Source organism: Camelus ferus, chromosome 30 (assembly GCF_009834535.1).
Source record: "Camelus ferus isolate YT-003-E chromosome 30, BCGSAC_Cfer_1.0, whole genome shotgun sequence".
Classification (NCBI taxonomy): Eukaryota; Metazoa; Chordata; class Mammalia; order Artiodactyla; family Camelidae; genus Camelus; species Camelus ferus.
Window position 1 is genome coordinate 19,236,802 of NC_045725.1, and position 60,948 is coordinate 19,297,749.

General features: G+C 37.2%; 3 protein-coding genes across 6 annotated transcripts; all 3 read left to right on the plus strand.

Moving 5' to 3' along the window:
• Window positions 1-2,300: 2,300 nt before the first annotated feature.
• Window positions 2,301-15,042, plus strand: LOC102520833 (location of vulva defective 1-like). Of its 2 annotated transcripts, none has more exons than XM_032470557.1 (4): window positions 2,301-2,539; window positions 5,856-6,123; window positions 9,686-9,823; window positions 13,075-15,042. In XM_032470557.1, the coding sequence occupies exon 4, from the start codon at window positions 13,465-13,467 to the stop codon at window positions 14,152-14,154; it is 690 nt and encodes a 229-aa protein (XP_032326448.1). In that variant the 5' UTR covers window positions 2,301-2,539; window positions 5,856-6,123; window positions 9,686-9,823; window positions 13,075-13,464; the 3' UTR covers window positions 14,155-15,042. The 2 variants fall into 2 exon arrangements, with proteins under 2 accessions (XP_032326448.1, XP_032326449.1); XM_032470558.1 differs by having other exon boundaries at window positions 5,922-6,123.
• Window positions 15,043-36,450: 21,408 nt separating this feature from the next.
• On the plus strand, window positions 36,451-43,291 carry LOC102521078 (dynactin-associated protein). The gene is made up of 3 exons (XM_032470540.1): window positions 36,451-36,641; window positions 39,866-40,030; window positions 42,303-43,291. The coding sequence occupies exons 1-3, from the start codon at window positions 36,528-36,530 to the stop codon at window positions 42,648-42,650; spliced, it is 627 nt and encodes a 208-aa protein (XP_032326431.1). The 5' UTR covers window positions 36,451-36,527; the 3' UTR covers window positions 42,651-43,291.
• An 11,428-nt stretch (window positions 43,292-54,719) lies between these two features.
• Window positions 54,720-60,494, plus strand: LOC116660642 (dynactin-associated protein-like). Of its 3 annotated transcripts, none has more exons than XM_032470550.1 (4): window positions 54,720-54,738; window positions 55,179-55,286; window positions 57,511-57,588; window positions 58,417-60,494. In XM_032470550.1, the coding sequence occupies exons 2-4, from the start codon at window positions 55,230-55,232 to the stop codon at window positions 58,759-58,761; spliced, it is 480 nt and encodes a 159-aa protein (XP_032326441.1). In that variant the 5' UTR covers window positions 54,720-54,738; window positions 55,179-55,229; the 3' UTR covers window positions 58,762-60,494. The 3 variants fall into 3 exon arrangements, with proteins under 3 accessions (XP_032326441.1, XP_032326439.1, XP_032326440.1); XM_032470549.1 differs by lacking the exon at window positions 54,720-54,738 and adding an exon at window positions 54,966-54,984; XM_032470548.1 differs by lacking the exon at window positions 54,720-54,738 and having other exon boundaries at window positions 54,867-55,286.
• Window positions 60,495-60,948: the final 454 nt, after the last annotated feature.

The following is a 60,948-nucleotide window of genomic DNA, read 5'->3' on the forward strand; positions in this document are numbered from 1 at the left end:
TTTTTTTCTCAATTAGTGGTACTTTGTATTGTTTATTAAATGTATCACTCACTGAACTTTTCTTTTTTTTGTTAAAGAAAATGTAACTTTTACCATTTTCCAGTTCTACATCTCTGCTTTGAATCAGGAATGGGAAATGTTCTGGAGTAGATCCATTGTGTAAATAAATACAAATTTGCTTTGTAAAGGATAGAAGATTTCCCCAGTTTAATCCTTTGTAGGTGCTCAATAGATATTCATCTAGTAAGTGCATAAATTCATCATAGCAGTGATATATTAGGTAAGCTTCCTGAAGGCAAGGACGTGGCCTCTGTGTTTACCCAGTGTGTGTATTCAGCACCTAGCAGGTAATAAATATTTGTTCAATAAACAAAAATAGCAAACATTATAAGAATTTACTATTAAATGAAGACAATTTTAGAATTGAAATTATACTGTTCAACACCTTTTAATAGACTTCTTAATATTAACCTATTAGTATTATTTTTCTAAAATTTTTTTAGTTGAAGTACAGCATATGTGCAGAAAATACACAAATCATGTTGCAGCTCAATGAATTATCACTGAGTGAACACACCCATACCCAAATCAAGAAACAGAACCTGCCCAGTACTTCAGAAGCCTGCCTTGTATCCACACCTGGATACTGCCTCCTTTTTCCTTCCCCCAAAGTAAACACTGTACTGATTTCTAACACCACGGACCACGCTGTCTGATTGAGAATGGCATCGGTATAGTATGTACTCATTTGTGTCTGACTTGTTTAGCTCAGCTTTTTATTTGTGAGTTTCATACATGTTTTGTAATTTTTCTCCAAGAATGAGTGATAAGTATATATGGGTGTTCAGTGTAAAATCCTTTACATCCCTTTATATATTTGAAGTATATCCTAATTTTCCAAAAACAGCACAGCTAGGACATAGCAAATGTTGTCTACGTGAGTGCAGAACGAAGTCAGCAGGGGCGAACTTATTTAAGATCTTACAGGTTATGCTAACTTTAGTGATTTTCCTTTCCCAAGAGAAAATGCCATTGGGGAGTTTTGAGCAAAGAAGTGACATGTCTGCTTTAATTTTAGATGGAGCAATGTAAATGCTTTGTGGAAAAGAGACTGGAGGATTGAAAATGTAGAAATAGAAAAATTAGGGGATTTCTGCGAAGCAGTTTTGTTTGGTAAGAGGAGACAGTGGGTTGAGCGAACGCACTTAGTACTGAGCCTGACACACGGTAAGTGATAAATACTGTGAACCCTGCTTTTATTCAATAATGTCAAAAGACACACAGTCATTCCTCTTTTACTCAGATCAGACCCACCCCAAACAGTATTTCTTTCAAGTACAATGACCATATTATTTTCTTGAAGTCTCATCTCTTCCAGATTTAAGTTTTAAAGTTCTCGTCTCTTCTCTCTCACTTTGTGTGTTTAATCTCTTTTCTCTACATTCTTAGAACACCTCTCTGTATTCCTGGACCAATCTGTGTCACTTTCTTTAGCCAGAGGGCCTCCTCTGCATTTGTCTTAGCTGCTTTCCGCTCCTGCAGTGCCCTCCTGCCTCCCCTCTCCCATCCCGTGTGCATTATGGCTGTTAAGAGCTGATTCAGAACTTATCTGCTCCAAGCTATGACCAGCTCCTTCACTCAAAAATGATTTCCTTTGCTTTCTTTATACTTTGTAAAATATCACTCCAAATATGTTTACTTTGAGCCCCGTTTCTCCTGTCCTTTCTGAGTGTCTCTCTAGTCCTCACAACTAAGTCCACCAAACCCTTCAACCTGGCTTACCCCAGTTTCTGCCCTAGTCCCAGAACTGACTATATCAGAGAAAAAAATTATTTAGGTGCGCCAGCCCCTGATCTTCTGGTGCTGGACAGGAATGCTTCATATAGTCATCTTCTGCCACTATCAACCCAGATGAGGGGAGTATCAAATCCCAAGCTCTGAACGCCGTGACAACAGTCTTCTGCACTGACCACTGTGCTCTGAACCTTCCTTGCTGCTGCCCTGAGCAGGGATTTGACGTTTGCTTACAAGCCCTTCTCCGTGAGCTCTCTGTAGCCTCTGATAAATTGAGGGTCCATTTTGAGTTGCTGGTATTTAGTTGATTCCTTCTTATTTCCCAGTAGGACTTGCAGTTTTACCTTGTTCTCTTAAGGCTCCATTCCTGGAGACTGTCTTTCCCAGGAACCTCAGCTCCGGGGGCTAGGACCCTGCTGACTCCTGGCCGACTCTGACAGAACTGCAAACCTGCAGAGCTCTCCACGGATTCCTGATTCCTGTCCTCGGTGCATGTGTTGGGAGAATAAACTTCTTCAGTGCGGACAATTGAGTGCTGATGATCTGCTTGAATCCAGGTCCAAGATAGTGATGTTTGCATGGATAGAAGCCTGGCAGTCTTGACTGGATTTGCTAAGCCTTTTCTATTGTTTAGAAATAGGCTCCTGCATCTACTGCCTCTGTGGATGGTCTGTTTCCAGCCGTGAACATGACTGTCTTGTGGTCTAATCTTGTTAACATCCAGGCCTCCCTGATGCACCTCGAGGTAAGTCACCAGCGTCTTTATTCTTTTCAATATTTTGTTTGATCCCTTTGATTGACTTCTAAATATCTTTTATGCCACTCTGTCTACCTCCCTGCTAATAATCTTTTTGTCTAACAGCTTTATTGAGATGTAATTCGCATCATAAGATTTACCCATTTAAAATGTACAGTTACCCTCTCCCCATTATTCTTAACAAAAGTGAACAAAATTTATAGAATGACCTTAATTAATTGAATGTTGGATGAATGGGGCAACCTCAGTTTCACACACTAAACTTAGCTTAAGACTCATTAAGGGTTTCTTTAAGATTTTATGTCTTATCAAGAACATGAGAATAATAACAATTAATTCTTGAGAGGTTATGAAGATTAAATTATGGCCGGAGAAGTACACCCACTTATAAAGCCACATCTCTTCATAGTAAACATAATAGTCCTGGAAAGGGCTTAACATCCAGTTAAGACCTATTTAGGAGGGTGCAGTGACATTTTATAACAACAGATGGTGCTATGGTGCTGCTCTGCTCTTCTTTCTTTCCTTTTCTCTCCTTTCTTCCTTCCTTTTCTCTTTTCTTTCTTTCAACATTTTACTCATTAAAAATAATAATAGGAAATTTTTAATCTACTTTTTGTGTTTTAGAAAGTAGATTAAAAAATCCTTGAATAGTGAGGGACATGGTTGTGGTGCCAAAGCAACTCAGACCTATTTAAGAGAAGAATTTGATTTATTTCATGTAACTTTCTAGAAAACAGAACCAAGGTGAACAGGTTGAGGTCACTGAGATGAAGTCTTTGACTCAGCAACATAAAAAAGATTGATCTAGCAGGTGAATCAACCCAGAAAGGAGTACTGAACCCCAGAAAACAGCTGAACTCTCGGTCACAGCACGTGACACGGAGAGTCTGGAGTAAGAATTCATTTCACTCACTGGAATTTGACCTGAATGTTTAGGATCCTTTTGACTCAAACATAATTACATATTTTATAGGGAATCCCAACTTAACTGTGAAATATATCTAGGTGTAGAATGTATGACTATGAAGATAGTTGGAAACATGACCACAGGAGTCACCATTTTCACAAAACCTGCGATATAAAAAGCATCCCCAATGTTGGGCAAAGTGGCAATCTTGGATTTACCCGTACAATCTTTGCACCTTATGTTAATCCAGGTGTGTTCTACTCCGTCTTGTTGAGTAATGCCGTGTACCTCCATATAAAGCGTTCCTTGACAAAGTAGAGATCCGATGAATTTCACAGTAACATATTTTCTTCAGTGCTTAGCAATTTAGTCTTGCACCTCTAATTAACTAGGCATTTTGAAAGTGGAACACTCCAGTTATTGCACAAAGTATCAGAAATTATTTATTCTTCTGTAGGCTAACAAAATAAAGAGTAGATGCAAATGAATGCTTGTGAAATTTTATCTAGTGCTCCAGGGTCAAATTAAGATAGTATCTCCCTAACATCATATGATAGTGTGTTACTAAGGATGCAATTCAGCTGTTAATAGAATTCTAGGTGCTACTGTCTCTCTTCATTATTAAGAATTTAGAGGTTCAGGTTTCTCCCAGCTGGCTGCTCAGTTGTTCATAGGATATTGCCCTAAACTCTGTGTTACAGGATGGTTTACACACTGATCTGCATTTGAACAAAAGGGAAGGGAAAAGGGAAAGGAAGGGCGTATCCATTGCTGTTAAGTACAAAACCCCAGAACTGTACATGTACCTTCCTTTCTCATGCCATGGGCAAGGATTTAGTCATACGGCCACACCTTGCTACATGGGCAGTTAGGCAGGGTAGCATTTATTGTTGGCAGGCATGTACCCAGCTAAGAATTATAGGGTTTACTTACTATGAAAGTGAAGGAGAGAGTAATTATTAGCAATAACTAGTATTGTGTCAAACATGTAGCCAGCCTGGAAAACAAGCCCAGTTTGTAGTCATTTCAAGTGCAACTGAAGCTGGCGTTATTATCAGTGTTCAATACTATTGAAACATTTCATTCATGTGGATTCTTATAGCCTACAGGTCCGAGAGTCATTTCTTGGCAGGCATTGTGTTACAATGCTTTTTGAAACAAATCTCTGCCCCACCTTCTCCCCTCTTCCATAACTTTTTAATTGCCTATTTATTTCAGAAGCTGAGGCGATGACATTTTGTTTTAGTTAATTCCAACTAGAACTCTTATGCTAAAAATGGTGAATACATTTATAGGAAGACTTTTGAAAGGGTTAAACTACACAAACACACACACCCTTCTCTCTCTTTGTATAGTTTCAAGAGGGTAGAAAGATTGTTTGCTTAGCTTCTAGCATAATGCCTGGCATCTGTTGAATGAATAAATAGAGATTAGCCACATAGTTTGAAAATGTAGGGTTATTTTTTCATACACACAAAATATTTCTTCCTAAATATTTCAAGGAATTCCATCACTTTTCTTTAAATTTTTCTAAGACAGTGGTTCTCAGACTTTGGTGTACATAAGAGTCATCTAAGTAGAGTACCCCCCCCCCCCACCTCCACAACCAGAATTAGCCAGACATGAGGCTCAGGAATAAGCATTCCCAAGAAATCTTCCCATCTCTTTCCTACTCTGGGACTTGATTTGTCTGTCTTTTTTTTTTTTGTTTTCAAAAGGAGATTTAATGGATTCTCTAATGGACTATCTACCTTTCTTCATCCTGAGCTGGGACAATGGGTGGTTACTAGCCTGAAAGACAGTAGAGTTTCTGACCACGATTATTAAACTGGCTGTCTCATTTCTCCTCTCGGGGCCTTGATTTTTCTGTTTGCAATTTGGCAGGGTGGGAATAGGTGGTCTATGTGTTATTGGTAAACTGAGCTGTATTAAATTGGATGGCTCTTTAGCTAGTCAATTAGTGCTGCTGACACACCTATCAGAACAGGACATTATTTTTTAATTAGTTTTTGATCACCCACTGTATGAGTCATTTTAAAAAAAATTTATGTTACTCAGATACCATTCTTCACTGAGAACTTTCTGGGCCACTTTTGGAAAGGTATCTCTGAATATATGTGTTGGACACTCATTGTTAACTTTTAAATTGGCAGTTATTTCTGAACTCCATCCTACTGCCATTTAGATTTTGCTGAGTCACAGGGACATTTTTCTACCTACGTAAGGCAGAGACTGCCTCAGCAGTTAAATAGGAAGGTGTTGGAAAACCTTGTTTTTATCATTTTCTATAATTATTTAAAATATCTTAAAAATATTTAAAATTAAAATTTTCCTGGTGCCCTTCTGAAAGATGGAAGACCTTGGTGAATACATTAGTAATTACTTATATCTCAGATTTGCTAGCTCTCAGAGTTGGGGCTCTGAGTAAGTGGACTCAGGATAGACACATTTTTATGGAAGCTGAAGGAGGAGGACTGGAAGGTTTTAGAGGACCGGAGGAGAGCCTGAAGATGCCGAAGTCTAGTGAGCGGAGAGCTATGCATCCTTAAGAGGAGGTACCAACAATGAGAGAGATGGCCATGCTTCGTTGGAAAGAAAGCAGTGGCAATTATCACCTGCTCCAGAATTTTATGATGGAGAAACCCCAAAGTCAGAATGAAGGGTAAGTGAGGAATGTTGCTGAAAGTTAAGAGAATGCACCATGACCTATAATTTGAGAATTTTTTTTCTGTTTGGGGAGCCAAGAGGGAACTCACAATAGCTCCCAGAGGCAAGATTGGTTTTCTGTTTCTTGTATTAATTACTACCTTACTTTTTCCTCTAAGGTGGATCCCATATTGGGGGCTGATGGCTGATTGCTTAATTTAGTTCATACCTGCACTGATGCATCATAGCTGATAACGTGGTTACATCAATCAATTATTTCTCAAGATTCCATTTATAAGGGGCGATGTTCAAACTGAAAGTTGTTCTTGGTGTTAAGTGTGTGGTAGTCAATGTTCAAGGATGGAGAAAGAGCATGGAAAATATACAGTGAATATTGAATCCTCTGGAAAGCAGCCTGTGGGTATTTATTTTTCCATTTTGGTAGCTTGCTTATGTGAGTCTTATATTCAGTCTTTATTGAAAATTCTAGTAAGTTTTATAATCTTCAAAAAAAAAGGAGTGAATACTTCCAGTTATTGAGGAAAACTCAGCTTACTAACTTTTCAACCACTCATTGTCAATCACAAATCTTGTATTTTTATTCGTATAGCATGGACTCCATGCATAGTTTACAACTATTTCAAATATTTATTAATCTCCAACAGGTGCAATTTTCTGTCAACGTGATTTAATCAAAAATTTACATAATGCTCTATAGGTATAATTCAAAATAATTTTGTAATTTAGGCTTTAATCTCTTCAACTTGAATTGGTTTTAAAAGTTTGAAGTCCAGATTTCAGTGTATAATAGACTTTTTTCTGGCACAAATTATAGACCTGTCAGAACTCAAAAATTTCCCAAATCCTTGAAAATCAGGAGCTAATGCTGGGTATGGTTCCTAGATCTAAGAAGGAGGATCCTCTCTAAAAAATTCTGTTTTATTTATGTGCAATTTGTTAAGATACTTGTGTATTTTTTTTTTACAGTGTTAACCATTTGCTAGGTAATAGTTACAATAGCATTTTGTTTGTTTGTTTTTGGTAAACAAGCAAATCTAATCAAATTGCCCTTGATATTAAATAAACATAAAACTATACGGAATAATACAAGTGCAGTTTGAAATAAATAGTACGAAGGGGAAAAAAGCATGAAATAACACATTTCTGCACTGGGGAGACAGATCAAAGAAGAAAGTCATGCTGCTTAATAAAAATTAGCTGAATGAACAATTTTTGACGAAGATACTTCTGCCTCCAAAGCAAGAGAGTTTTTTCCTTTTGGTCCTAGGAAATGTGACCCCTGACCTCACACAAAAAATACTATCTTCAGTGATTTTTCTACTTTACTGTGATGCCAAAATACTCCACTTAAAATTAAAAGAAAATTCCCTTTATGGAGCTACTCATTAGCTAATATTATGTTTTCTCTAGATAATGTGAAAGTTACAAATGTTTTCAAATGTTACGTGAAATAAGAGTTAGAATATATTTTTGTCTCTTTTTGACTAGATGCTTGAATACAGTTATGGGAAGATAGTTTTTCCATTGAGGGAATGCTTAGCCAATGGAAACAAATATCAGCTGAAGAGTATAGGCAAAAAAAAGTACATAAAGACAGTTTAGGTGGTTTTATTTTTCCTCTTAGGGAAAATATGACATCTTATATTAACCTTTTTAAAGATATAAACAGAGAACATAAAACTTTACTCACTAGGCATGGCTTACGCACCTTCAGTTTTATTTTGTGGCCCATTACTGGTGAACACCGATGAGCTAATTTATGTTATATCCAGTGCTGTGAGAGCTGAAATTTAAAAATTTAGATCCAAGGCGACATAACACACACAGATTATTTTCATATTTTAAGCATTTATGATTAAAGCCACAACCGATAGCTAGGTCTGATCCCCAGGGTCACAGATGCTCCATCTTGGAGTAGACACCAACCATCATCTTCCTTTGAAAGGGCTGGGTTTCCAACAAGGCAAGAAGCCTGGATAACTGGCCTGATGAGTCAGTTTTATTCTGCTTATAAAGCTTATTCACATAGTCTAAGTGAATCAGCCCTGGCAAACTGAGAAATAATTGAAGACTAAGCAATGACGTCCACACAAGGGAATCCTGATTTCCTCAAAGTTTTCGAATGACTAACAGATGGAAGTTTGTTGGAAATGCTAATATATCAGCCCTGCTCTTATTCGGTGACAATATGTAACTGCTATCTTCATTTATTTCAAGTTGTATTATACTATATGGACACTGACGTTGACTAATTGTCCATAATTTGTATACCATGTTTTCTTTATTTAATTACAGTCATATTTACCTTTATGCTTAGTGATGATCATCCACTGGGCTAGTGTTTACACACAAAACTAGTTTTAATATAACCGATTATTATCTGATCAGCAAGGCAGTAGATGTAAAGAAACGTTCCCCCTGAATTTCTTATAAACTTCCCGACTTTAACAGTGTGTCTCAGGTTTCTCCTTTTTTTAGCCTGTTTTGAAGAAGCCTATCCCCTCAAGACTTCCTTCAGTGACCCCTCCCTTTTATATTATTTTAAAAATTATGTAGGAAATATTTCAGACATTCAAGTCTAAAGCACAAGGAAATGAGCATGTCATGCATTAGACGCCCAGCTTGAGAAACAAAGCATTAGGAAAGATGCCTTTTGCATTCTCTTAAGCCCTTTTCTGTTCAGATTTTAGCCACAACGCCCAATTTGGCTAACCTCAGATTTCTTCACCTCCCTTATTCCTCACTTCATTCATAACAATGCTTTATTGTTTTTGTATTTACATAATCTTATGTATTGTAGGCAGAGCTCCCTGAGGTGAGATGGAGACCAAGAAATACACGTTGACAAGACTACGGAATACTTGGTCTTCCTTAGCTCTGTCTTGCATTCCGCTAAATGGAGCGTTGAGTTACTGTTAACACAGGGCATGTCTTTGCATGGAGGCTTTAAAGTGGTGGTTTTAATTGTGGGGACTCAGGCTCAGAAGGAGAAAGTCGAATTGCTGGCACTTTCTACCTTGTGTTATTCAGGGCATGTATCTGCACCACTGTTGTTCTTGGGATTCTTATTTCTAAAATGAAACTGGCAGAGGATGCTTTTGATAAGTGGTCAGTTCCCTTTTAGTTCTGATGATCTGTAAACATTTATTTTGATATCTCATAGAAGCTCTGTGGTGGCCTATCTTCACAGGATGCACCTATATATGCTTGAAACATGGGGATATTTAATAAGAAGTATCATATTATGATGATAATTGATGCTGTATAATCTTGACTCCAAAACATTATTAAATTATTTAAAAATAATTCAAGATAATGACCTGACCACAGTTAATTATTTTGGGAGAAGCTATTATTTGAAAAATGTATTTATTCACCAAATAAAATAAAGCATTTAACTTATTCGGTATGAAAGTCTTGTTTTAAATACTGATCTTCTACTAACAGTCTCATGACATGTCAGAAGCTGGTTTAGAATTTTCAGAATAATTTTACTTCAAAATTCAACATGGTGGCTTCCTTTTCTTTCAGTTTGTCCCATTGTTTTATTCCTGTAGACATTCCAGAGTCCAGATGGCCATGAAGTTCACAGTTTAGCATGTCAGTTTCCACCATCAATGGATGTCACTGGTGAGGCTTGTACCAGTGTCACTGCTGCCTGCATCAGTCCAGGAAGACAGTTCCCATATGGAGAGGTATTGTTTGTGATAACACTGCTTGCTTCTCCAGTGTTACCCCCATGGCAGTACTCCTGGTTCAGTATTTACTGATATATATATATCAGGCTATATCTATCTATCTATCTCCATTGCCCTATCTGTCTGTCTGTCTATCTATCTATCTAGATCTATAAAGGGGGGAGTAGGATGGTATATATGGTTTATATATACACATGGAATAGATAGATAGGGAACGGGCGAGTGAACTATGCCCAAGGGGCGCAATGGAGGTGGATATTCGTTGCTCCAGGACTCAAGGGCTCTGCTCCGTGGGGACACGCCTCCCTTTCTGACCCTGTTCCAGCCTGAGTCTGAGTCGGCCTGGATGCCCTTCCTTTAGTTCTCTGAACTCTGCCTTCTTAGGAAAAATTTAAACCGAAACAAAATTAAAGAGTATAAAAATAACCAATATTTGAATCACCCAGGTTCAACAAATATCAGCATTTTCCTAGTCACACCTCATCAGTATGCGTTAAGTCATTTCACCTGCAAATGGCTCAGCATACTTCTCTGCCTGATAAGGACATTTTTAGTAACATAGCTACCTTCTGGTTTTCACAATAAGATTAATAGTAATTCCTTAATATCATTTAATATTTAGTCCATGTTCACATTGCCCCTGTTTCGAAATTATAATCATTTAGTTTTAATAAGGATCCAAATAAAGTCTACACATTGCTTGGATTGTTGTGTATCTACATCTCTTTAGCCTAAAACAGTTTGCCTCCACCCCACTCCTTTCTCAGATGTCACTGATTTGTTGAAGAAACTAGGTCATTTGCCATATAGAATGTCCTATATTCAGGAATTGGATTGGCTGCTCCTTCATGACAGTTTTTGACTTGTTCCTTTATTCTCTAGTATGTCCTGCAAACGAGAGGCAAGAACAATTTAGAGGTGATGCCGTGTGCATCTCACTGCATAAGATCATGTATTACATGAAGTCTGGTTTTCCTACTTTTTATGATGCTAAGATTGTTTATAGATTCAGGTGGTATCAAGCTGATACCTCTACCATATTTCTCTTCAACTATTTCACCTAATGGCTTTAAAATCTATTAATAATCTTTGCCGAGATCTACTTTTCCCATTTTGGGCTGGTAAATGGTGATTTTTCTAATTTTATATTTCCCTCTACATTATAGCTCAAGTTCTTTGGCAAAGATGAACCAATTGAATTGAAGGAAATCCAGTTCTCAGAGAAAATACAGCATAAATATTTTATTTTTTATTTCATGTATTAATTTTCAAAGAAATGAATTAGTTGGTACCCTAGCATCCTCCAGTGGTGACCAATGAGTATTTCTTCAGAATCTGTTTGGTCAGTAGTTTTTTGATGCTTGAATTTTCCTTTTAGGCTATTTGGGAGCCCTTTCAGGTTGGCTCTTGTGTCTTCTTGAGAAAGCCTGATTAGGCTTTGACAGATTCTTTGTTTTTTAGCATAATAAGATGTCTGGGAATATGGCTTTTTCACTCTCCCTGACACAAGACTTAGAATTAGCTATTCCTCCATGGATGCCAGTGTCTTTTAGTCAAGAATGTTAGAAACCACAATATGTCTTTGGCTCTCCTGGTTCTGATCTTAGTGTTTTAAACCTTTACTTAGAAGCCTCACTTGGTTTCCCAGTGCTTTCCCTCTTGATTTGTTGTCTAGACCCAGATATCCTATATTTCTGATCTCTTGTTATGGTTACTATAGTTACTTCCTCTCATAGCATAATTTCTAAGCCCTTAACCCTGGCAGAAAATGGATAGTTCTTGATGGATGACACACATAATAGTTGGGCTGGGTTATTCTGGCTCGGAGTCTACCTCTGCTCTGCTTCTTGCTACTGGGGAAGGTACTCTTTTGGAGGATCTGAGCCCTGGTCCTTAAAACAAAACAGTGAAGTGTCAACTCTGGCAGAGCTGAGACAACGTGTAAGGAGGGGGTGATCATAAAGAGAAGCAGTAAGAGGATTTTCTCCTTGTTTGCAAAGATAAAATAAAGCATTTCAGCTTGAGAGCTGGGAGTGATTTTAGATACCATTTAATCCCATCCAGTCTCTTCATTTATTGACTGCAAAAATATTCCTCAGGAAGGTTGAAACTCTTGCTGAAATTTATACAACTGCTAATTGGCAGAGATAGGACTAATGTTAGGCAAATTAAGAATCTTATACCAGATCTCAAAATTTTGAGACTTACACCCAAGAATGCTCGGTAGAAAAGCCTGTTCTTTCCCCACCATCATCTTGCCTGTCCACTAAACAGCAACAAAAATGTTTTGCTGCAGCACCATTATAATCATCAGTGTCGGCACAATCACAAGCATCTTACAGCATTTACTAAGCGCCAGAAGTGATAAAGCACTTTACCTGTACTCTCTCATTTAAGCCCCACAACCACCCCATGAGACAGGTTCCATTATTATTCCTATTTTATTTATGAAGACTCTGAGGAACAGAGCTGCAGGTAACTCATCCTCGGCCACACACTGTAAGCGGCAGAACCAGATTGAAGCCAAAGTTGTTTCTGGCTCCAGACCCTGTGCCATCCAACCACCACGTACTCAGCCTCTCACTTGTATAACACTTTGTAGTTTACAGAGCAGCTTCACCTCCATTAATCTTTATGCCAGTACTATAAGTCATGTGTTCCTATTACTTGCATTTTACAGACGAGGACTTGAGCTCAGAGAGGATAAGCAATTTTCCAAGTGAAAATAGCGGTAGCTTGTAGAAGTTGGTCTGTCTGAAAAATTTCATGCTGCCAAATAGTGTCTGAGCTGAAGATTAATAGAAGCAATAATTAAAATGCACGTTGATGGAAGGTTTCTAGGAAGCCTGATTATTGGGAGGAATTTTGGGTGTTAACAGAAAGGAGGGAATTCTAACCAGGAGAATTTGAGGGGTCCTTTTTATACTGTGCAGTCAGCAACCTATGTGCATACTCATCTTTATTTGGGGATTTTAGGTGATAACTGTGTACATGTTTCTTTCCTCCTGTGATAAGGAAAGCACAGAACCAATTCTTTCCCAGGACGAAAATGTAGAAATTTAACTTAGTATTTTTTATGAAAAGGTAATGAATAATAATGACATCTATACATTTCTCTGATGAAGAAAATTACAGATAAGTGACAAATTATAAAAATACAAATACAGATTACAAAGAGGTGACAATGATCTTTATTGTTTTGGAATGTTTGGTTTCAGTCATACTATTTTTATTTAAATCCTTTTTAGGTGACACAAAATATATCCAGTGACTGGTCTTTGTGGAGAATTTTCCTTACTTGTCTCTTAGCCTGTGTAATAACAACAGCAGTTGGAGTACTCATAGTGTGCCTGGCCAGTAAAGGGGAAGTAACACCACCCCCGTTATTATCCATGTACCTCTGGATGATGGGGGACATATAATAAATACCCCTGGAACAACCTCACTGCCTACCTTTCAACCCTGCAGTCACCAGCACAACTACTGCAATCACAGCCAAGGGTCCTACAAGCACCACAGCAGGCAGCTCCACTACTTCAGCTGAACCTATTACCATAAAGCAGCCCACTACCACCCTGTCCCCTGAACCTGCCAGCACAACCACCACAACCTCCACTTCACCTGAAACCACCATCATAATGGAAACAGCCACCGGCACTTCAGCTGAACCACCCACTCTGATGGATGCTGCCACCACTCTGACCAAATCGACCACTTCAGCTGAGGGTAACGCCACCACAACGGTTATAACCTTGTCAACAGAAATTACACCTAGCACGACTCCAGCAGACCTTACAACGAGAACCACTTCAACAGAACAGACAGCTCCTGTGCCCACAATTGAACCTGCCACAACAGCCATCCTGACTTCTAATAAATCTGTAACTGTTACCTCTTCAGTTGATCCTGGAACCCATTTGACTACAGATCCTTCAACCGAACTTACGAGCACAACAGAAGCGATCACTTCTACTGAACCTGAAAATGCAACAATTTCTACTGAACCTTCTACTATGACAAATGTAACAACCTCTTCAGTTGAAATTATAACAAATGCAGTGGATAGCACCTCACTCACCGAAGCTGAAAGCACTACAGTTTCTACTGAACCTACTATACTTGGAGATAGAATGACCACTTCAGCCGAACCTCAAACTTCCACTTCTCCTCAACCCTCCACCACGGTACCAGCTATCCTTGAACTGAACCTGAACCTCCCACCAATTGCATTGAGCCTACAACCAAAAAAGCCACTCCCAATTAAACTGAATTTCCAAATACCACTAAATGTACAGATACAAAAGCAAGAACTAAAACTTCATTCATAAACACTCAGAATTTTTTCAGCAGCTGCTATTAAAATAACAGTAGCACTTCAACAGAATTTATAACACTTCAGATGGCTCTGTAACCCTGTGGCTTCAAGCACTTAAACTGAAGCTACATCCTCAAGGGGAACCAATAGTTCAGATGAATTTACAACCACTGCTATCCTACTACCAGGACTGCCACCCCCACTTTATCTCAACTCTTTCCAGCCAGTACTTGAAGTAAACCTATAATTTGTATAACTTTGAATTTGCAACCACATTAGCCACTGCTGCTTATTCAATGAAACTCATCTCTCTCACAAGACAGCCACCTCAATATCACACATTCACTCTGCCCCACATTTCCACTAACCCTAGTTAATTCAGGTGACAACAACTAACATCCAGGTAACAGAAGCTACAACTACCATAGCTACCATCGCTTTTAATGAACCAACAACCACAGTTGGCCACTGTTACTATTTTAGCTTAATCTAAAAGCACCATATGTTCTATGCAATTTACTACCACAAAGACACTATAATAATTTCACCTGAAGCTATGACCACCATTACTTCCACTAAACCTACAGCCATCACAAAACCAATGCAACAGCTGAACCGATAGCTACCACAAGAAACGATGCTGTAGATTTGTCTGAAGTGGTGGGAGTAGCTGTGGTTATTGTGGGATCGAATGATGCGATATTTTTCAGCTGAGCCTAACATCACCACGACTAATCGACTACCATAACTGTTTCTGGCACCACTTAAAAAACCAAATGAAACAAAATAACATTGCAGCAACAGAATGATCTCCTCATAGCAAAAAAGTTTTATTATTATCCCTAATTATCCCATTATCTAATCCCCACTACCATCTCTCATATTAAATTTATATCTGTAATTATTGTAGGTGATTCTCTAACCAACAACCATACTTCATTGGAAGTTTATCACCATCTTAAGGACAAAACCCAACCATTTAGCCTATGACCAATCCATCACTATAATTACATAAAGCCCATGTTGTCTTCCACACTTATTAAGTCATCATTTTACAAGAACTGAACTTTTAATTTAAAAAGTTTATCACTTTTCCTAAAAATTTCAGATCATGTAATTTGCATAAAAGTGAACATAATTTGTTATTGAAAAAGCCTTATCTATGAAATGCATGATTAAATCTCATAGTAAAATTACTATTAATATCTGTTGATAAATACCAATGTGTTTAAAGGATGGATGTGAAATATAAAAGTACAATAAGTAAACTTACATAGAATAATTTTAATTATTATATTTTGTTTCTTATGTATGCAATACAAAAATGGGGTTATTTTCCCTCATCTGTTTTATCTTTAGCATATTGGCTGCTTGTAATATTACTATAAATTAGTTTTTGCTATTTCAAATGGAAGCATTAATTAAATACTGAAGAAGCTTCCAAGGAAGAAAATAAATGTGCAAGATAATTAATAAAATTATTAATTTGGACTTTGTTTACAATTTCTGTTAATTGGTAAGATTTAAATTGATGCTTAGAATGGCCAGGCTCCACTGGAAATTACTGGAGCAGAATCAATGAGGGAGCCAGGAGTATGTATTTTACAAATCAATAGACATGGAAAAATCATTTTAAAAAACTAATTGAGACTGCTTTAGTCTAGTCAGGCTTCTATAACATAATACCATAGACTGAGTGACTTATAAACAACAGAAACTTATTTCTCATAGTTTGGAGGCTGGGAAGTTCAAGAACAGGGTGCCAGCAGATTTAGTACCTAGTGAGGGTTTCCAGCTGTCTTTTCTCTGTGGCTTCCCATGATGGTAGGGGCAAGGCAGCTCTCTGAGGACTCTTTTATAAGGGCCCTAACCCTATTCGGGAGGGCTTCATCCTCATAACCTAGTTACCTCTCAAAGGCTCTGCCTCTAAATTTTATGATACTGAGGGTTAGGATTTAACATATAAACCTGGGGGACACAAATATTCAGTCTATCACACAAACATACTACAAAAAAGTTAGCTCTATTCAGACCTGTACAAATGGACTGCTATTTATTATATGTTTACATTCTGGCAGGGGTGAAGGAGGAATATATTGCTTACCAAACAGGAAAAAAAGGATGTATGTTTAAGGAAAAAAATTTTAAATAAATATTTCAATATTAACCATATTAATTAGAAAAAAATTTTAAGTTGTTGTAATAGGAATATTATTTTTACCATAGTATCCCAGTTACCATAATTTCTACATACTTAAAAATTATATAATTGTATTCGAATACTTTAATTTGGATTATCCTTCCACAAATTGAAATTTCCTTCTCTTCAAGTTATTTCAGTTAAACACACACACACACACACACACACAAACACACACACATACACACTTACTTTTAAAAATGATAGTAAAATTTTTCCAGCTTGAGATATAGTAGATGCTCACTAAATGTCTGTTGCATAAATACCTACTACCTACATAAATATATAAACTGATAAATGTTAATTGACTCATATATTAGTTTCCTATTGCTGCCAAATTACCAAAAAAAATTAAGGGCTTAAAACAATGCAGTTTTACTATCTTTAAAATAACATAGAGACAACGAAAGTTATCTCTGGGGGAGTCTACTTCATTGTCTTAATGAGAATCTAGAGGATGCCTGCATCCCTTGGCTCATGGCCCTTTCTTTGAGTCTCTTCAACCTCTGCTTTTGTCATCACATCTCTCTCTCTCATACTGATCCTCTTGTCTCTCTCTTATAAGTAACCTTGTAGTTACATTTGGTTCATCTTGATAATTCAAGATGCTATCCCCATCTCAGGATTTTTAACTTAATCACATTTGTATAGTCTTTTGCCATGTAAGATAACGTAGGGATTGAGATGTATGTATTAAAGGGGTGGCATTATTCAGACTTAACATTGTCCATTTGCTGTCCCCCTCCAAAATATCTATCCCATATGTAAAATGCATTCCCTCCTTCCCAAGCTCCTAGTCTCAACTCATTACAGCATCAACTCGAGTCCAAAATATTATCTAAGCTTCATGAGCCTGAAAGTCACCAATTTCATCATTTAAATCATCTTAAAATTAGGTATGGTTGGAACTCTAGATATAATCTTTTCTGGGACAAAATAGCTTTTCATCTGTGGACCTGTGAAACTAGAAAACAAGTTATCTGCTTCCAAAGCACAATGGTGAGACAGGCATAAGAGAACATATATAGATAGTCCCATTCAAAAAGGGAGAAAATGAAAGATAAAAGTAGCCACTGGTTCCAAGAAATTCAGAGATCCAGACAGAAAAACAACGTTAGGTTTCAAGGCCTGGGAATAGCTCTCTGGATTGAAGCTCCGCCTTCTGGGTCTGCTGCTTCACCGTTTTACTTGAACATTCTTCCTGTTTCTTGAAAGGTAGCGTATGTTTGCAGCTGAGTAGTGTTGTCAGCCTGTTTTCTGCCTGAAGAATTTTGAGAGTTCAGATGACTTCTTTCATTTTATCCTCTCTCTGTCCCTTTTATTCCAAGCTGGCAGTGTTTCTGCTGGTATAAAATTCTCAAGGTCCTTCTGGGTCCCCTGTCTGACATGTCACTTTATTAGACAAGAGATTCCTCCACAGATTTTTCCTAGAAAAATCCTATTTCTATTCCTGGCTTCTGCTGAGATGGCTGAGGGGATCCATGAATCACAAGCTTAATCTCTTCAAAGAGCTGTCTGTGTGATTGAATACTCTGACTTTTTATCCTTCCAAGGCAATAGTAAAAGGTTGTCCAACCACACTTCTGGCTCTCTCTCTCTAGCACGATTTTCTGACAGTGATTCTCCTATTTTTAGCATCTTTTGCAATCTGGATAGGCTGAGAATTTCCCAAATCATCAAGTCCTCATTTTTTTTTACTGCTTAACAGTTCTTCCTTAAATTTATCTGTGTCCTCTTGCATTTTACTATAAATAGCAAGAACAAACCAGTTCACACCTTCAACATTTTGCTTGGAAATATCTTCAGCTAAATGTCCAAGTTCATTGCTTACAAGCCTGCTTTCCACATAACTAAATTGTGAAGGACACCATTCAGCTAAGTTTGTGCCGTTATATAACAAGGATTCAATTTCCTCTACTTTCCAGTAACATTTCTCAAATTCATCTGAGCCCTCACCTGCAGGACCTTTAACATCCATTTTTTTTTCTACTGACAGCCCATTTTTGATGAATTAAATATTATCTAAGACAATATAAGTCTCTCCTACCATGCTTCCCACTTCCTTCTGAAACTGCAATAGAGTTATTAACATCCAGGTATCTACTAACAGTCTGTTCAAGGCAATCTTGGCTTTTTGTATCATGCTTCTCAAAAATTTTCCCAACCTCTTTTCATTGCCTAGTTCCAAAGCCACTTCCACTTACTTAGGTATTTGTTGTAACAGCGCCCCACTTCCAGGCCCCAATATCTGTATTAGTTTCCTATTGCTGCTGTAGCAACTTAAAGCAACAGAAATTTATTGAATTATATTTTTAGAGTTTAGAAGTCCTGAATAGGTGAATCAATTTATAGCTTTCTCACTCCACAATAAGTGAATACACATTTTTCTCCAGCTCACAGGAAACATATGCAAAAATTGACCATATACTTAAATAATACTCAATAAATTTCAGAATTTATATTATTTCAATCATTTTCTCTTGTCATAAACAAGTTAGAAGCAAATTTTAAAAAGATAACTAGAAGAGCCCTAACACTGGAAAATAAAAAATTCAAAATAAACTATGAGTCAAATAAAAACAACAGAAATTAGAAAATTCTAAGAATCTTTATGATAATTAAATATTATATTTCCTCCAGATGAATTTGGAGGAAAATTTATATTATTACGTTTATAGTGAAAAGTAAAGTGCTAAAACATTACTTGACATAAATCATAGAACTGTTTTCCTAGGTCAGTTTACCAGGGCAACAGAAACAAAAGCAACACAAAACTTACAACCTAATGAAACTTACAAGTTTTTGCACAGCAAAGGAAACCGTGAACGAAATGAAAAGACAATCTATGGGCTTGGAGAACATATTTGCAAATGATGTGACTGACAAGGGATTAATTTCCAAAATATGCAAACAGCTTGTACAACTAATAAGGGGGAAAAAAAAAACCAAGCAAACCAATAAAAAAATGAACAGAAGACCTAAACAGATATTTCTCCAAAGAAGACATATAGATGGCCAATATGCACATGAAAAGATGCTCAATATCACTAATTCTTAGAGAAATGCAAAACAGAACTACAATGAGGTTATCACCTCACACTGGTCAGAATGGCCATTATTAAAAAGTCTACAAATAACAAATGCCAGAGAGGGTATAGAGAAAGGGAAACCTCTTACACTGCTGGTGCAGCCACTATGGAAAACAGTATGGAGGTGCCTTAAAATCTAAAAATAGTATTGCCATACGATCCAGCAATCCAACTCCTGGGCATATATCTCGAGAAAACTCTAATTTGAAAAGATACACTTATGCCAATGTTCATAGCAGCACTATTTACAATAGCCAAGATATGGAAGCAACCCAAATGTCCATCGACAGATGAATGGGTAAAAGAAGATGTGGTATATATACAATGGAATACTACTCAGCCATAAAAAAGAATGAAATGATGCCATTTGCAGCAATATGGGTGGATATAGAGATTATCATACTAGGCAGAAGTAAGCCAGAAAGACATATACCATATGATACCACTTATATGTGGAATCTAAAATATAGAAATGAATTTATTTACAAAACAGAAGCAGACTCATAGAGACACAGAAAACAAACTTATGGTTACCAAAGGAGAAGGAGACTGGAGGATAAATTGGGAGTTTGGGATTAGCAGATATAAATCTTAAGTGTATAGTGCAATGAATTTTATACATATGTATGTATCTAGATTAAGATATAAAACATTTTCATCACCCCAGAAATTCCAAATTCCTAATGCCAGGGCCCCATTTCCCCAGAGGTAACCACTATTCTGAACTGTCACCACAGATTAATTTTGACTGTTCTTTATCTTCACATAATGTAATTACATAGTATGCAGGCTTTTGAATATAGTTTCATTCACTCAACAAAATGTCTATGTCATGTATCAGTGGGTAAGCATATGTTTAGCTCTAGTTATCCAAATATAATTTTCACATTATATTCCTGTTTAAAATGCTGGTGTTTGACTTGCCATTTCTACGTAAAATATCAGAAGTCTCGTATTGTCATTTAACTTCTATTTTCATGTAATTATTTGATATCATTTCTCTCTGTTCTCCAAATAGCCTGCTGTTCACTCAGAACTCTCTCTACCAATCTCTATTCTTCCCTTTAATGCCTTCCTTTTCTACTTTTATACAAAACCTTCCTTTTTCTCCTCTACTAGGCTTGCGCATCATGACTTTTAATATCTGGATCAGAACTTGAATCCTACATGCCATGGCCAGATTCAAACTATTTCTTTGCTTTATTTTTTTAGTGACATCAGTTCAGACCCACTTATTGTCAGCCCCACCTCACTGTCCCTGACTGAGCTGCCACTGGTCTTCCCCACTCAGTCCAATAAACCTTGCCCAACACGTGTAGCCTTAGTTCCTGCCTCAAGTTCCAGACCTAACTAGGACTGAGAAAGGTACTGTATTTATCATGCCATCATGATAAATCAGGAAGTACATCACTAGAGTCCTATAGATAGACGTTGTTGTTGTTCGGTCTTTATGATAGATTTAATCTGTTAAATGTCTTTCCTCTCCTGCCTGCTGCCCCCACTTCCTGCATTATTTTCCTTCTTAGCACATAGTGATGCCTAATTAATGGAAGTAGCATTCTAAAAATATCTCGGAATTCAAAAAGTATTTCTTAAAACTTTAATATCCCACCAGGTAAGTGGAAATAATAGTATTTTATGCATGGTGGGCTGTAGAATTAGATTAGGATCACGTGGAATACTCATTGGTAAAATCATTAACACCTTTCCACAGTAAATATTACTAATAATGGCAAACTGCCTCTTAGTCAAGCACTTACCAGGGATACTGTCCACTAAGGGTGGTTCAGTCACATTTGATAATAGAGTGATTCTTTTTCCTACCACCCACATATTTTATACTTAAGTAAAAGTCAAATGACCAATTTTAGCCTTTAAAAATAGTGTTTTTAGAGTAAAAAAAAACTATCGTACTTGTCCTCAAATGCTTAAAAGCTGTTATTTAGTAGAAAAGCTATTTGTTTTGTCTCTAGAATAAATAAATAGGGAGAAAAAGTTAAAGTTACAAAGAAGAATACTTCAGTAATGGCATAAGGACATTTTTCTGACAACGAGTAGCATCAGAATGTAGAATGCCAAAATTTTAGAAAATCCACTGGCACTGGTCATGGGAGGGTGAGTGATGCAGTTGGCCTTCATTCAATGGAGGACTGAATTAGATATCTGGGGTCTTAAAATTTTACACATATAACCATAAATTTTAAAATAACAAAATAATGTTACCCTTGCTGTATAGAAATACTACAATTAAAAAACTTTGAAATGTGTAATCTAAATTCCAATATGCTATCTATAAATGAGATGACCATATATCTCAGTTTTCCCAGGATAGTCTCAGATTACACGGATTGTGCCAGGATAATATAAATAGTGAGTTCTTCCCCATTTGGTTAAGGTGGTAAAATATTTGGCACCCAATTTATAAACAAAGACTAGATTGTAAACTCTGTGATAACAAGGATCTTATCTATGTTATTCACTGTGACTTCTTAGAAGAGCGACTGGCACAAATTAGCTGTTCAATAAATCTTTGTTGAGTAAAATGATTATGTGTTGTGTAATGAAAGGCAATATTCCCTCAATAAAAATTTACATACAAATTTTAAGCCCACATGGATTAGGGCTCTTGAATAATTTAGAATTAGAAAAATCACTGAACTGCAACTGAACTAATCCTGAAAAGTTGGTTAAGTTTCTATTTTGTTTAGTGCTGCTAATTGTAGTACCACAGTGTTCCTTAAATACTTTTTACTTGGTTTTATTTTAGTGAAAGAACACTTTCCTCTAGATACTAGGGCCAGAACTGGGAAAAGTAAAATTGAAATGAATTTATTTTGTGATAATCATATACACAAAACAAATTTATGATTTAAAATAATTATATTTTATGTAATGCAATAAAGACACTGATAATTCTAATACTACTTGTGAAAATTTCCTGTGAATTTTTTCACAATAAATATTCTTATGCATTAGAACTATTTAGATGGTTTAGGAACTTCAAACAGCAACTGTGGTAAGTTTTTGAAATCTGGTGTCTGGCTAGTTAATTACTATATCCACTACATAAGAAAACATGATGAATATAATAATCCTTTGCTTAACTGATTGCCAGTGATCAGAGAGCTTGAGTGGTCATCCTGGTTCTCATTGTCAGCAATAGTGAAAAGGAAGAATACACAGATATTTTAATTATTATCATAATACTCATTGTCAGATTTCATCCACAAATGTATATGATGGATAAAATAGTTTTTAAAGAAGTCAGTGTTGACCCAGCATTAAGACAAGAGTGGTGTTCACTCACTATTAATAGATGACAGCAAAATAACCCACCGCTCACAAACTTAGCTAATAAAAACTCAAATATCAATGTTCTCAGTTATTCTGTTATGCAAGAAAATATTCAACTAATATTTTTGGCTAAAATGTCTGCTTAAGTTAAAAAACTTTCATAGGAGAGTGTGATAAATACAGGGAAATATCCGTATACTTTTTGTACATCTTCTAATCCAATTAGTTTGATCTAAGGAATAAGAAATGCACAAGATATGTGGGTTTTTAAAAAAGCCAAAAATCTGCGTACCACAAAACATGATTTTACATGACAACATGATTTTTTAAAATGTTCAGTTTGATATTTTCTTTGGAACTTTGTAATTGGGTCATTTAGGATTTTGAGGGCGGGAACTAAAAGTTTCTGCACAAGTAATAGAATGAGGTACCACTCTCCAGGCTACTGAACAGCACTGAGGTACAAGCAAATGCTTATGGGATCTTGATTGCTCTGTGGTTATGGTGCTCCAACGCCAAATTAAGATGTGTGTCCCTGTATCACAGTAAGGCAGTGTTTTAGGCTGCTCCTGAGTTTTGCTACATGGAATTAGTCCAGGATCTTCTCACTTCTCTCACCTTGTCTCCTGTTGCTCCATGATCTTAGGGTGTTGTCCTTAAACGCATGGCCTGACATGAGGTAACTCCACATCTGCATCCCAGCTGTCAAGAGGTGAAAGAAGGAAAGGAGGTATGTGTGCCCCTCCCTTTTAAGTGTCTGACTTTGTTGTTGCTGATGTAACAGCTAATATCCCATTTTACAGAACTTAGTTCTGTGGTTGCACCTGGCATCAAAGGGCACCGGCAAATGCAGTCTTTATTCTAGGGGTCCATGTGCCAAGTTAAAATACGGGGGTCCTCTTACAATGACAATGAAGGGAAGAATGATTATTTAGAATAACTTGTAATTCTGAAATACGTAGCCAGATTTTAAGAGAACCCAGTTTAATGTCCATTTTATTTAAGGTGCATACATTTGGTTGGCTAATGATAACCTACTGATTTGCAGTGGAATTAATTAAGTTCAATGCTCATGTTCATTACTATGGAAATTTTCACATCATGTGGACCCCTTACATTTCCCCTGCCAGAGGCCACACGGGGGCGTGACGGGCTAGTTTTACTGCTGAGTGGACATCATGTTCTCACCCTCCTTGGAACAAACTCTTTCCTTACCTTTTCCTCCTATCCACAGATTTTTCACGCTCGTTATGTTCTTGGGCAGTTTCTCAATCTTGGCAGTGTTAACACTTTAGGTTAAACAGTTCTTTGTTATTAGGGGATATTTAGCAGCGTCTCTGGCTTTCCCCACTAGATGCCCTTCCCTTTCGTTGTAACAACCAAAAATGACTCCCGACGTTGCCAAAGGTCCCCTGCAAGCCCCCCCCCCCCTTTTTTGAGAAGAATTCACTCTTAGAGGCTTTAAGCTATGTTATTTTGCCAGATGATCAGGAAGCATAATGCCTTGGAGGTGGTACCAACATGAGGAGAGATGGTTATTGTACGTTTGGAAGGAAGCAACTGGAAATTTTATTTACTTCAGAATTCCATCAGAGATTGTCCTTGAACTCCAGAGGAATGGTATCTGAAGTATGAGGACAAAAGGGGAGGGAAGGAAATATGAAAGGTTATCGCAGTTTGCTTCTGCTAGTTGGGCTGCAGAGAGAGAAACCATAATACCTCTCCAAGGGGGCTGGTTTTCATATTCTCATCATCATTAATCAATGCTTTACTTCTGACTCTAAGGTGGGTCATTTGTTAGGACTGATACTTAATATTCAATGTAATCAAACCTGCACTGATGCATTGTAGTAAACTTGCTATCAGTCCACTAAATATTACTCAAAATTGCAAATATAAGTGATCAAAATAAAAAATAGTCCTGGAGTGAGACTTGTGATGGACAGCTCAGAAATGGACAGGAAATGTGGGAAATACGGAGGAAATGTGGAGCTCCCGAGAAAGCAGCCCATGAGTATTTGTTGTTCCATTTGATATCTTGCCTCCATGAATTTTATTTCTAGTCTTAATAGAAAAGTTTTGTGCTTTTCTTATAATACCATAGAAGTAATGTTTATGTATTCCTTACAAAAAAGAATGAATGCAATTAGTAAGGGAAAGACAATTTTTTAACTTTCCAACAATTAGCTGTAAATTAGAAATCTTTTATTTTTTGTACTAACTGTGAGTATAGTTTAAATTTCTTTCTATGTATTATTAACCCAAAGTCTTAGTATTTTCCTGGGAATATACCATTAAATATCTTCTTGGTACTATTATGTGTGTGTCCATGTGTGTGTGAGTGTGTGTGTGTGTGTGTGTGTATATATATATATAGAATACAGAATACTTCTGCCTATATTTTATTAATTTGAAAGAAAAATCATTGACTTTTTGTTCTTAAAAAGTCACTGTCCCCCACTCCTGCCTCTAAGACTGACTGTGGCCCTTCTTTCAGCTCTCTTCTCTGGACTCCCCCATCCCCCAGTTTTTCTTCTTTTCTTGGTTACTTGATTCAGATCTGTGTTCCTGAGGGCATATTCTCCTCTGCTTTTGTGGCTTTATCTCTGAGTTCTCACCCCAGGGAGAATTCTGATTTTGACTATTGTTGATGCTTGGCTCTTTTGTTGGGTCTTCTAGGTTCCAGCATTCACTGTATCCCTAATCTTGCTTAAAGGCTCATTAAAGAGGGTCTGAGCTTAACTCTTGTTGCTGAAAAAAAAGAATCTTACCTTGTAGGTCTGAGAGCAAAGTGAACAATGAAAGACCTGGATCTGATGGAGTTACTTAAAGTGACTTTTCTTGCTTGCAAATTTGTCTACCATGCAACAGAAGGAGATTGTAGTTACCATCTGGTCTTAACACATTATTTAACAGATGGGGAAAATATTGTTCTGGGAGGGCCACATTTTTGCAAGAATTCACGTGGCTAAGTTAGTGGTAGACTCAGCCAGTGTGCTCAGTTCTGTTGCAACATTCCAATCTGCCTGCATTTCATCCTGCTTCCGGTTTTGACTCAAACCCAAGAGAAAATATGCTTCTTCCAAATTGGGAGGGCAGCCATTTATTCTGCTCCCCTTTCACGCTTCCTTTAGCCAGAGCCTTAGACACTGTGGTGCAAGGTGACGTTGGATGGCCATTGGTGCCCCTTGTTTCCCTGGTTTTGATGCTCAGTGTCTGGTTCTTCTTGGGTTTCCAGGAACTGCCACCCAAGACTCCCAAGCTGGGCTTCCCTCCCAAGCCTGGGACCCACATTTTCTAGCAGTAAGACATATTCCATTTCTTTCCAAGACATCAGATGGGTGCTCTCCTATCCTCCTTCCCTGATCTCAGTCAGGAGAGCCTGAGTGACAATGGGCTTCTCCGTAGTCACAAATTTTAAAACTGAGCAAGTGTCAGAAATTGCACCAAGTACTTATATACATTTTTATCTTATTTAATCCTTACAATTATCCTTGGATACAGGTATGTGCTTTCTTATGAAGAAATACAGGCTAGGACAGTAAGAGAAGTGTCAGATGTTAGCATGTTTATGAGTCAGAGATGAAATTCACCCCTGAATCTTTAGACTCCAAAGCTCTTAATCACTATGCTACACTGCTTCTGATAAAGACAAAATATTTTAAAAATAAAATTGCAACCTCTTTTTAATTATTTCCCTAAAGACTACTTTATTATTATTATATTATTCACCACTTTAGAGATTAAAAAATACCTCAAGACTCAGAGGAGTTAAAAGTTTGCTTTAGATCTCAGAGGTTTGGGGTTTAAACTCAAATTCATCTCCAGAGCTTGCATTCTTTGTCTGTCCTCTTGCCTGTCCAATAAAATGAATAAGCGATATTTTCAGTGTCACCAACACCACCACCCTCATCATCTCACAAACTCTTACATAACACTTACTACATGGCAAGCTGTGCTCCAACCATTTTGCACATATTATCTTATATATGCTTCATAAAAATCCTGTGGAGGAAGTTCTCCCATCATCCTGATTATAACACTGAAGACTCACCAGTTCAGAGACTTTAATTAAGTTGCCCAGGCTCACACAGCAGTCTAGTTCCAGCATCCGTCATCTCACTCCAGCCTCACGTTTGCACAGAGCTTCATACATTGCAAAACTATTTTGTTTGCACTGACCCTTATGTTGAACCTAGGAGCAGCATTACATCGAGAGAAAAGCCGCTTCTATTTAAACCCACAGCTACTGCTGCCTCAGTGGAAACTGCAGCGAGAGGAGCCACCACTTACACCCGGACGACAACCAACAGCTGAATCTGTAGGCAACAGGCATGACCACGATTGTACTCCCACCACATCCACCACTGCTGTAGCTGCTGCGCGAGGGACCACCACAACCACTGCGACTAGCTCAGCTGGAACTGCGACTGGCACAATTTCTGCTGGACTGATAACTATAAAGTCCATGAAACCTTCAATGGAACCTACAAACATCAGCTTCTACTGAACTGCCAACCGTAACATCCATGGCAACTCCTTCAGCTGAACGCAGGACCACAGCATTCAACATGGCTTCAATTGGACTAAAAATCACCATAATATTTGCTGAACATATGATCACATTATCTAAAACAATTGTAACAATCACCACCCCTTTAAGTAAATACACAACGACAATACCTGTCACTGCTTCAGTTGAATTACTATCACGATAGCTGGCATTGGCACTTAACTTGAAACCAATAGACAATTACTACAATTTCTATAAAAACCTATTACCACAACAGTTATCACCATTTCAAACAAGTTTATAGTCACAACAGTAAACACCACTTCAGCTGTCCCCACAACCACACTAGGAAACACCACTTCAGCTAAATCCACGACCACTGTCACCTCTCCAGGTCCTACTAATACACGGTTACCATTATTACCACCATTTCAGCTCAACACATTATTAATAGTACTTCAGATGAACGTTGTACTTACCACTACTTCAGCTAGAATGCAACTGTCATGCTGTTTGCTGAGTCTGCTAGTATCATGTCTTCTTAAAGCCACATCTATTGCTTCAGCTGAGCCTGCAGTTTCCACAGATACCACCATTTCAACTGAAAGTACAACCCACAGCAGGTACCAGCAATCAGCTGAGACCACAACCAGCACCAACCAGATCAAGACCTACAATATTCATAGCAACAAACAGGATCCCTTGTGTCTTCCCTAAGTCAACATTCCACCGAGGAGCTTACACAGCGCTCTGACTTCTTTCACATAGATTCAGTTTCCCTGTTTTTGAGCTCCATGTAAGGGAACCGTACAGTGTGTATTTTGTGTCTGACTTCTTTAACTCAGCATTATGTCTCTAAGTTGTGGAGGGTTTCACAGTTGTTTCTGGACCCCGGCAGACTAAGTACTCGACCATGGGACACCAAGTAACTATATGACCGTAACTGTCTGTTCTGAACTGATCCACCAAGTCATGATGTCAGGTCTGTGCAGCAGTACACATCTTCAGGAGGAGCATCCAAGACTTCAGTGCAAGTAAATATGCCTTCGGGGCCTGATGGCCCGGCAGATCCAGTGGCACTCTGGGAGATTGTGGCAGACTGAGATGTGGAATCTAACCTTTGGTAAGCCCCAATCGGAGAACCCAGGATTTTGGAATAAACCACGTCCTATGTTGCAAATAACTATTCTCCATCTCGGACAGCTGCATACCTTCTCTTCAAAGTGTGCACTGCTTCAGTGAGTCAGAGCAACACCATAAAAATACAACATGTTGCCTCCAAATTCAAAAATGGACCACCAAGCACATGCCACTGACTTAGTGCACATGGAGGTGAGTGGTAAAAGGTAAAGCAACTCGCCTTTCACTTTACAGTGTTATTCTGTGTGCATCTCCCCAGCCTACAGAGCACCCTGTCCAAAGAGCTTTCCCGGGATAATGCTGTTTCCCTCATGGGCTATATTTTTCACTGTGTGATGAAGGGCTGTTCCCCTGGGTCCTCCCAAGGGAAGCTATCATGGGATGCATGAGAAAATCACATGTGACAAGTCCAGTGCAACATACTTATTCCTAAGACTTTGGATTTTTCATTTATTTTTAAATATTGTATCAAAGATGTGTCATTTTAGCTCCATTAAACATAATCCACCACTGTCTGGGTTTGTACAATCAAACAAGCAAACTACTAGAGCTACTTCAGGCCCCTCGGTCTAACGTGTTGAATCCAGAACCTCGAGCAGGTGTCCCTACACCTTTACATTTGGTCCAGTCCAATGTTAGGGTCCCTGCTGTCTGGACCAGAACCCTCAGTTTATAGTCCTATGTGTATTTCCTATCCTTCTTTCAATATTATTTAGCTGTGTAATCCCACGTTTTGAGGATTGGTCACTGGAAAATAGCTTGCAATATAGATAATAACACCTTCCAGCATTACTCGCAGTTGAAGATACACAACAATCTAACAGGTTAGCTCAACTAATTCACTCATGACTTAATGTCACACCCAACACAGATGATAAATGTGGTGTTGTTTTAGAAAAAATTTAAAATTACTGGGGCAACTGCATATGCTTAAATGATCAATGAAAAAGAAGATACAACATGTGTGTATATGTGTAATATGATCGATCACAAGTCAACAAATGGATGACAAAAGACAGGCTTTCTAATTCCTGTAAGATGAAAACAGCTACTTAATTCTGCATCTTCCTACATTTATTTCTAAATTTCATATAAAACAAAACAAAGTGTAAACTAAACAGAAGTTCACACAACTATCTATTGTGTAATGCAGAAACAAAGACACCTACAAACTCCAACTTACACGCTAAGCAAGGATGAAAAAAAGGGGAAATCAGTAGAATATTTTTAATACTGTACATGATAGAAAAATCCCAAGTTTGACAACACTGTTAGAACTTATGAAAAAACTGGGAATACTGTTAGAAGAGTGAATATTCACATAACTTTGGAAACAATTTTGGAAATACACAATATAATTAAAAAACACACACATCCAATGATCCAGGAATTTTATTCTTAACCATATACATCTAGAAACATTTTAATAAATGTTCCCGAGGAGGTACCTACTAGAATATTCATAGAATCATTGTTTATAACAGTAAAAATGTAACCAAACTCAGTTTCTATTAACAAGAGAATAATAATTGTGATGTAGTCAATTAGTGAAATACTATAATATAGGAAAAACAAATAAAATAAAGTTACAGCTGTCAGTGTAGTTGAATTTTACAAATGTAATCTGGTCCAAAAAACCCCACATACTGTGAAAAAGTATAATTGGTTTCATGCAAGTTTTAAAACATGCAAATAATATTTTATATTTTTGGAATGTATTAAAAATAAAAAATACATGGGAAATATAAACATCAAATTGAAGAGAGTGATTACCTCTGGCAGGTTGGAAGGGAGGGACTATGATGAAGAATAAAGACAGAGGTGGCTGTAATTATGTGTAAAAAACTTTTATTTCTGTGATATCTTCTAAAGATACCGGGTCTTTGTCTCTGGCTCCTGACACAGAGCCCCTAAATTCCTTATAGTTTCCTGAGTGACAGAGGTGATACAAGTGTCTTTTGTTTTAATAAGGAGATTCTTGGCAGGCCCTACATAACTCCAGGATGGAGGCTGGTCATCAGAAAGACCAAACTTTGATTAGAAGCCTGGGACTTTCAGCCCCACTCCCCAAATTCCAGGGAGGAGAGAAGGGCTCGAGATTGAGTTAATCACCCATCACGCCTAAGTGATGAAATCTCCATGAAACCCTCTAAACAACAGCGTTTAGATTGCGTTTGAATTGGTGACCATGTCCACGTGCTGGGGATTGCTGCACGTCCCAGCTCCACGGGGACACAGGCCCCTACACTTGGGACAGTTCTAGACTTCGCTCTGTGTACCTCTTCGTCTGGTAGCTCATTTGTATCTTTTATGAAATCCTTTGTAATAAGCTGGTAAATGTAAGTAAAGTGTGTTCCTAAGTTTTGTAAGCTATTCTAGAAAATTCTCAAACCTGAGAAGGGGAACCTTGGTTTCTAGCCAGTTGGTCAGAAATACAGGTGGTTCGAGACTTGAGGTTGGTGTCTGAAATGGGGGCACTTTTGTGGGACAGAGCTCTCTGACTTGTGGGATCTGATGCTAACTGGATGGATTGTGTCAGAATTCAGTCGAACTGTGGACACCTAGATGGTATGTGGAAAGCTGGTGAACTGGTTGTTACAGAAAACACACATGCATTTGGTTTCAGAAGTGTCTGCATAAAAGCAATCCTGAATTTTTAAACTGGGTAATAATAGGGATTTGGCAGTTTACCAGATTATTCTTCATACCTTTTCGCATATTTCTCCATACTTTTTTTAAAGAAAGTGTGGCTGGGGCACCTGACCTGTGAAATAGTACAGGGTGAGGATTCAGAGGTGAACAGAGGCCAGAAATCTCAGAGGCTTGTTGGTCATGGAGAGGATTTGGATTTTACCCTAATTAAAATGGGAAGTTATTCAGGGGGTTTGAGCAGGACAGTGATATAAGCAGGCCGACACTTGCAAAGAGCATCCTGGCTGCCTTGTGAAGAAAGGATTGGACGACGGCATGCGTGGAGGTAGGGAGACCAGTTAGTTATGTGTGGCCCTCCTCCTGGGAAGTGATGGGCTCATTATTCACATTTCACACCCAGTACATAGCAGGGAACTTACAAGGCAGCCAACAATATGAATAACAGTGTTACAACTAGAATTAATTCAAGCATAGTCAAAATCTTTCTTTTTCTACTGACACTAGTGGCTACAAAATTACCAATTCCAAAGAATTTTCATTTATTTTCTTACCCAAAATACTACTGTTTTGTTCACCTTCAATTCACATTTTAAAGTTCACATCTCGACATTACCTATTCCCTTTGTTTATTTGATCTAATGTCTCTCTACTATGGCCTCACACTACATACACCCAGATCACACTTCACAGATTCCCTCAATGCCTTGCCTCCTTCTGCTTCTCCGTTGTGTGTCTTAGCTGCTTTCTTCTTCCACAATTTATCTTTCCTCCTCTCTCCGCATCCAAGAGTGTGAGGACCTTTAAGATCTGGATCAGAACTTGTCTCTTGTAAACCATGACCAGCTTCATTCCTCAAAGATCACTGCATTGGCTTTCCTGACATTTTGAACGCCACACCCATTGGGTTTACTCTCAGCCTCGCCTTGCTACCCTGTTGGGCTGCCCTCTCCTCACCTGCTCCCTGAAGCTGAATTCACTGCAGCCTCCTTCAGTCCTGTCTCACTGCCATCATTGTTCCAGATTTAAACCTGATTCAGATAGAAGTTCTATGAACTGATTCAGCCCCATGTAGCTCTCATTTTTTACACTCCACCCTCCACCCATGTGAAGTGGATGAAATAAGCAATGCTCCACCCTTCAGCTCTGGGACTGCTGGGTCCTGAACTGTCCACTGTACCCTGGGCAGGGCTATGATGATCCACCGATTAGCACTTGGATCTTACTCTAATCCCAGGTTTGAGATCTGCCCCAAGCCCCCTATAGGGCCTCATTTCTGATAACCAAGTTATGTTTCTGGACGTTGCAAGCCCCAGTTTCTCTCTTTGTCCCTCCCTGTAGACCTGAAGTTTTATTAAATTTCCATTTTGAGTTCCCATTCTAATAACCAGTCTGTTTGCTACTGTTCCTTAATGAGGCCTGTCCAGTTCTTTTGCGCTCATCCCTGTGGACTGCAAGTCCCTTCAGTGAACCTCAGCTCCCAGATCCAGGGCCCTGCTGGCAAGTGATATGGTCCACGTGACTGATTGCTAACTCCTTGCTCTGTGAACCTCTTAGATGCTCAAGTCCGACCATTTGTCTATTGTTTGGGCAGAACGTGCAGGGTCAGCATGGAGGCTGAGTCATGTCTCCGCCCTGGGAGTTGCCAAGTCCTTGCTGCTATTTGGAGCATGATATCCAACAATCTCTGTCCTTGTGATCAAGTCTAATTCCAGGTGTCAGCACCTCCCTGGCCTTGTTTGCAGTAAACCTCTGTACTTCCCTGATGTGTCCTGACGTATGTCATCAGAGTTTCTAAAGGTTCAACAGTCGCATGGTCTTTCCAAGAAATTTAACCTCTGAATTGTTTTTCTCTTTCTCTCCATCCTTCTTAGTGTGCAGTGTGGTATGCACTAGACAATTAATAAATGGCTGTAGACAATGAATGAATGGGAAGTCTGAGGGCCACACACTCTAGCCTCAACATGAGCTTCTAAAAGGTCACTTAAACATATGTGTCTCATCAGGAGAGTGATCAATCAGATAATAGTATTTAATTCTTGTAGGTGTTTTGAGGATTAGTTCTGAGGAGTGTGGTACACCCACTAAAATTGTCACAGACATCTCTGTAATATTAATAATATTACATTGACCAGGTCTTATGTCAGAGGCTGCCCAAAGGTAGCATCATTTGCTATGATCCAGCAATGGTTGAAGCTGTTCTTTTTACTTGTCTTCTCATTCCCATTTTATTTTATTAAATTTTTTTATTTTATTGAAGTATAGTTGATTTATAACATTGTGTTAGTCTCTGATGTACAGTATAGTGATTTAGTTGTACACACACACATATATATATATTATAGGTTACTACAAGATCTTAAATACAGTTCCCTGGGCTGTACAGTAGGACCTTGTTTATCTCTTTTATATATAGTAGTTTTTATCTGCAAATCCCAAACTTCCAATTTATCCCTCCTCCTCTCTTTCCCCCCAGTAACCATAAGTTTGTTTTCTATGTCTCTGAGTCTGTTTCTGTTTTGTAAATTAGTTCATTTGTGTCAATTTTTTTAGATTCCACATATAAGAAATATCACATAGTATTTATCTTTCTCTTTCTGGCTTACTTCACTTAGCATAATAATCTCTTCCATTCCATTGTATTCCATTATGTGTGTGTGTGTGTGTGTGTGTGTATTTATTTTTTGCCTACATTCTCTTCTAGGAGATTTATGGTGTCCTGTCTTATGTTTAAGTCTTTAAGCCATTTTGAGTTTATTTTTGAGTATGGTATGAGGGAGTGTTCTAACTTCATTGATTTATATGCTGCTGTCCAGCTTTCCCGACACCATTGGAAGGGGCTGTCTTTTTTCTTCATTGTATATTCTTAACCTCTTTTGTCGAAGATTAATTGACAGTAGGTTTCGAGGTTTATTTCTGGGCTGTCTATTCTGTTCCATTGATCCGCATGTCTGGTTTTATGCCAACACCACACCAGTTTTGATCATTGTAGCTCTGTAGAGTCTGAAGTCTGGGAAGGTTATGCCTCCAGCTTCATTCTTTTTCTTCAGTATTGCTTTGGCAATTCTGAATCTTTTGTGAGTCTATCCAAATTTTAGAGTTATTTGTTCTAGTGCTGTGAAAAATGGCCTGAGTAATTTGATAGGGATCACATTAAATCTATAGATTGCTTTGTATAGTATGGCCATTTAAAAATATTAATTCTTCCAATCCAAAAGCATAGGATATCTTTCCATTTCTTTAACTCATCTTTAATTTTCTTTATCAACATTTTCTAGTTCTCAGCATATAAGTGTTTCACCTCCGAGGTCATGTTTATTCCCAAGTATTTTTTTTTTTTTTGTGATTTTAATGTGATTTTAAAAGAGATTTTTTTAAACTTTCCTTTTCTGATATTTCATTGTTAGTGCAAAGAAATGCAACAGATTTCTGTATGTTAATCTTGTATCCTGCTACCATGTTGGATTCGTTTACCAGCTCTTGTAGTTTTTTTGCTCATACACATTTAAAAAAATGTCAGTTATGAGTCGGCTTACTAGCTGAAGTCTTTGTGAAGTAGTTTTTCAGAGCAATAAGAATAAAGACAAACAGGCCCCCAGGCTGTGCTTTCAGGACCAGGGAGATAAGCTGACCCCTTTCCTGATATAAGGATCCCTAGTCCCATTCCTCCTCCTATTCCTGTAAGATCTCTAGCAAGTGCCATTGGCCAAGTCCTATGATGTTGGAAGAAAGGAAATGAATCCTTCTTGGTGATCTAGAATGAATCATGGGCTTTGAGTGTTTTACCTTATCCTCACAATAATTTATGGAGTTACTTTAAAAAAAGGAATAAAGGCAGACATGCTAGTTGTCTTTAAAAATTTGAAAATTTCTACAAGCCTATAGTCTTTCATATGAAGTGCTTGGTCGAGATGTATTTCAAAATTCATAATTTCAAAAATTTCATGAAAGTTATATGATACATATACTGTATATTACACAACACCTGCTGCAGGACTGTGGTGGTAACCTGCAATAGACATTCATAGTTTTTGTAATTAAATGTATGAATAATCACGTTAAGATTATTAAATGTTAAAAATTACCCTTCTTAGTTTGGATTAACTTTTGCTGTCAAGTAAATTTGTGCTAAAAGTGCAAAATAATTTTCAGCTTTTGAAATCTTTTGGATTTTGGAATTGTGCATCAGGAACCCATAAATCAATGGAACAGAATACAGAGCCCAAAAATAAACCCATGCATTTATGGTCAGTTAATCTATGACAAAAGAGGCAAGAGTGTACATGGAAAAAAGACACTCTTTTCAATAAGTGGTGCTGGGAAAACTGGACAGCTACAAGTCAAAGAATGAAATTAGAACACTCCCTAACACCATATACAAAAATAAACTCAAAATGGATTAAAGACTGAAATGTAAGAACCAATACTATAAAACTCCTAAAGGAAACCTTAGGCAGAACAGTCTTTGACATAAATCACAGCAATGTCTTTTTTTTTTTTTTTTTTTTTTGGATCCGTCTCCTGGAATAAGGGAAATAAAAGCAAACAGAAACAAATGGGGCCTAATTAAACCTAAAAGCTTTTGCACAGCAGAGGAAACCATGAACAAAATGAAAAGACAACCCACGGAGTGAGAGAAAATATTTGCAATGATATGACTGATAAGGGGCTAAGATTCAACATATATAAACAGCTCATACAACTCAACATCAAAAAAATAAACAACCCAATTAAAAAATGGCAGAAGAATTGAATAGACAGTTTCCAAAGAAGAAATGTAGATGACCAACAGACACATGAACAGATGCTCAAAATTGCTAACCATCAGGGAAACGCAAATCAAAACCACAGTGAGATATCACCTCACATCTGTCAGAATGGCTATCATCGAAAAGAACACAAATAGCAAATATTGTCGAGGATGTTTAGGAAAGGGAACCCTCATACACTGTGGGTGGGAATGGAAATTGGTGCAGCTACTGTGGAAAAGAGTATGGAGGATTCTAATGGTTTTTAAGCGCATGTGAATTACTGAGCAACTGACCAAAGAGACTTCCAGACACCAGTTTATAGGCTGAAAAGATGAAGCCACCCTCAGATCATAGATGACTAAGAAATATTGCTCACAGTGTGGACAGGGCATTCATGCTTGCATAGAGGAAAAGCAATGACAAACTTCTACATCAGAATTTTCCCTTTGGTTGGTCCTAAAATGGAAGGCAGGTGGTGCCAAAAGGAGGAAGAGGAAGAATTGAGTAAGATTTTCAGTGTTTCCCTCTGTCAGGAGGATTGCTGAGCAGGGAGTCACAGTAAGTCTCAGAAGCAGTATTAACTTTATTGTGTTTTTCTATACTTAGTATCTCATTTCCTTCTCTAAGGTGAATCTCGTTTTAGTGAATAATTATTTACTCTTCAGTTTAATCCACCTTGCACTGATGTATCAGAGTTGATTTTCCATCAATCCTTTCAAGTATTTGTCAGTGTTGCATATATAAAGCACAATGCATGAACTGAAGAAGTATTTTTGGAGTTCAGCTTGTAGTATTGCAAGCTCAAAAATGAACAGAAAGCATGGAAAATATGCGGTGAATATTGAACACTCTGAAAACCAGGCAGTGAGTATTGTCGCTCTATTGTAATATTTTGCCTATGTTGCCATCTCACTTTCAGCGTTTAATAGCAATCTAATCTCTTTACTACAATGCAGTCAATGTCATAACTTTGCATTCTTCTTCAAAAAGAAAAGTAGCTGTGTATTAATGTTTTTGCTTCAACTTTTCATGCTATATTCTGCTATGCTATACTTTGGAAGTTATTTCATATACTTACTTATATACAGCATTAGAAATGTTTCAATGACCCCACAATATAAAATAAATTCACTTAACTTTCTGTGTTCACCATCATGTAAACATAAAGCTCCAATGGTATTTTGGTTTAGCTTTGAAGTTGTATTTTTACAATTTCATTCTTGTATTTCGTATATAATTTCTAAACCTGTCAGAACTCAGATTCCTAAGTATGTTGGAAATCCAGATACTAATCCTGGATATTCCCTTTTGACTTACAAAAGAAATCCTCTAAAAATGCCTCCTTTGTATGAAAATATGATCATTTTGTCTATTTTGAAATATTTTGCACCAAGAATCAAGCCTTTACTATGTAGTTAGAAGTGGCCTCTTTAATATCAGAACAAAGAATAAAAATGCGCTAAAAATTAAAATGGTGAGTTAAAATTCTTTGCCTGAACTGAAGAATAGATGAAATAGTTTGCCTTTGCAAGTTGGAGCTGTGGCAACTGGCCTGGATTCATCGCCTACAAAATAAGCCAAAGAAGATCAAATCCTGTTGTTCAACAAGTGTTAGTTAAATAACAGAATCTCTTGGAGGATTCCCGGTTTGCTGAGAGAAAAGGAGTTTGTCCTTTTGTGTCACCATATACAGGACCCTCCTGACGCTGTTCTCTTTGTCACTTCTGACTTTGACATTCTATAATTGGATCTTCAGGATGCTAGAATATTCAGACCAAAAAAAAAAAAAATCCCTTTAGCCAAGTATTCATCATCTTGTTAGTGTCTCTAGATAACAACAAACTTGAAGATGTCTACAAATATTATCTTAAGTACTTTTTTTATGGTGTCTGTCTGGATAGCTGACACCATTTTAATTACCATGGATATTTAAAGCATAGTAGTAAAAATATTTTTCTCTTAAGACCAAATTCAATAATAGAATTTAAGAATAACTTAAAGATCATAAACAAAAGAAAATCCATTTTAGTGTTTTGTTTTTCTGTTGGGATTATATGAGAACTTAAGTTAATCCTTATGAAATTAGGGGGGAAATCTATAGAAATTTCTTTGGTAACTATTGCTAATGCTTCAGTTGCCCATGGCCACTATTAGCTAAGGCTGACTGTCTCATTGAACATTACTCACAGCTCTCCAAGTTATTCCAATTTTGTGTGGGGACTTCACCTGTACAAGAGTCAGAGCAACCCTACCACAGGAGAAAGCTCACTTGGCTCAGTGTTTCTCTGAAGTTGAGCTTAGTTCACAGGTTCCCCACCCTTCACGTAAACGCCACATATCATCTTCCTTCTTTGAAAGGGTTGGGATTCCAACAGTGCCAGAAAATTCTGGAAAACTGGCCTGGCGAGTGAGTTTTACTTTGTTTACAAAGCACATTAAAACACCCAAGTTCATCAGCCACAGGTGAACTGAGTAATAACTAAAGCAATGGAACCAGCCCTTATGGAACTAAGCAAGGTTGTTATTAAAGGTAAGTCCAGTTTTGCTCAGATTTACCCAGTGGATAACACAGACTTTGTTTAATCTTATTCAATAAAACATAGAGCCATTTTCTTTATTTCTTTGATATAACATTTATAGAAAAACCTAACTTAGTAAACTGTTTACGGCCAAGAGTATTCCAACTTATCTATATTTAATAAGAATTATTTATGTTTGGTATTATTGATGCTATTTCCCAGTGGACCAATGACTTTATACAATTCTAGTTTGATAGTTTTATGGAACTCACTGGTTGATGGGCCAGCCATTTTTACAGCTGTTTATTAATGGGTTATCAAATCAACATGATCAGAGACAACTAGTAGTTGTAGCATAGGAATAAAGACACGGACACTATGCGAACAATGATGATAGCCAGTACTCACTGAATGCTTGCTGTACGCCAGCAACCCTTTCATTAATCTTTAATCCTCACAGCAAATCTATGAGTGAGCAGTCTTAGTATCCCCTTTTTTGGAGATGCACAGAAAGTGGCAGAGATGCCCTCGCCTCACAGCCGGTAAGTTAGTGTTATTATCCTGAGAAGACCACCCCGCCCCAGCCAATGCTGTGCTACCTTTGAGATGTAACAAAATTTTTGTCCCAGATCCATAAATTCCTAAACTTCCTCCTCTTCTATTTTCATTTTATCTTGTTCTTTTTCCTCTTTTAATACACCTCTTCCTCCAAATCTTACCTCTTTTCCTCAACAATATTTAGCAATTATTGTATTTTTAAATTATATACAAAGCTGTTTTACATCCCTTTTATGTTAGCATATGAACTTTTATTGTTGTTGAGAACTGTTTTCATACTGCTCTATGCCCAATAGGAACCCAGCAAAGACATGTCACAAACCGCACAAAGATGTGTCTTCTGTGTCCTTGTCATGGGTTCGCAAGTTCCATTGCATAGAGCATAGTGTGGATTATGCAAAGGATTCTCTTTGTGTAAGAATTTTTCATTAACGTATCATCATAGTTTAGCACAATAATATGCTATATATAGCGTAGTAGAGTAGAAATTACACTGGCCTTAACCCTGGAAGGGCTGGGCTCTAGTTCTTGCTATTATGTCATTATGAGATAATAATAGTAATAATAATAACTTCAACATATTTTTTGCTTCAATGTTCATTTCCAAAATGACCGTAACAGGTTGTACTTGATAAGCTCCAAGAACTTTTTCAGCTCTGACATTCTATTCCTTTTATGAATAGAGGCTTCCTATTATATGCTCCACCTACAGCAGCTCGGGACGTGAAAGTATTAAATACATGCTTGTAATATGATAGAGAAGATGGGACGATATACATTCTTGATCTGAAACATTGGTTAAAATATTATAAAAATTAGTTAAAATGGAATAGAATAATCTGTCTAGATTCTTTTTTGTCTTCAGAGGATGAGAAAACATCTATTTCTTTAAAAAGTTTTGTTGTTCTTTCTTTCTAAAAAGTCACACTCTTGTTTTTTTATGACTGATGAATTTAATTTTAGAAATTCAATACCACGGCTTCCTATTCACTTAATGCTTCATCTCTATAGCCAGTCACATGCTCAAATGACCAAGAAGCTCACAGCTCCGTGTGCTGGTGTCCACCTTCAAATGGCGTAACTGGTGATGTCCCTTCCAGCTTAACTGGGGTCTGCGTGAACCCGGGAGTCCTTGCACAGTCAGGATACCCACTCACAGACTTGTCCCATGCACAGGTAATGTTTGCTATAGCAGCTTTTACCCAGGTTGGGATGTGCTCAATATGGGTCTGTATTTGGTCTAATTTTTCCCAGAAAGTAATCATTTAATTCACCTACATTTATGTTAAGCATTTGCTGTATTCTCAGTATAATTATATGTCACTGTGAGGCAATTTACAAGAGGGAGGATATTTGATAACCTCTGTTTTCAATGAGGTAATATTCTAGCTGGGGACTCAGATATTCACATATATGAGAGAACATATATGAAAATAAAAGGAATAAATTAAAGTACAAATGCAAGATTGGGAAGGGGTAGGGGAACAAATATGTCAGCAATATGGAGATTAATTCACACATTAGACTCTGATGAGAGACTGGGTCATATTTAAAACTTCAAGGATCCTAATCTATTGTGATCACCTTATTTTCTTAAGCTGTTCCAGCCTCTGAGCCTGTCTGTGACTCTGTAGCTCTCTTGATTCTGACTTCTGGGGCATATGACCTTGACATAGAACCCTGGCTCTGTTCTCCATATTTTCTCCACTGACTCTGAAGACTGGATCCAGCTCTCCTTGGTTCTTGATCTTTTCTGCTGGCTGAATTAACTACCTCGGGACTGCATCTCTACATCTTCAGCTCTAATATAGAAACTTGACATTGACTATAAATTATTTAATTCTGCTTAGCAGGCTGGGTTATCCTGACTCTGGATTTCTACCTTCCATTGCTTAACCTTGCTTTAGAGGTTCAGTAGAAAGAGTCTGAGCCTTGTTTCTTGATTTTGGATTAAAAAAAATATAAACTGTTGATACTGTTACTAGGTCAATGTGAAAAAAATAAATGAACTAAAAATGGATAGAGGTAGAAAATGTTTCTTCTTGTTTGCAAAGGTAGAAAGAGATTCATATCAATCATAGAATTGAAAGAGGTCTTAGATAACATCTAGTCTGGTAGTTTTTAACCCTAACTGTGTATTAGAATCACCCAGGGATTGTTTAAGAAATACAGACGGCTGAGCCCCACCACAGACTAATTAAATGAGAAACTCTGAGGGTGGGGCCCATGTATCAGTGTCTTTTAAAAGCTTCAGGTGAGTCTAATGTGCCACTAGTGATGAGAATGACTAATCTAGTCCCATTCAGGGACTAGATTGTCCCTGAATAATCAGGGAAAATGTTTAATAATCAGGGAAAATGTGACCGAGGAAATTGAAGAGATTTGCCAAAACTCGCATTGCTTGCTGGAAGTGGCCGAGACAGGAGGATAACATAGGTGTCCTATTGTCTGGTTATGTGCACTTTATTTCACTAAGCTGCTCTTTTATAATATTTTCTTAAAGCAGTATTGTAGACTCCTCCCAGATGTGCATAAACCTTTTTGCCACCTTCTTTTCTTGAGTGTCATTTGTAGAACCCAAGATCAAAGTAAAGAAGATGATTTTTTTTCCCCTGGGGCTAACTTAGTCCTAGTGGTCCTCATTTTCCTGGCCGTGGTGACCCCTGTTCTCATTCTGCACCTGCCGCCTTGGAGCTGCTACCCTTTGCATGAAACCCTGGCCTTTGAACAAATACAGTGGCCCATATTTTGCGACATTTAGGACCTGCTCTAGTCTGTCCGAAAGGCACGAGTGTTGCATCCATTCCTTGAGGGTCTTGCTCTCATCCAAGTGATAACAAAATAATCAATCATGTTGGACAAATGAAAATGTATATAGGTTTCCAAGTACCAGGAACTTTTTGTCTTATTTTATCCTCTCATCTTTCTTATTAGGTAGGTATTGTTATCCTTATGAAAAAACTGAGGTTTAGAAAGATAAAGTTGCCAAATGCTACACATCTAATCAGTGGCAGCGCGAGAGTTCAACTCCAAAGATGCTGAACTTCAAAGCTCTTGATCTTAAAACCTGCACTATACTGCATCTAATATATACGATTGTATATACACGTACGTGTGTGTGTGTGTGTATGTATATATATATATATATATATTTTTACCATGAAAGTGTTGTTCTGCTTATGTGAAAAGACAAAAGTCCCCATACTCATCATTGGAAAATAAAATAAAAGAATATGAGATTTTGGCAGATTTTGATTTATTCTAATGTTAGAGAAACCATGCAATTACTTCTATCTGGATAAAAACTTGGACTTTAAGCTTAACTTTCTTCAGAGACATAAATGGATTCAAGTTATGCTAATGCACTAGATTATAAATAACACAAAAGAGGTGACAAATCACGAACATTTTTGGTCATTACTGATATTTTTATTTACGCTCTTCTTAGGTGAAGGAAAATTCCTGCAATAATGGGTCTCTGTGGAAAGTCTTTTTGGCTTGTCTCTTAGCCTGTGTGATAACAACAGCAATTGGAGTACTCATAATATGCCTGGTGAATAACGGGGGGAATGGCAGTCCTTCCATTGTTATCCAGGTACCAACTATGAGTAGGGAGCCTGCAGTTACCACTCCTGGAACAACCGCTACTACTTCTCAACCTACTGTGACCACCAGTTCAGCTGGACTGACGGCTACAACCACCTCAACAGAATCTACTACCTCTGCTGCATCCACTGAAAATATAGCCACAGCCACCACTTCCGCTGCACCTACAGCCCCCACCACTTCTAGTTAGCGTACAGCCACAGCAGCCACCACCGCCACTTCAAGTGAAACCACAGCTGCCCCCACTTCACCAGAACCCACAACTGCTACCACATTCATAACAGGATATTATTAGTAGATTACAGATTATAGATTAGTCTCAGCTGGCAACCAAAATAATCACGACTTCCTCCACCTCTCCCGCTGTTGCACAACTACGTTCACTTCAACTGGAGCTATAACCACTACATTCCCACTGCATCTACAATTACTGTGACTTCTGCGCAGCCTGCGGAACAGCGGCCCCCTCTCTCCTGTAATCTCCACGCGTGCATCTGAAGCTGTAACTACAGATGCCACCGTTATCACTTTGCTCTAATAGAACTACCCGAAATCATCAAAATGTTCTCTTCCACAGCAAGTCATCCTTTAGCTATTTTCGCTGCCAATTAATCTACAGCTATCTTCCCTTCACTGGCTCTTTCCCCAAATTGTAGCTGACTCTTCAATAGCTTGAGTCCATGTCCACTGCCACTCCCACATTATACCTGTAGCAGCTACCATGATGCCACTGAAGACAGTGAATAATGGAATAGTTACCTTAATTTTCAGTGCATCGACACTTAGGACTTCTAAAACTATTAAAACTGTTTTTATTTTTAAATAACTGAACACCTAAGCTGTAAGAGTCTTCTCTTGTTTCTGTAGTTGAAAATAATATAATTTTATACAGAAAAAGTAACCCAATTTGTTCATTTAGAAAGTCTTTAAGAAATTGTTATATAAAATCTTATAGTAAAATTAGCAATTTTGATTTTTGTATGTATTGGTTTCAGTTCAGAGCATTGCATTCCTCTGTAGACAAATTACACACATAAAAAACAAATTTTATATGGGGGAGATTTAAATAAGTTTATGCAGAGAAAATTTTAGAATTTATAATTTTTTCCTTTATGGTAAAGTTTCTTATGTTTTTTCAGTTTTTCTTTAGATTGTAATTACCTTTTAGGCAGCCATATTCTATTTGCATTAATAATACTGAAAGTGTATTTGAATCTCTATTTTAAAATTAAATGATTAATTTTCTGCAATCTTGTAAATCAACTAATTAAAGTCATGTCTTAAGTCCCAACTATATGCTTAAGTACAGAAGATACAGAAGAAAATGCAGATTAAGCAGTAAATTCATTGATTTAGACTCAGTTAATTTTGAAATCTTCATAATTCTAGCAGATTTAAACTGTAATTGATGATACCCCAGATTTACTAAATCAAGATCTTTAGATTGGAACATCTATATTTTAATTTAATTTAAAATAATTTAAAAAACTTTACAGATGTTTTTAATGTCCAGGCAGGTTTGAGAATCACTGGTTCAAAGGTCATAATCTAGAATGACACTAGAGCAACACAAATTCTGACTAAAAGTATTAAAAATTGAATCATGTTCTAGGTATGCAAAAAACCCCGACACTTACAGACCTAGCTATGTACACAAAAAACTTACTTAACCAATTATATATATGATCAAGAGAGGAATGTTTCATTTACCAAATAGTGAAAAAATATTTTCAAGAAGGTTTTAAATTAAAGCTTCTGTGAAAATTCTAAACCATTTGAAAAGTCTCAAGCTTGGACCTCAGTAGATACTCATTATTAATTTTTACTGATGGAGTTGTTTTAATTACATGTGCTTGGATATATTTCCATTTTAGTAAACGCATTAGTTTAGATTTCTAATAATGCACAAAGGCGTTTCCTTTCCCCTTCACTGTTTTGATTAAGAATGTCTTATGAGTTATTTAAAACATCACTGATTGGACCATTTAATCTCTGATTTTGAATTACCATCTTCTAATTCTTTCATAGCTCTGCCATCAGAATGATAAATAATCTGAAGCTTACCCATATTTGTAAATAAATACATATACAGCTTATTTTTATAAGGAATGATAAGATTTCTTTAGCCTGTAACATAATTGGTCCTTAAGAAATACACGTTAAATAAACAGATAAAAGCTAGCTGACTTGTGCTACTTAAGATTCTACATGAGAATAGACCCTTTGTATTACTTGCTGTTGTTTCCATCTGGCATATGGTAGACCCCAATAAATATTTATTTCAAATTTCAAATATTTATATTTGAAAGATAATTGTAAAGGTCTGATTCTGCAAGAGAAGAATACTTAGCTCTTAAATATTAGTATTAATAAGACACTTTAGCCCATTTTTGTTTAGAATGAATCATTTCAATTCTTTTAATTTTTTTCACAAGACTTACTTTCTACCTTTTAGTAATGTACTTTATTTTCTGAGTGTTCACAGTTCCCATAAATCGAGAGTCATAAGTTCTCATTAGTACCTAATGAAGGCTTCATGTCACTGTTGATCCTTGGAAGAGGAACCAGGTGGGGGTGATGGATGGGGAAGAAAAATAGTAATTATTAATAAACTACTATATACCAGGCAAAGATTATAAGGAATTTTCACACATTTGGCTCATATTTATGTTTCCTATAATGTTGTTTTTACCACATGGTCAGTTTGTAATCCACCATACACTCTAGTCTTTCCTCTGTTCTAAAAATATCCACAACTGAAGAAATTTTTTATGTTGCATTATTTTCCACAACTAAAGAAATTTCTATTTGTTTCTCTTCTCAGCATTAATGTATTTGCTGAACATTATTTGGAAGTTTTCTCTCTATTTTAACTATTTGGAGATGATCATCTTCGCTTGTCATTTCATCATTCCTAAAGCTGTCTGAAGGGAAGGGTGCAGTAGGGAGCTCTTGTCTTACACAAGCAGGAGGAACATCACTTTTACTCAAATATAAACCACTGGATTGTTTAATCTCATTTACCAGGCTTTATGCAGGTAAATGAAGTGTAGGTCAAATGATGTAATGACAGAGTATTCACTTTTCAAACTGTGACAACTTTTTATTTGGCGATGATGAGATGTGACCTCAGGTGCAATTTGGGGAGGGTAGAAAAACATGCAGATTCTACATTAACTGCCTGTGGAATGCACGTTATTCTCATGACCTAAAGCGCTGAATCTGGTGCTTCTACTGACATCCCCAATAATCTGTAAACGAGTAATGTTTCACAGGTGTCTTGGCTGTAAAGTCTGTGCTCTGACACCATGACTGGCTTCAGCTCTGTGCTAGAGATGAGGAAGATCTGGACACTGACCTCAAGGAACTTACACTCCAGTGGAAACCTTAACACACATACATATAATAGAATTACTGCGTGGCTGAACATGCCTTTGAACCGAATTAGGAACTCTTCTGAACCTTCTTCATACCAACGGAGTTTGAAGTCAAAGTTTCTTTGGTTTGCATTTTTGCCCTTTTTCATGCATTGATTCTATCATTCATTCATTTCAACTTATTCATGCAGCAAACATTTATTCCGTACCTACTGCATGTCAGGTTCTGGGAATATAGCAGCGAACAAGAAGAACGAGTTTGCAGCTACAGGAGTTCACGTTACAATAGGAGAAATAGGCAATAAATGTGCAGATGCATAAACAAAGAATAGTTTCCAGTAGTAACAAGTGCCAGAAGGTTGTTGAAAGTAGCAAGTGCCAGGAGTGAAGGCTGGGAATACTTTATATCAAGTTTTTTCAGCCTCAACACTGTCCATATTTGGGGTCATTTCATTCTTGTCCTGTACACTGTAGCATATTTAGCAGCATCTCTGCCCTCTCGCCACTAGATGCCAGTAGCATCTACCCCCTGATGTAACAACTCAAGATGTGTTCAGGCATCGCCAAATGTTGCCTGTGGGGCAGAGACAAAATTATCCATCTATTCGCTTAAGATGCTGTAGTTAGGAAGATGGCATTTGGGTGAGAAGAACTCCAAATATTCAAATCAAGGCCCTACGCTGGGCTCTGAACCATCTTGGCTGCAGCCCTGAGAGGGGTATGATGTTTCTACTGGGGTCCCAGAGTCAGAGCTGGTCCCACATGGCAGTGCACTGAGGCACGTTTGCCCACCCACGCACTGGAGTTTCGTCCTCCAGTTCCTCACAGCAGGACAGCGGTAGGCTCATGACTCTTTTTGTCCTCCATTCCGATTTTCTATTTTCATATCCTACTTTCCCCACCATCCTCTTACTGGGCCTGGAAACTTGCCCTAGTTTTGCTTCCATCCCGTTTTGTTCTCATCTCTGGGGATGGAATCCCCACTTCTGAACCTCAGCCTCCTAGCCTATGGCCCTGCTTTCCTTGGGCAGCCCCTGGCATGTGCTGCAGTCCTGAGCGCATGCTCTGGACACCTGCTAGGAGGCACTGCTCTTCTGGTCTGGTCCTTTTAGGATGGATAATTTGCCTGAGTCCTGCCCAGGGATGCCAGGAGCTGCTTGGGGACTGAGACTTGCCCCTTCCCAGGGGTAGCTGAGATTGTGCTCTCGTTCACAACTCTCAGCAGGTCCTTCCCGAGAAGGCAGGCCTAGTTTCTGGCCTAAGCACCTTTCTGGATTCTCCCACTAGTTACCTACTGAAACTTTATGTACCTTTTCTGTATTTCTCATTTCCTTGTCACTTATATCCAGATCTCATCATATGCTACTTTGAAAGTTTGTAGTATATTTTCCCTTCCTAGCAAAATTACAAGAAATTTAAAACATTTTTTGTGGGTGCATCACAGACATCTACAATGATTTTAGCTAGCTGCCAGACTGTACTTCTGATTACAACCGTTCTAAGACAGATGAAGCCCTGCTTTCCAGCTAAATGGAACACAGTTTTCTAACATAAGAGAGAGTGTGGCCAAATCTTCTCTACTTGACTTCTTTTCAAGGCTGCACCTGGTGGACTCTGGTCTTTGTTTTTAGCTTCAGTTCTCCTGGATGCTGCTGTATCTCTTGTTTGCTTCAGTTCCCTTGGCATGGTTTTTCTGGTTTTCTCACTTGGGTTAATGTTTATGCCAATAATCTTTGATTTTCTTGAATTATCCTTCATTTATTTCCTTTTCAGATTTGCTTAATATTGGCTCACAATTCAATCTCTTTCCTGTTTACTAATTTAAGATGACTTCTCAGCCATCTGACTGAAAGAGGTAGAATGCCACCAGAACTTGGCAATCTAGGAGTAAGTTTGCTGTGTGCATGGGAGGAGGCGAGATCAGGCTCGATCTACGCCACCATCTTGGCCACCAAGTCCAGAACGTGACAATTTATGATTCTGTTTTGATCAGCACATCTGTTCCCGCTCTAGGGGAAAGGGTGGGGCTGCCGGCTGTGAAGCTAAAGATTTAACATAATTCATTTAGGATTGTCATTGCTTGAGTCATAGCAACTGCAACTGTATCAGGACAAAAGGTAACTAAGCAGCTGCTATAAATTTCTTTCTCAAAGCTAATATCAAAAGCCTGCTTCCAGAAGGCTGATGTTGACGTTTCAAGTGAAGATAACAGTCCTTTGCTGGGCCATCGCCAATACTGGCTGAAATTCAGATATATTGAAACAGCTCAATGGAGCCAAGAGATTCTTCTCAAAAGGCAGAGATTTCACCCCAGTAAAAAATGGAACAACTATTAACACATTTTTTGATGTGTTTTCATCAATTCAACATTGTGTCATGATTAAGTCACTTTAAGAGGACAAAGGAAGGCCTTTCTAACTCTGATTTTCATTTTGGTTAAACTAGATTTTTTTGAATAATTCACCCGTTCCAGCAATAAGTAGCAGCATGGGGGCTCGACTCTGAGCTTATGCAACCTAAAGCCTTATGCCTTTTAGAAAAGTTCCTCTTTTGCCACCTTCATTTTCTTCAAGATACACTAAAAAGTCCTCCAAGGAATGAGCGTTTTTCTCCTATAGCTGTAATTCCTTGGAATTGGAGGAACAAACCATAATGTCTGCAGTAGGTAGAGGTACACTCTTTCCCCTGAAGAGAATGTTATTCTAAAAGCTTAAAGATAATTACACTCAGAAAATCACTGAGGTCTCTTTAATTACATGTACCACGGGTATTAATAGAAAATATGAAAAAGCAGAATAATAATTCAGTAATAAAAAGTCTTCAACATAAATAATTTTTAAATGAAATGACAAATGCCTTTTTTCCTTAATGACTTTGGAAATAAAACACACTGAATAGTGCTGAGCAGGAAGCGAAATGGACAAACCTACATTTGGCTGATGGTATTATTAATCAGTCCAAATACACTGAAGAAAGGAACTTGGCAACAGGTACCGAAAGCTTTAAAATGTTATGACATTTGTTAGGGGATGTCAATTATTGGAATGCTACACTAAGGAAATGCCTAAAACATAGGAAAGTAATTTTTGGTACAAATAATTTTTAATAGATTTACTTACAAATACAAAATATTAGAAAACAAGTACCCCAAAGCAGAAGCAGAAGGATTACATGGTGAAATACAGTAGAGTCATATTATGTTCCAATACCTTGAAAACATGGTGAAAAAGCAGATTATAAAATATATAGTGAAATTTCAAGATAAAAAGACAGAAATATACTAAAAAATCATTTTATCAAATAGTGAGGTTCTAGGCATTTTTTTTTTTTTGCTTGATTAGACCTTTCAGTATTTTCTAAATTTTCTACTATTAATTTTTTCTCAGAAAAATATTTTTGGAAAAAAATGGCATTAAAGAAAATTGGATTCTCTTTTCAGCAAATGCAGACCACCTACCTAGCACATTTTTTTCTTTTGAAAATAGTTTCATGAGTTTTGTGACAATGACACCCCCTGGAATATTTTGAGCAGAGAGCTGGGACTAGGGTGGGACAATTAGGAAAGGTGGTCTTGAGTGGAGAGGTTTGGGCCACTCAGGTTGTCCACGCGGTGAAGTGAACGTGGGAGCAGATGGCAGAGGGGCGGGGTATGTGAGGAAGGCAGGGCTCACAACAGCCCTGCTTCATGAAGTTCTTCGATGGTGCCTCCTTTCCTTGCTCTGAGGTAGAGTGGGAACTGAAGTCATCACTTCATTCCGATTTCAACATATTCTCTCTTTCTTACCCTGCACTGGGGTCTGCTTCTGAGTATAATTTCCAATTGCATTGAACCTTTCCCACCTTGTCGTGTTCTCCTCTAAGCTGAATAGGACCCTAAAGGCCAGGCTGGAATGCTATCTAGCCTTGCACATAGTAGGAGTCTCATACCCAATGTTGGCTAAATGAACCAATTAGATGAATAAAAGGCAAAAGAAATCTCATGCACTCCCATATAACACTAGACCTGCTTTGCTCAGGTGCACTGGTTAAAATCTTGTCATCCCCGTCACCCCAATCAATTATTTTGATTTTGGAAGGAGTGAAAACTTGTGTTGAAATGGGTTGTATGAAAGGGATACCAAAATTACCACCCAGTCATTAAAGTGTGTAGAAGTAACATGATTGATGCAACGGAGATTTAGTGAGCTCCTAATAAACACGGGTGGGCAATTTTAAAGTGGACTTACATTTAATAAGCACCTATTGTGGTCTATGTCCTTTACATCTCAGAAAATCCTCATGACAATTCAATGAGGTAAGTGTTAATGTCCTTATTTTATGAAGGAGAAAGTTGCAATTCAGAGCAGTTAGGTAAGTTGCCTAAAACATCAATGTACCAAGATGTAGAAAGTTGAAAAGAACATCACTTCCACTCCAACAACAACAAAAAAGATGGATAATCCACAAAGTCATTACATTTTTGAAACCATCAGAGAACTGAAAGCACAGGGCAACCTACTAGCCTGAAATTCAAATAAAGACAGGTGCCTCCGAGGACAGATGGGACCCAAGTGCTGGGGTTACCATACAAGCAGGTAGAATTTCAACCAAAAATTTTTATGAAATTTCTCAAGGCTGAATTTGAGCTAGTGTGAGAACACAAAAGCACTGGGAGCCACAGACACAAGGGGAGTTTGTACCCACTCACAGGATCTTCTTCATGGATTGACACTAGGTGCTCATGAGAAAGACTGAGGACAGTGCAGGAGACTGGAGAAACTGCCTCAGTGATGTAGGCATGGAGAAATGGAAAAACTACTGCTTCAGGAAAGATGACAGCCACTCTGCTATCCATTGGCAAAGAGGGATTCCACGTAGCACAGCTGAAAACAGATTTTGTAAAATATACACTTATTTCATGTTTATATGAACTTAGAATTCCCAATAAGCTCATTAGACACACTAGTGGACATTTTCAGCCATTAATATAAGCTAGGTCACTCACAAAACCATGTACGTCGAAAATCCTATCAGCTGAAAATTTAATTTTGGATGTCAGATTGAGCCATAAATTTATAAAGGACATTGATTTCACCTCTTTACTATTTCTTTTTTTTTGCATTTTTATTGAGTTATAGTCATTTTACAATGTTGTGTCAAATTCCAGAGTAGAGCATAATTTTTCAGTTATACGTGAACATACATATATTCATTGTCACTTTTTTTTGCTGTGAGCTACCACAAGATCTCGTATATATTTCCCTGTGCTATACAGTATAATCTTGTTTATCTATTCTACATATGCCTGTCAGTATCTATAAATTTTGAAATCCCAGTCTGTCCCTTCCTACCTACCGCCCCCTTGGCAACCACAAGTTTGTATTCTATGTCTATGAGTCTGCTTCTGCTTTGTATTTATGTTCTTTTTCTTTTTTTCTTTTTTTTTTTTTAGATTCCACATATAAGCGATCTCATATGGTGTTTTTCTTTCTCTTTCTGGCTTACTTCACTTATAATGACATTCTCCAGGAACATCCACGTTGCTGCAAATGGTATTATGCTGTTGTTTTTTATGGCTGAATAGTATTCCATTGTATAAACATACCATATCTTCATTACTATTTCTTAAAATTGGTTCTTTTTCTCAACTTCCAGCCTGGGCTCCCTCTCTCTTTTTTTGCCCTTTCAACCCATTCTCCCTGCTTCACTAGAGGAAGCTGTCAAAAATACAGTTTCTGTTTTGTCATTCTCATGCTTAAAGGAATACTGTGGCTTCAAATAGCCTTCAGAATAAAATCTAGTTCCCTGCATGAGATCTGCTCCTTCTTTTCTTTCCAGCCTACTCCTAATGAACTTCTTAACGTTCCACCAGTTTCTTTATAGGCTGCTGACTCTTCCCGGAGCTTTCACTCTTCTTTCCTCACCTGGCTAATTTCTTACCCATCATTTGAAACTCAGTTTAGCTTGGAACCCTATGAATGCCTTCCCTAATATCACCAACTGGTTTGTGGGGTTTGGCACCCTTCTTTGAGCGCTCAAAGAGGTGAGTACCTTTATCCAAGTATAAGCTGCACTGTGTTTAGTCACAAAATAAATGTAAAATGCCAGAGCTGTCAAGTTAAAACAGAGCTCTTCATTTGTTCAAATTTTATAAATATGAGCTAGAAGGTGAAATCATCAGAAAATGAGGTCATGATTACAGATTCCTCATCAGCTCACCAGGCAGGGTTTAGTAGAAAATGGGGGTTTTGAGCAAGGTTTCCAATTCAAAGAAAAACTTAAAGGGAAGCTCAATCTTTCTGATTCACCAGATTAATTAGCAAGAGTTAACTGAATGCATTGTGCTAAGCATTGTCTTTTAATAGGAAATATTTCCAATGATACCCATTTCATTCTACAAATACTTGTGAGATATTTCCTGTGTACTCAGCATTGTGCTGCGTTGAGAATTCAAAGGAAAATGTGATAGGATAAACTATTTTAGCTATTTTTATGGAACTTTCTTAACTTAAACCAGTAGTTTATCAGTTAGTCACCCAGTATTGATTAAGTTCTTGTAAATTGTGCAGTTGGCTACTGACCACTCAGGACATTCATTTCAAAAAATAGGCCTGGTCCCCCCCTTGAAAAACGGACACTATAATACATGTCCATGTTAGTTGATGAGACCCAGGGACATGATAGTGCAGAATAGACAGCAGGATGTCACCTATGTGTGTGATGAGTTATTAATAAATGTCATAATATATGTGTAGACCAATCTCCTAATGCTCAAATAGAGCAGACAAATTTGGATGTTCAAATCACATTTGTCAAGATATCTGTGCCCTGAATATGATAGCCAGAATGCCTACAAACAACCTTTAGTTGTCCTTGGCTCTTTTTTTTTTAATTGAAATATATTCAGTTTACAATGTTGTGTCAATTTCTGGTGTACAGCATAATGTTTCAGTCATACATATACAGACGTATATTCCTTTTCATATTCTTTTCCATTATAGGTTGGTACAAGATATTGAATATAGTTCCCTGTGCTGTACAGTAGAAACTTGTTTATCTATTTTATATACTAATAATTTAATTTGTTTGTAATTAGGTTACATTGTTCATAAGAACTTGACTAAAATCATCTACAACGAAAAAACTCATTTATCATATATTGATAGGGAAGAAAAAATTATGCAAAAACTGTTCTAGGAAAATTGGTTAAACACTTGGGGGAAAACAGAATTGATTTCAAATGCACTGAAGAGTTAATAGTTGAAAATCAAAATGTAAAAATCAGAGATGAATAGTTTAACCTCCTAAGTTTCAAAAAACTTGGTAAGTCAGAAAATCATTCCTAAAAAAAAACAAACGGAAAAAATGCTGGAAAAAATATTTGCAACGTAGAGGGTAAAAAGTCTTTGGTACATAAAATGTTCACTAGAAAAAAAACCCAATGACCCATAATAGTTAAACTGCCATAAAACAGAAATAAGAATAAACATAAATATGAATATACACATATATGATATTTTATAAATGACTACTGAATGATGTTTAAACGGTTATAAATATGTTTATTTTCAGAGTTATAAAACAAAGGATATAAATACACACACACCCACACACATCCATTTTTTCCGTGACCTGATAACAAAGATAAGGAAACGGTCAAATTGTTCGAGCACAGAGAACACAGTGAGTAAGGCTGTGTTATAACAGGGCCAGGGACAGTGTGATATGGTACAATTTTTTCCATCAACTTAGCAATTTTTTTTTAATCAAGAGTTTTTGATCTACTTAACTCCACTAAGGAAACCATCCAAAATTTTGAAAAACAGATTTAAAAAAATTATTTTAATGAATATTATAGCTGCAAAATAGAAACAATCTAAATACTTAAGAATGGAAGTGTGGTGAAGTAAACTATCTTACTTTTTAACCTTACAGGCTGTTCTGAAACCATTAAGACAAATGGAAAACAGTGACTATCCTTGCATATGCATTGGACAAAGTCTGGGAGGAACCAAGACAATTTCAACAGTGGATAGGCGATTATTTTCTTTAAATTTTCTGATTTATCTTCAAAGTAGGCTTATATCACTTTTCTAACTGGAAAAAGGTATATGAAGTCAGATGTTTCATAACCTAATGAAAAAATGATAAGCAAGACAGTAAATTGGAGGCACTGAGTAACGGAAACTAAAGTTGATGGATTTAAAGTGGAATAATGAAGCATCCTGTGTAGATGCTTGTTTTATTTTTAATTTTCAAATAATGGTCATAGAACATTGTTTTAAAGCTGAACTATAAAAGAAATCCAGAAGATCATAGGTGAATCCAATCACATATAGTACCTCATATCTTATTTGCATGCGAGTACCTGATTACTAAGTGATTCGTCTATTAGGTTCGTGTATGAAGAATCTATTTTCTGGTTCTACGTGGGGTTTTGACTTAGATTAGGGATTGAATTTCTGCTCCACAGCATCTATTGGCTTTGCAACCTGAAGATCTATTCTGCAGGTCACTTTGCCAAAGGGTCAGAGCAGATCAGCTCTCAGACTGTGGTGGAACACCACCTCAGTTTTGCAGGCTGTATCATGGACACTTTTTTTGTGAGAAACAGAAAAGTACCAAAGACAGTCTTTCTTTTCTAGTTCCCGTTTATCTTAAAGATTATCATCAGAAACAGTGACAAAATCATTTCATAGCCCAAAGCAAGATATCATGTGCTAAGAAGCAGACAAGATTTACCAAGGATAATCCTCGATTTATGTACTTAAGAGCTACTGAAATGTACTTATTTCCTGTTTTTATCTTTAATTCTTGTTAAAGCTGTTTTAATGTATTTTTCCCCCTTGTCCATCTCAGTTGAGCCACTGACTTCAGTGCAGAAGACTTTATTAACCGATCACCTCCATTTATCATGATCCAGTAATCTCAATATTGTCTTATTTTTGGACAATTTTAAAATTAGTCATCACCATAATCCCTCTGCTTGTTTAGGCACAGAGTTTGGCAATATTCCTAATTAAGGAGTGACTTTGTGGGCTTTTTTAGAGGCAAAAGCTAAATTCCTAACCTGTGAGAAATCAACTTTAAATAAGTTTTCTGAAATAAGGAGGGCAAAGATTTACATTTGCTCAGGATTCTAGAGTCTTAAAGTTGAGATCATTTTCTGTAGGTCATTTAGGGAAGGGAGCACATTTTTCTATCTACATTTTCCCAACTAACATAAATTGTTTACTTTGGGGTTGAATTTGGAAATTTTCCCAGAAAACAGATGACTATTAGCTTGCAAATTCCAGATTGAGTAAATATGTGATTATTAATTTAACATAAATTCAGTATTTCCTAACTTCTCATCCACGAAGTGAATACAGATATCTTTGGAGCGCCACTGGAGACGCCAGTCCCCTCGGACAATGGATGGAAAACAGCAGGAGCACGCTGTGGATGTTGAACAAAACGCAGCTGAGTTGGTGAGTATTGTATGTAGCTTGTCATTGCTTTCATGTCTATTGTTCTTGTTTTCAACATTTAACATTTAACCCTTTGAAAAAAGTAAGTTGCTTTTTTTTTTTTTCCTGATGTTTGCTATTAGAGGCTAAATGGAATCTGGATGTTTTTAGCAGGAATCAAATATTGAGGGAGTTATTTACTATACAAGGTAGTGTTTCCTCACCATTTGGGAATTGTACATTGGACTTTTTGCCTAAATTTTTCTATTTATATTAGAAATTTGTAATAAGGTACCAGTAGACAAAATTTTAGTAGATGATTTGAAATGTTATGTTGATAGCAAATATTAATAATATTATTTATATTTATGTATATTTTGATTCAATGAAAATATTTATTCTCTTTGGCCTGCCTGTTTCCAAAGTAATTTATGGAAAATGTCTCATGATGGGAAGACTTATGCCTAAAATATGTTTCTCTCATAATATAAAAAATCCATATTTCTTAGAACGTCCCTTAGAAAGGGTCCCATGCATCACTGAAACAAATTCTTTTATTTTACAAATGACTAGTGGCAGACTCAGAAATGGAACTCAGGCTGCCCACATATAATCTTTTCATGATATGGAACTCCTTTTCAAAAAACTTGACTATTATGTTTAAAACAAAGAAATATGAATTTTACAATTAACTTGAGGTTTTGGAACCAAGAGTCAAGTCAGACAAAGTAAACACAAAGATAGGATTTGGTATAAGAATTGTTCTGCAATTTGCAAGTTGTATTTGTGTTCAGTTTGGGGAATCAGTACCTAGACTACCACAGACTTCATTGGATGTCTCATATTTTATGGATACTGTGATATGTCATTGCTTTAATATCATATATATATCATTTTATTTCCTTCTCTTTTTCATAATATATTAAATTTGAGTTATGGTATTTCCCCATATGCCAAAAACATTTATGAAATTTATTCCATTAAGTCAAATAATTCATTAATTATGCCCCCAAAACCCACAGTAAAACCAACTTCTGAGACTGTGAAATGGAATGCTTTGAATTTCCATTTTTTAGTAACCTAACAGGCAACCTATAACCTCTTAGATCTCCTAAAACAAGGGGTTTAATAATTACTATATGGGTTTTTGTTATTTTAGAACATTTTAGAACATCTGGAAATACAGAAAATTACAAATGAAATATTAAAATAATCACCCGTGAGCCTTCCCAGAGAAAAATCACTGCTAAGATTTTGCTTATTGTCCCCCCCAATTCTATCTCATTTTATCCCTTTAATTGCTTTATATTGCCACATGAAATTTTTGTCCATTTACGTAAGTTTTTTCCTCCAAAAATTCTGTAAAGATCTTTATTAAAATTCAGAGAACTGAGAGCTTATAATACAGAAAACTTTTATAAAAAGACATTTGTTCAAGTTGCCTCTTTGTTCCTCAGTAAAATTTTACGGTTTTCTTTTAAGTCCTATGACAGTTTTCACACTTAGCCACTTAAAATGCTTCATTACTGCTGTGAAGAGCAGTTGCTACTACAACATACCCGCACATGAAATGAGCGCTGTTGCACGTATTTTTTTTTTATATTTTTATAATCAGCCGATGTGATGAGTTCTTAGTACTTCTGGTAGATTACATGGCTAATTTTTGGCATTCTGTCTGTAAGCAATCAGTCATCTGCAAATAATGTTAATTTTATCTTCCCATTTCCATTACTTGTACATCCTAATGAGAACTTCTAGAAAAGCATTGCCTAATATTGGTGGCAGGAAATGCTCTTCTCCTGACTTTAAAGGAATGTCCCCGATGTTTCACTGTAACATACGATGCTGGTCATTGCTTTGAAGTAAACTTTCTTTGTCACATTTGGGAATTATTCTTTTCCTGTTAGTTCTTTGAGATTGGTATTGCTTGTCTGTTTTCGTCAATTTTGAATGCTGAAATTTGTTAAATGAACCATGGGCATCGAGACGATTCTTTTATTTTCCTTCTTTGATCATTTAATATGAAAAATCTCTTTGTCTAATTCATATCATTAAACTGCTGTTAGAGTTTCAGATCAGATTTTCCTAGAAGTTGGTTGGCTCTTCACTTAATATATGTTGGACTCTCACACTTTTTTTTTTTTTTTTACGTGTTTTATGTGTTCACGTTCCTGGATGAAATAAATTTTCCTCATCCTCAAAAATAGGATTGATTGATTATTTATTTAACATTCTTTCTCTGCAGTTACCCAGAAATCCATACTGTTCAAATGAAGGAACGCACTGCGGTTGTAGATTGCCTGTGACCTTACAGCCACAATGGGTAAGATTTGGGGCCTGGGAGGGGGCAGTGGGGAGTCTTCACTAGTCTTCATTACTTCAAAGTAATGGTAAAATGGGCAGGGTCCGCCTCTCTTTTAACCCCTCCCTGGCCACTAGCCCTTTGGAGGCTCTGTGCTCCTCCCGTGCCCCCCACACCCTCACAACTCCAAGATCTCCCAGCAACACCAGGACCTGTGGCCCCAGCAATGTGTCAGGGTTGTAGTCTGTTCCTGTGAGAAATTTCTCCGTACCAGAGCTGATTATTTTTCTGTGTTGATGTCTTTCTATGCTCAGTGAAATTCCTTTTATTTATGTTTAAGAGATAAAATGATATTTAGTAAGTCATTTTCTAGTTATAAAGTCTCAGTATGTAATGTGAAGGAAATGGGAGATGACAGTGAACCAAAGAATATCTGTAATTGTCCATCACTCAAAGGTAACCCATCTAAATGTTTTGATATCCCTTTTCTCTATTTTTCTACCCCTAAGGGCTAATTAGATAATTTAATTTATACTGCAACTTTAGTAGCTGATACAAGATAATAACTTAACGTGATATATTCTTGAGCCAACCTATTTGCATTTGAGATGTAGCCTTATTGTTTTAGTACAAAGGGTTCACTAGGAGGGGACACTATGTCCTTATGAACTTGTGGACAAGGAGGGGGTGTGTGTGAGAGAGAGAGAGCGAGCTGATAAATTTATGCATTTAAATTACAGCATTTGGAGTAATGAAAAAGGTTAGCCGTATTCTAATTGAAATCATTTACCGAAGTTACCACTTTGTGATTTGCTGAAATAAATATTCATTTTTTATAACCCTTTGCAGGTGACACCAAAACCATGGTCACTCTGGAAAACATTCCTGGTGTGTCTGTTGGCCTGTCTAATTGCCACAACCCTTGTTGTTCTTCTGTTATACTTTGTCCACTTTGGCAAGCCTGCCAACGGTACCACCATCATCATTCATGCAGACGGCAAGTCCAATCATGTCATCTGCATGCCTGGTGTTACCCCATCTCCTGCCTTATCATCCCTGCCTGGATCTCAGAGCACCCTGTCTCTTAGCCCTGTGACCAGCCAAAGCCCCTCTACCAAGGTGTCTCCATCTCCTGTGGAGACGACAAAGACCACAGCGTGGGGCCATGAAGTTATCATTGAAGATGGAGTATGACATTTTTGGAGCCTTTAGCCCTCCTCAGGCCAGATTAGCATTTCCAATGTATTCTTTTCTCCTGCCAAGAGATTCCAAAGCATTTATTTAGTTTCATGAGACCTTGTCCCTCTCGCTCAATCATTTGCTGTATTCCCATGTGAGAATGGCTCTGTCTTGGGCCGGCCAACGTCCAAATGCCTGGAAAAGAAAATTTCAGCTGAGCCTGGCTGATCCATTCAGGCAAGGCCCCAGAGTTTTCTTTTCATCCCTCCTGTACAAACAATCTCAATTTCGCTAGTGAAGGTTTCAACTGCTGAAGAGGTTGCCTGCTTCTAGCATGCTGGTTCTCAAGCCAGTGTCCACCATCTGGTTGTTGATTATTTCCCAGTTTCTTACACTTGACTATTTTAAGCATTTGTTTTCCAGTAGGGAATGAAGGAAATGTTCAATTAAGGTGGTTAATGAACATTAATTATTATATATATAACTATCCATCCTTACAAAAAGTGTTCCTCCTTCTGGGGAATTCAGAAAAGAAGGCAGATCAGTGAGGTTAGGAATAATCAAGGAAGATTTCATAGAAAGGCTGAAAGTTGAACAAGGGTGAAAGTTTAAATTTAAGTAGAGAGAAAACAAAAATGAGAGGGCTAACAGGGTTTAATACATTTAAAATCAAAAGCACACTTAGAAACACATCAAATGTAACAAGTCATGCATTTTATATACCTGAACGTTTTTACTGTTATTATCAATATCATTTTCTATACTTGATATTTTGCATGATCTGTAAACTGCTATAAACTACTACTTATAAAATCTGAACTTTTAAATTGCTTTATGCATTGTACTGTAACTTTGGGGGCACATTGGTCATAATTTGCTAGGAAACACAAGTAACTCAATGTTACTTATATTCTGAGTGTTTAAGACTCAGTAGACGCATACACTTTTTATTCTGGAAAAGACTTTAGGGTTCAATCAACCTGCCTGTTCCACCCCCAATTTATAAACTCGATAAAAGAGGAAGACTGTCCCAGGGAAGGGGGCTTCTACTCAAAGACTCAGACCCTGTGAGTGGATGCCGGAGCCTGGATCTCTAGTTTCCAACTTCTGATTCTTGTTTGCTCACCATTAGAGGTTCTGCATAGGTTCTAAAAGTGTTTTGTTTTGTTTTGTTTTGTTTTCTAAGATTTCCTAAAGCAAAGGATTTTGTGTTATATGTCATTCTAGGCTGACTTGTTGCATTCAATAATGGGCCATGTAAGTTAGCAAAGAGCTTGAGGCCTTACTAAGTAATTAGACTCTGCAAAATAAAGATTAGAAAAGTCATCATTCTTTAGATAATCATTTATGGGCAGCTAGTATTATTTCTCAGACACTAGAAAATGTAAAATTTTGAGCCTTTGAAAAACAATATTTTATACCACCACCATTATTTAATGATAGAATTTAAGAATAATGAAAGGCATTATATAAATTTTTAAATATTTCATAAAGCTCTAAATACAATTAATGAGCAAAAAGGAGAAAGTGTGAATGCATTTCTCTCCAGCAGTTTTAAACCAATTCACTTCTATTGTGCCTTTGATTTAAATGCTTGTGAAGAAGAAAGATTAAACTCATTAGGATCAAATGTGCTTTCTTATAGTATGGATTAAAACTTTGCTTTGTAATACAAAAGGAAAAAAAAACCTTTTAATACAGAGACCTAAATAAGTTTACTGCTAATAAAGAATTTTTAAAAATTTGTATACTGGAAGCCATTCTAAATAATCTGATGTTGTGATAAAAGCCACTGTTTTCTCCCTTTGCTCTTCGTGATAATACAGGCTGTGCTGTGGTAATACAGGGAGAAGAACTTCATTGTGTTTAAGGAGACTCTGCTCTTAGCAATGAATTTCCTACGTTAAATATTGGAGGATATTGTGATTAGGGTTATCTCAGGTCATCAGGTTTCTGTGCTTTGTAAAACAGGGACGTGAATGAGCTCTTGGATTCATTTTTTGCTTTAGACTTTTACAGATTGATACAATCTTAAAGTATTAAGCAGCATTGTGGAAAATACTTTCACCAGTTAAAATACAAAACTTCAACAAAAGGTTTACAAAGTACTATGAAAATACTAAGTAAAGTGTGCATATTCAACAAATAATCACCTAATGTCTGTAATGTATTTTAAATCAATCAGGAAATTCTCTATTTAAA

What these genes read in the sequence shown, in the direction of transcription:
- LOC102520833 (XM_032470557.1), top strand. Translation starts at nt 13,465, where the DNA reads ATGGAAACAGCCACCGGCACTTCAGCTGAACCACCCACTCTGATGGAT.
- LOC116660642 (XM_032470550.1), top strand. Translation starts at nt 55,230, where the DNA reads ATGGATGGAAAACAGCAGGAGCACGCTGTGGATGTTGAACAAAACGCA. An exon ending in AACAAAACGCAGCTGAGTTG is followed by an intron (nt 55,287 to 57,510) that starts GTGAGTATTGTA and finishes CTTTCTCTGCAG; the next exon opens with TTACCCAGAAATCCATACTG. An exon ending in TGACCTTACAGCCACAATGG is followed by an intron (nt 57,589 to 58,416) that starts GTAAGATTTGGG and finishes AACCCTTTGCAG; the next exon opens with GTGACACCAAAACCATGGTC.
- LOC102521078 (XM_032470540.1), top strand. Translation starts at nt 36,528, where the DNA reads ATGCATGAACTGAAGAAGTATTTTTGGAGTTCAGCTTGTAGTATTGCA. An exon ending in AACACTCTGAAAACCAGGCA is followed by an intron (nt 36,642 to 39,865) that starts GTGAGTATTGTC and finishes TCATCTCTATAG; the next exon opens with CCAGTCACATGCTCAAATGA. An exon ending in CAGACTTGTCCCATGCACAG is followed by an intron (nt 40,031 to 42,302) that starts GTAATGTTTGCT and finishes CGCTCTTCTTAG; the next exon opens with GTGAAGGAAAATTCCTGCAA.